The sequence below is a fragment of the Papio anubis genome, chromosome 15 (assembly GCF_008728515.1).
Source record: "Papio anubis isolate 15944 chromosome 15, Panubis1.0, whole genome shotgun sequence".
Lineage (NCBI taxonomy): Eukaryota > Metazoa > Chordata > Mammalia > Primates > Cercopithecidae > Papio > Papio anubis.
This window is the reverse complement of record NC_044990.1, coordinates 29,621,008-29,693,096: the sequence shown is the minus strand read 5'-3', so window position 1 is coordinate 29,693,096 and position 72,089 is coordinate 29,621,008. Positions and strand designations below refer to the sequence as shown.

The following is a 72,089-nucleotide window of genomic DNA, read 5'->3' as shown; positions in this document are numbered from 1 at the left end:
ACTGCAGCCTCAAACCCTTGATCTCAAGCGATCCTTCCACCTCAGCCACCAGAGTAGCTGGGACTACAGGCATGCACCACCATGTCCAGCTAATTAAAAAAAAAATTTTTTTTTAGAGACAAAATCTCTCTGTGTTGCCCAGTCTGGTTGTGAACTCCTGGCCTCAAGAGATCCTCCTGCCTCAGCCTCCCAAAGTGCTGGGATTACAGGTGTGAACCACCATGCCTGGCCTAAATTGCTTGTTTATAATCTTTTGGTTAAAACCTTTATTGAAACTTAACAATGAGAAGGAACTAATGGATTAGGAAGAGTAAGGCCTTTGGGATTAGATAAACTTTTACATTTTGCCTGGATCACTTACTTGCTGTTTGACTTGGGCAAATGTATTTATTCAACAAGTATTTAGCTTCTAGGATGTGCTGAACAAAGTTTCAGGCACTGGGAATAGAGGCAAAGGGAATAGGCAAGGGCTGTGTTCCCTGGGAATGTATTCCAATGGGGAGGACAGTAAACAGGCAAATAAACAAATAAAACTCAGGTTGTGCAAAGAGCTAAATTTAGAATATTTAGTAGTGACTGGGGAGAGAAGATGCCAGTTGCCCTGAGTTGGTCAGAGAAAACCCTTTGGCAAAGGTAATGTTTGAATGAAAGGAAGGAAGGAGCCAGCCTAGAGACAGGGAAGTTATCTGTGTTCCAGAGAACATGGCAAGTGCAAAGGTCCTGAGGTCAGACTGAGCTCAGTGAAGTTGAGACCCAGAAAAAAATCTAACATGGTTGGAATATCATATGTGAGGAGTCTAATAGGAGATGAAGGCGGAGAGGGTTTTAGGGATCAGAACATATAAATGTGTAGAAGATGAGAAGGAGTTGAACTTTTCTTCTAATTGCAAGAAGGGTTACTGAAGTTTCTGAGCCTTGGTGCGCTCACTTGTAAATGGAGATAATCATGGTGCTCACCTCCTCCACTTGTGAGGACTGAGGCAGCTAACATAGGTGAGGCGGTTAACATCCCCTTGGCACTTTGGTTGCAGAACTTAGTCCAGGATTTTGCCTCCAAGGATCAGCAATCCACTGTGTAAGCTAATGTTTAAAGGAGTTACTGTAAAGATTCAGAAGACTCTAACAGAGCTCAGTTGCAGGAAGTACAGAGAAATCTCAGAGGAAACAGAAAGTCAGCAGGCCTCTTTCCAACGCTGCGTCTCCCTTCATGTTTACTCTATTTTCCTGGTTCTCTCTTCTCTCTGCAAGACTTTTAATTTCTGTTCCTTTTTTTTTATTATTTTTTGGAAATGCATCTTTAAGCCTGTCACCCAGGCTGGAGTTCAGTGGCGTGTTCATAGGTCAATGCAGCCTCAAATCCTGGGTTCAAGTGATCCTCCTGCCTCAGCCTCCTGAGTAGCTAGGATAAGAGGCACATGGCACTGTGCCTGGTTATTTTATTTTATTTTTTGGTGAGACAGGCTTTCGCTTTGTTGCCCAGGTTGGTCTCAAATTCCTGACTTTAAGTGATCCTCTCAACTCAGCCTCTCAAAGTGCTGGGATTACAGGTATATACCACCATGACTGGACTCAATTTCTGTTTCTTTCAAGCTTTTCTATATGCCCTTTGGATTCAAGAGATCACCATCATCAGACTGGCTCAGTTTCTCAGTGCTTCAATTGCAGATACCTGAGAAAGAGGGTTTGATGGTCTTTGGTCTGGAGTCCATATGTGTCCCCTTAAATGGACTTTGGAGGGTGGGGTAATGGGTAGAGCCATCAGGACTGATGTATATTCTCCTCTGTATAAATAAATACATGAAAAAGGAATGAATGGTTGGATGATTCATGTGTGTATGAATGGAAGATGAATAAATGAATGAGAGGTGGATGGATGACTGACTACCAAGCCCAAACCAACCCATTTAGGAGAGAGGTGGGTGGGATTACATAGCTTCTCTCTGTGTCATGGGTTCTTAACCAGAGGTTCGTGGATAGGCTTGGGAAGGTCTGAGAACCCTTCAAAATCATCTATTAAAATGTTGTGTACATGTGACTACATGTATTTTCTGGGGAGAGTGTTCATAGTTTTCATCAGAATCTCTAAGAGCTCTACAATCTAAAAAAAATCAAGGATCCCTGATTATGAATCTTTGGGATTTTTGTTCTTCCTAAATAGGAAATGCTGGTCGGGCGCAGTGGCTCATGCCTGTAATCCCAGCACTTTGGGAAGCCAGGGCGGGCAGGTCATGAGGACAGGAGTTCGAGACCGGCCTGGCCAACATAGAGAAACACCATCCCTATTAAAAATACAAAAAAAATTAGCCGAGTATGGTGGCAGGTGCCTGTAATGCTGGCTATTTGGGAGGCTGAGGCCAGAGAATCACTTGAACCTGGGAGGCGGAGGTTGCAGTGAGCCGAGATCGCTCCATTGCACTCTAGCCTGGGTGACAGTGTGAGACTCCATCTCAAAAAAAAAAAAAAGGTGTTAACATGGTAACATCCTGAGAAGCATTCCTTCAAGCCCAGTATATTGCAAAATGAATTGAGCCAGAAAAAGTCAGAATTCATTCATTCCTTTTTCTGCTATCCCTTGTCCATCCAATTGACTCACCAAGTTTCTTACCCCTTCTTCAATACTGAAAGCCCCTGTCCCTCCATGTTATCTACTTTTCCCATAAATAAAGTCTAGTTAAAAAGTAGCTGAAAGCAGAGAGTTTTTATTTTTAACTTTGATCCAAAAATGTTGCCTGTCTCCCCACTTCTGTCCCATTCCTGACCACAAACGTGTTTGCTGGTTCATCTAGCTGCCTGAAACCACAGCCCCTCAGTTTCAGAAGGGCCCTTAGAAATCAATCTGGTCGGAGCATTTCACCTGGAGGACTCGGCCTCCAAAAGATCATATGAGAATATCTGTGGGAAATTCTAAAAATATAGTGAATATTATAATATTAAATATACAAAGCAGAAGTGTTTTTTTCTAACAAAAGCTGTCGAAGGTAAAGCTTGAGAAATATTTTTGTTTAGAAGGACTATACAGAAGATAAACTTTTTTCTTTCTTTTTTTTTTTTTTTTTGAGATGGAGTCTCGCTCTGTCACCCAGGCTGGAATGAAGTGGCGCGATCTCAGCTTACTGTAACCGCTGCCTCCCGGGGTTCAAGCTATTCTCTTGCCTCAGCCTCCCGAGTGGCTGGGATTACAGGCATACGCCACCACACCCAGCTAATTTTCTTATTTTTAGTAGAGACAAGGTTTCACTATGTTGGCCAGGCTGGTCTTGAACCTCTGACCTCAAGTGATCTGCCGACCTTGGCCTCCCAAAGTACAGGGATTACTGGCGTGAGCCACTGCGCAGGGCCTGGAAGATAAACTTAGTAGGAGTAGAAACAGATATCATGAGGCCTGAAGCTTATATACTTTGGGAAGCCTCCTTTAAAAAGAATATAATTACAAATAAAAATTCAGCTACAAAAATAAGTACTTTTTTAGAATTGAGGAAGAAAACTTTAAAGCTGACAGATAACATAAACATCAAAAGCTGGAAACATGTTTTTATTATTACTATCATAAATTAACCTTCTTTTAGAATATGCTTTCCTGCATCTTTGGCTGTATTTTGCTTTTTCTGTTCATCGGACAATGATGTTATAATGTCATTTTCTATAAAGAGGGTAGAATGAATATTCTAGCATGGCTGACTGAAAATTGTTTTTATTGTATTTTGTTTTCATTGTTAGTATAGACAAATTTCTTTATGCACATCCATAACTTTCTCAGCAGTTTCTTACTGAAGTGTGCTTCTTTCCTGGTGGCAAGTCCTGGGAAAACGCCAGCCTTTGATCTCCCTCGACCTGTTCCACCCCCTCCCCTACTTTTAGGCAAGTCCTCTCGGACCAGGCAGTCCGCACTGGGAATGTGCAATCTCTCTTTCACATGCCTTTTTGGGAGTCAGAATAGAGTCTGGATGTGTGTTGAGTCTACCAGAAGCAAGTGGTCCTGAGGACTGGGTGGTCTGCAGCCCCACCCACAGGCACCCAGGACCACCACCAGGACACAGAAAGTGACCTCTCAGGCTGGGGATGGCTTTTAGCTAGAGGGGGCCAGGTGGGGCTGCTTCCTCCCTGTCCTGGAAGCCTCAGCTTCATTAGCTTCCAAAGCAAACCTGAATCACTCTTGATTTAAATCAGAAGTTCTTAAACACTTTGGTCTTCAGAAGCCTTTATACTCTCATAAATTATCGAAGACCCCACAGAACTTTTGTTTAATCTATGGGTATTTATGGTATTAGAAATCAAAACAAACAAATTTTAAAAAACATTTTAAAATTCATCTAAAATAAGTATATGTTATAATATATAATATAATTATGGTACAATACATAATATTACTTGTTAGGGTAATGTATTTTTATGATAAATAACTATATTATTCAAATAAATTAATGACAAGATGGCATTACTTTACAGTTCTGGAAATCTCTTTTAATATCTGATGAAGTAATGGAAGTGGGATTCCATCTTCCACAATGTATATATTCCGTGATATGATTTTGGTTGAAATTTATGAAGAAATTATGGAAGGAAGAAGAACTTTAATACTCTTTTCAGATCATTGTGGCTATTCTTTTAAACCTCACAAAAGCTTGACAAGTGGTAGTTTCTCAAAGGTCAGTTATAATTGAATCTGTAACTGTACGGATGACCTTCTTCATACTCTGTTATATTAAAATCTCTTGATCTGTGTTACATTTGGATATAAATTTTAAGCATCATTTTGTACTAGCTTGCATGAGTTATTTGGAAACTATTAGCTCACTGACTTGTGCTAATCTTACAAATGTTGACACGTTTCACTATACAATATCAAAATTGCATTTGTCAATATCATCCCAATCTTAGCCTCTAAGGATTGGGATGCTAATAAGCTTACAGTATAAGATGCAATTTTTTTCCCCAAAATTCTTATTTTTGTTTCAGAGCATGAGTTTTGTCACTGGCAACACATTCTGCCAGTTATTTTCCTTGAAGTGACAGGCTAACTTTGTTCTTTTCTTAAGAAAATGTCTGCCAAATATCCAAGTCTGAGTAACCATGGTTCGTCTGTCAGTGGTTTTTTAAGTGGAAATGATGTTCCATTAAAAAAAGTGGCTAATTCAGCTCATAACTCAATCGTGCAAGTCCTTTTCCTGGAAGTGGCCATTCACACTCGTGCATATAGGAGAAGTACTTTATTTGAGTGTGTACTTCCCATTCTGTTACACAAAATATTCAAAAGATGTATACTCAGGGTAAAGATTTCATGACATTGGTAATTTTTACTACCTCAAAATGAACAACCTAAAGTGAAACTGGCATTTTTTTTTTTACTGCACATATGTGACAGTGAAGAATATGATGACTATAACTAATATACTGAAGATTTAAAAAAAGAATATAATAAATAATGTAATAGTTTTGTGCCACTGTCTTGATTGATGCTATAAGGCACCAAATTTTACTCACCAATGCTTATGGGCCGTTAGTGCAAATACCAATCAGTACAAAAGGCAAATAATGTCTTAATTTGGTTTTGAAAATAGTTTGGCCTCGTGGATTCCTAAAAACACCTTAGGTATTTGCACCTTAGGGTTCCATGGGTCATACTTTGAGAACTGCTGGCTTAAATGTCTTAAGCGTCCTTCTTTTTTTTTTTTTTTTTTTTTTTTGAGACGGAGTCTCGCTGTGTCGCCCAGGCTGGAGTGCAGTGGCCGGATCTCAGCTGATTGCAAGCTCCGCCTCCCGGGTTTTTACGCCATTCTCCTGCCTCAGCCTCCCGAGTAGCTGGGACTACAGGCGCCCACCACCTCGCCCGGCTAGTTTTTTGTATTTTTTAGTAGAGACGGGGTTTCACCGTGTTAGCCAGGATGGTCTCGAACTCCTGACCTCGTGATCCGCCCGTCTCGGCCTCCCAAAGTGCCGGGATTACAGGCTTGAGCCACCGCGCCCGGCCAAGCGTCCTTCTAAGTGAATCAGAGGTCAAGGAAGGAGACATCATTGGTGGCTGAGGGAGAGAAGGGGAGGACCAGACATGACAGTCTTCATGACAACAATGACCTAATTGAATACTGTCATCGTAAAAATGAAGAAATGGAGGCACAGTGAGATTGGCTCCAAGTCATCCAGCTAGATGGTGGTAGAGCCAGGGTTAACTCCTAGGTCTCCTCCCGACACACAGAGTCTGTGAGCCTCTGCCAAGTTAGGTCTCTCACCTAAATTATCTTACAATTATTTATTGAGTACCTGTTGTGTGCCAGGCACAGGGCTAGGTATTGAAGATGTTAAATCAAATGACATTGTCGCGATCCTTCCACTTGGTAGTCTAGGAAGCATGCAGATGGGCGAATCAATTCCACACAGTTAGCCCAAAGACAGGTGATACAGAGAGCCACGGGGGCTCAGAGCAGGGGTGCCCGGATCTGCAAGTGGCTGAGAATGTCCAGAATTGGGATTCTGACACTGAGTTCGGAAGGAAGAATCAAGTTAGCCAGATCAGGGGAAGTGAGAGCTTTTCCGGTGGAGCAGAGCCTGTGGGAAGTCAGGGAAGAGAGGAGCTTGAGAAGCTGGAGGAATGGATGGATGGGAGAAATGGCTGGAGGTGAGGCGTGGGTGCAGGGGCTGGGTCACGGAGGCTGGGTATGTCCACCTAAGAAGTCTGGATTTTATTAAGAAAGCTGTGGGGAGCCAGACAGGCCAGCTGGAGGACAGGCTAGAAAGACAGTCTGGTGCTTTTTCTAAATACCAGATGGTAGTGACACCAGGACAAATCTTTTGCCTTTCTGGGCCTGTCTTTCCCCAAGCACACCTTGAGTCACACAGTGACAGGCAAGTTTGTTATATGAATTCCCCACCTACCATTAAGAGAGCTGCTGAAAAATGAGTTCCTATGGCTTAAATTGATCCCATTCTCTTGGCCTGAAACTTGCTACAAAGTGCTGTTCATTTTTCCTATGGGCTTTATAGCTCACCCTGGACTCTGAAAAACCATTACATCAGTTTAGTAAGGTTGAACCACGTAAAATGTATCATTTGTAACCTGTTGCCTTGCCAGACTGAATCCTAGAAAGTGTTTCTGTGCAGTGGTTATCAAACCTGGACAGTCATCTGAGGCAAGTGGTTAAAAAAATATGGATTTTCAGACACCGCCTCCTGGGGCTCAGGAATCTGTGTATTTATTTTGCTTTGTGAGTTGCTCTGCTATAGGCAGCCTGGCCCTGATTTTCTGCTCAGATATTTTGGGTATCGCTAGCTGAAACTAACTAAAGAGGAACATGTATTGAATGCCTGCTGGTGCCAATTAAATACTGATTCCTCAGTCTCCTGCACATGGATGCATACAAGCACCTATGTGGCTGACATTTTTCATGTTCCATGACAGGTACTCCTCTTTGTGTGAGCTGAAAACATCTAACTCTTCCTTCATTTCCTACATTTGTTGCATCTTCAACTCTCAATCTCTTCAAAACACTTTCCAATAGTCATTTTTCTCTCTTTCCTCTCTGCACACGAGAGGCTTTGTCATCTCATTGGAAGATATCAATTGGTTTATTTATTTTAAAAAAATTCTTGGTGAACATACTGTTTTATTAAAGCAGCTTGAATGACTACATATGCAAGTGTGCACTGGCTCTGTGGGAAATGTTATATGCAGGATTGTGGAGATCAATAAACAAGGCTGAAAATCCCTGTATAATCATAACAGTCTGGGCACGTCTGGCATCTCAGCAACGTGCAACATATATACAAACCCAAATAAATATTTGACACAAAAATACGATCAGTTCAGCCTACAGGAAAGAACAGGCTGCCAGATCCAGAGATGGGTTAATGGGTGGTCCTATCAGAGGGCCGGGGAGCACCACGGAGTTTGTTACATTTCTGACAGTCCTGGAGGTCACTTAACCCTTTCTAAGGTCTTCAGAACACATTATGACAATGTGTCAAGTTTAAATCGGGGTCTTGTCCACGTGTTTCTGTTTTGCTTATAGGCACAGAAGGAGGGCACATGCTTTCACAGAGACTTGTGGGCCCGTGGGGGCGAGTAAGAGGCAACTCCAACATGGTGGAGAGTACCCCACTTAGGCAGCAGTGGTGGTGTACAGCGCTGCTCGCCCGAGCAGGCCTACAGCCGGTTTCTCTGAACAGCTGCCTCCGAAGATGCTTAGAAAGCACTGTACAGGCATAGGCCAAAACTGGAACTCTTACAGGCAAAGGAGAATTCAAGCAGCTTCTAGTCCAGGATCCTCAACTGCGTGCACAAGTGTTTCTGGGGATGTCTGAGAATCCCTAGTGGATGTGTGTGTTGCAGAGAGGTTAAAAAAGGTTGAGAAACACGAATCGTGTGCGGTATCTCCCTTATTTTACAGATAAAGAAATCAAGGCCCAGAGGGGGAAGTGATTTTCCCTCAGAGTTTATTTGTGTCAGGCATAAGCTTGGAACCAACGTCTCCTAAACCCCAGCCCTGGTCACCTCCCACTCACCACGCAGCCCCTTTGTTCTCATTGTCATCACAGCTCCCCTTGGATTTGCATGGTAGTTCTCATTTTCCCCAAGCTCTTTCACATTTGTTGTCCTGTTTTATCCTTACCAACACTCCTGGCAGATAGGAACGGCAGGTAATAATAATTGCCACATTTTACAGAGCGGAAGATGAAGTCCAGAAAGATGATAAAGAGATAATTAAATTTAGCAGTGAACAAGGATCCTGAAACATTAGAAGGTTAGGTATCCAGAGGAGGGACCAGCCCAGTCTGCATTTTCCTAAAGGGTAGAACTAAGGCCAGTGAGTAAATTCCCAGCAGCACAGGACAGGAGTGATGTGGGCTTTGAAGTCCAGAGCCCAGATCCTTCTCTGGTCAACTGGTGACCATAGCAAGACATTTAATCCCTCTGAGCATCAGCCTTCTCAATAGTACAAGGAATGATAAGTAATAAATTGGTCATCTCTTGGGCCAAAATCTCAACAAATAGGAGTTATTATGAGGGCCCAGAAGGGGGTTTCAGTTGAACATAAGAAAGACGTTTCCATTAAAGAGAGAAGTTGGTAAGTGGAATGTGCTGTCTTGCAAAGGAATGAGCTTGTTGTCACTGGAAGGATTCAAGAAGAAACTGGAAACCCAGCAGTCAGAAATAGCATGCAGTAAGAAATTGGACATTTAGAAAATCGAACATGTAGAATATTCCATAATTCTTGCAATGCCAAGATTCTATGGTGTGTTCTGGATAAGCTTGAATGCTCTGACCCCTCTCTGTTCTCCAAGCATGCTCTCTGCTGCCTAGGAGCCTATTCTCTCTGTCCAGAAGGCTCTTCTTTGCCTTCCCATCCTTCAATCTCCGCAAAATCTCCCTTTCTTAGAGACACATTCCCTGACCAACCTCCTTCCCCCATTTGTTAACTCAATTGCCAGTTACAGTTTGATGACTCACATAAGGGCCACACCAAGGGTGCAAGTCTCAGACTCCCAGGCTAAGCCTCTTTTCAGCAGGCTTGGCTAGCTGTTGAAGACTAAAGTCCATCAATAACTCCTGCAACATAGCCAACTACACTGCAAAACAGTGAGAAACTCAAGCAGCTGCTCTACCATCCAGAGAATAAGACTCTGTGACCACTGGGTTCCAGTTTACTACCATATATTAAGTTCTGAACATGTGCTCAGTACAGTGCCACTTGCTGGGGGTTCAAAGATAAAAATAAGCTACAATGCTTACCGTCAAGGAGCCCAGGCTAGTGGGTAAGGCCAACAATCTTTATATAAGTTGAGGAAGTGCATAGCCTATCCTGGGTACTTGAGAAGGGATCTCCAGGCTCAAACTGAGGTCCAGGGAAGGCTTCTTGGAGAAGCTGACACTCAAACACTCCAATGTCTCACATTCCTTATGATCAAGAAGGTTATTGCTATGTATATCTTGCTGGGTCAGTGGATATATTCCTGGGGCAAAGCTTCAGCTGATGAGCATTCATTGCACCTCGATTTATCTTCCAGAACTTCTGCAGAAGTACAAGATGCCTTCGTGACCTACACAGTGTATGATGACATCATCACCATTAAGCTCATCCAAGAGGCCTGCAACATTCTGGGTAAGTATGAAAGAACTTGTTTTGCTTTCTTAGAGCTGCTGTAACAAAACCCGGTTGATTCTCATTATTGCCGTGGTTATAGTCTATAAAGCTGCTGCAATGCTGAATTAGTGAATACTGAACCATTGTTCCTAGGGGAAATACAGGGTTAGTTTCCTGAAAGTCTCTGGTCACAAGATTTTTGCCAACCAATCAATGCATAACTTTGTTTCATGTGTGCTTCTGTGAAAAAAATATATATTTAATATACATAGCTGATTCATTCACATTGAACTGCTGGCCAACAGTACTGTAACTCGTGCTTGAAGGAGGCTAATCTAACACTGCCTGTTCTCTGAAAGGATGTGACAGTCTTCTTGTGCTTAGGGACACCAGACAGCACTTCAGCCTACATTTTGGGGTCATTCTAAACAGCAAAATCACCAGCAAAAAAGCAGAAAAATGTGAAAAACATGACACTAAATAGACTGCAACAAGGACACTTGGTTATAGTTCGAACTAAAATAAGAACGTAGAGCACAGCCTTGTTCTGCCTTGGCTAGAAGCATTCATGTTGGCCGGTGGAAATTCTATGTCTGTGAATGAACTTGACAGCTCTGTATGAGTATTGATTTCAGGGCCACAGGTAAATAAGTAGCCAAATTTGTGAATATGAAATCCTCAAATAATGAGAATCGATTGTATCATAACCTGGGTGGCTTAAAACTACAGAAATTCATTTTCTTGTGGTTCAGGGGACCAGAAGTCCAAAATCAGGTTGCTGGCAGGGCCATATTCTCTCTGAAGGCTCTCAGGAAAAATTCTTCTTTCCCTCTTCCAACTTCAGGTGGCCCCAGGCTTTCCTGAGCTAGTGGCAGCCTAACTCCAATCTCTGCTTCTGTCTTCACGTGGCTGTCTTCTCCCTGTATTTGTGTCTCTGTGTCTAAATTTCCATCTTCTCGTTAGGACATCAAGCATATTGGATTTAAGGTCCATCCTAAATGACATCATTTTAACTTGATTACCCAATTTCCAAACAATGTCACATTCACAAGTTCCTGGTAGACATGAATTTTGGGGGGCACTATTTAACCCAGTACAGGGCTCAGGCATGACCCTTTCCATTTGAGTGACCTTAGGCTTCTTACAGACAAAAATGATGAGCACCACCGTCTGCACCACTACCATCATGTTTGGCTTTGATGTTGGCTTTACAGGTGTGCTAATGCCTTTAGAATGGTCTGCTATGATTCCCTCTGGGTGTCAGGAGGAACATTGAGAATCCACGTATGCCATCCACACTCATGCTTACCTGGAAATGGACGTGGGATGCTCTGCAGCGTGCTGAGGGCCCTTCCCCTGTCTGCTCTCCATCGCATATTTTCCCATCTGCTTGGACATGAAAATGCCATTGACAGGGTCATAGGAGGGGGACCATGTGTGGATGGTCCCACTGACAACGTACATGTCCTCCCAGGATGGTTTTATCCATGGATATATTAGCACGGAATTTTTTTAATCTTGTTAATCTACTCACTCCCCAGGCCCTGAGGCCCTGAGGGGAAAAGGTACAGAACAACAACAAAAAAAAAAACAAAAGAAAGAAAAAATAAATTAGCTCTGCCTCATTCTAGTTTAATGACCAGAGACAAATTACCTAAACAGTCATAGTTTTCTCATCGGTTGAACAAGATCTACTCTTCAGAGTTATTTGGAGGATTAAATGAGAAAATGTATGTAAAAATATCATATGTGGTACCTGGCATATAATAGGCTCTCAAAAAACATTCCCTCCCTCCCTCCCTCCCTGCCTCCTTCCCTTTCTTCTTTCTTCCCTCCCTCCCCTTTGTGTTTCCTGGGCTGCTGTAACAAAGTACCAACAACCAGGTTGCTTCAAACAACAAACATCAATTCTCTCCCAGTTCTAGAGGCCAGAAGTGTAAAGTCAAGGTGTTGGCTGGGTTCATTCCCCTGGAGGTTCTAGGGAGAACTTGTCTCTTGCTTCTCTCCCAGCTTCTGGCAGTTGCTGGCACCCCTTAGCCTGTAGACACATCTCCCCAATCTCTGTCCCCATCTCCACAGGCCATCCTCCCTGTGTGTTCACGTGGCCTTCTCATATGGACAGCAGCCATTGGATTTAGGGCCCACCCTAATCCCTTATGTCCTTACCTTATTTTAACTAGCTACATCTGTTCTCTTTTCAAATAAGGTCACAGTCTGAGGTTCTGGGTGGATATCAATTTGCGGGCACACTATTTAACTCAGTACACCCTCCCCTTCTTTATCCTTCCTTCTTACCAGCACTGAGTACACAGTGAGCCAGGGCAGGCCTGAGGGGAGGGAGGGGCAGGCAGCCTCCAATATCCCAGGCTCCAGGGATCTACGCAGGAAGCGGAAGCCCCACTCTGTACTTCCAGGATCTTTGATGAAGTCCCTTTTTCCATTCCCATTGAACTTCCTTTACCCGTTCCTCACAGGCGGTGCTGCCTTGGGCCACTGTGAGAGTGTGAGATGGCATTTAAGGATGATCTCACACAGACGCTGCATCAGGCCTCATGCTTGGCACCTGGAACCCGGGTATAGCCTTGATGGAAGTGTCTGACTAGGCCCAGTCCCTGGGAGCATTCAAGCTGGCCCTTATGCAGCCTGCAGAGGGTCCGGCAGCAGGGGCCATGGTTTTGAGTTGGTTTCATGGTGCCTCTGAGGGCCTAGCAAATTGACTTGCCATTCTCAGGAACAATAAACCTAAACAATGATATAGGTTTAAGTCAGTGGCAGGTACCACAGTCATCAGCCCAGCAGGCGTGCCTGAGAACACGCCAGGGCAGCTAGCTAACGCTAAGCCCACAGGGACAGGCAGCTTCTCCAGAGCGCAGCAGTGATGTGTAAAGTGCCTGTGTCATGTGAGGCATTGAGCGTATTTCCCTTTCCTTTGGATTTCAGAAACATTCTCTGATGATTAAAAAGATAGTGCCAGCTTTACTCGCAGGCAACTGGATCTGACAGATGCAAGGGCTTTTCCCATGGCTTTCACAGGGCGATGTGACTGACATCTACATCTCTTCTCATGCTCCTGGTCATCTCCTGAATGCAGAAGACCTTCCAGGGATCTGTATCCAGGAGAGGCCCAAAGACTCTGCCAAGCTGGGAGGGGGAAGTCATTGAGGCTAAGGAAGCTAGATGTGTGTGGTGCTCAGAGTCCTCTCCGGTAACAAGCGATCACCTGCTTCCCCTGCCCACTCTGGGCCACCATCTCATCATGCTGCTCTCTCGGAGCCACAGAGCCAAGAAGGGGCCAGAGCTGCCAATGAGGCCTGGCAGGTGATGGTGATCAGAGCTAGGAGGAATCTGGTGCCCCAGCTGGTTGTTAAAACAACTTCCAACCTAGATGTATGTTAGCCCCTAGTCACTTCCCACCTGCATCTTTCGATAGAACCAAGGTTATGTCTGAGGCTGGAAATGAGGCACAAGGAGTGAAACAGTCGTTTGCTCCTTCAGCTCCTGGAATTCAGGCGCCAAGAGCAGCAACACCTCCCGGATGCTTCCTAAAGCCAATTCCCAGCCTCCCACCACGGCAGCACTTACAGGGGGGACACAGGCAGCTGGCAGACAGGGCCCCTGTGGCCTCCCAAGAATCACAGCTGGGCCTCTGCCCTGAATCCACCAACGAACTCTGCTCTCCAGAGAAGCTTACAGAGAGAGACTCTAGGCCGAAGCCGGCCCAGGAACTGGGAAGTGTCAGTGAAACCTGTAAACCTCACCCCTATCCAGTCCAGCCTGTTTTGCGGGGACTCCCAGGCCCCTTTGTCTCTCCAGCAGCGGACACCAGGGGAGGTTTCTGTGGGGCCGGGTTATCAAAAAGCACACAGCATCGAGCTTTCTGCGCTCGAGTCTGAGCGCAGGGTGTGTGTTCTTTACCGCACTGTGCTGCTCCCAGGGGCTGCAGGCCTGGAGACCTGGGTTCTAGACTCAGCTCTGCTCCCCAGCTATGGCCTTCTTGTTCAACAGGTGGCAGCAGCACAGCCACCCCAGAGGGTCACCTCTCAGCCTTCGTGCTTGACACACCTGCCAAAGAGATTACCTCTTGTATTTTCTTAAGCATCACTTTAATTTTTTAAAAAGTATGCGATTACAATGTTAAATATGCTTTTGCGAACCAGACAGACAGATCCCCTCTTGATCCTAATATGTCCACCCCATATAGGCAAAGCCTAGGCGCTGCCCTTATGGCTGACTGTGATCCCAGTGAGGGCTGGAGGCCCACAAGTAAGTCCAGTGGTTTGCAATTGCCTCCTTTCTTCTAACTAAGTAAGAGGAGCGTCTAGTAACCTTCCCTCCACAGAAAGAATACGCATCATTAGGTGGAAATTCTGTAATGAGGGGCGACTGCTTTTGAGCTGAAAATCTGGAGTTTTGACAGAGCTTAGGAAATAAAAGGGCAAAAAAGCTTAGACTGGGTAGTGAAATTAAGCCCACCTTTAGTCTTTTCTTGATTTTATTCCAAGGGATCCCAGCAGCAGAAGGACATAGTGGCTATATCGCATAGTCTTGATTTGGTCTGAGCCCTCTGCCAAAGAACATCTCGTTGTTATTCCAGAATGAGAATGGAGGGTGGATTCTATTCTGTCACACCAGCTGTGTGACCTTGGGCTAGAATTTCATTGAGAGTTGATCTCCTGCAAAAGGAATAATACCTTACAGGGTTGTGGGAAGGAATGAATTAAACCAAATGACAAATGTAAGGCACTTAGCAACATGCATGGCACATATTGGGTGTTCGGTAAATGTCAGCTGAATGTTGAGTCTGAAGGAAGGACGGGGGTCTTTCTATGTTTTGTACCTCTGGATCCTGTCCCTTATAAGAAGAGACAGGCTTTGCTATTCACTTCAAATGGCCGTGGTAAAAAATTATGTTCTATGTGTACACAGGGAGGGGAACAACATACACTGGGGCCTGTCGTGGGGGTCGGGGATAAGGAGAGCATTAGCCGATTTAGCTAATGCATGCTGGGCTTAATACCTAGGTGATGGGTTGATCCATGTAGCAAAGCACCATGGCACACATTTATGCATGCAACAAACCTGCACATCCTGCACATATACCCCAGAACTTAAAATAAAATAAAATAAAATGAATTATGGGCCAGGTGCGGTGGCTCATGCCTGTAATCCCAGCACTTTGGGAGACTGAGGTGGGTGGATAACCTGAGGTCAGGAGTTCAAGACCAGCCTGGGCAACATGGTAAAACCCTGTCTCTACTAAAAATGCAAAAAAAAAAAAAAAAAAAAAAAAAAAAAAAAAAATTAGCCAGGCATGGTGGCGTGTCCCTGTAATCCCAGCTACTCAGGAGGCTTAGGCAGGAGAATCACTTGAACCTGGGACGTAGAGGCTACAGTGAGCCAAGATCGTGCCACTGCACTCCAGCCTGGGTGACAGAGCAAGACTCTGTCTCAAAAAAAAAAAAAAAAAAAAATGTTCTGAGCTCTCTGATTAGTGGTCAGCAAACTACATACAGACTAAGGGCCAGATCTGGGCCTTTGCCTGTTTGTGTAAATCAAGTTTTATTGGAACACAGCCATGCCCCTTTGTTTACACATCATCCGTGGCTGCTTTTGTGTTACGTGGCAGGGCTGAGTAGCTGCACAAAGACCATATGACCTGCAAAGCCGAAAACATTTACTATTTACTATCTGCCCTTTACAGGAAAAGTTTGTCATTTCATGCTGTCAAGGGTAGATGCAGATCTTTTACAAGATTCTAAAACTATCTTTTAACCTAAGAACTGCTCTGGACTGAATTGTGCCCCCATGCCCCAAATTCATATTTGGAAATGGAGCCTTTGGGAAATAATTAGGTTGAGATGAACTCATGAGGGTGGGGCCCTCTTGATAGGATTGGAGCTCTTATAGGAGAGATACCAGAGCGCTGGCTCTCTCCCTCCCTGTCACATGGGGACACGGTGAGAAGGTGACCCTCTAACAAGCCAAGTAACCATGTTATCACCTTGATCTCAGACTTCTGACCTCCAGAACTCTGCGAAAATAAACATCTGTTGTTTAAGCCCCCCCATCTATGGCATTTTGTCATGGTGGCCCTAGTGGACTAATATAAGAACTTGAGTCAGCTTGTATATCTCCAGAAAGAAATACTCTGTATATATCATATTACCCCAGTCCATTTTTGTGGCTGTCTGTGCTCATGTACATCAAACAGTGTGGCAGTACCTTCAGCAGTGAGATGCCATCACATACCTGCCCCATTGACGTCACATTCCCAACCCAACCAACCTGTGTAGAGGCAGCAGCCAGTCTACAGACCAATGTGTGGGCTGGCCCACATCACCTTTCCGCCGAAAGCCAGCGTACATCACTGTGGTTTCTCTCTGCCTAGCTTTGAGTGTCAGAAGTGTTTTCTTCTTGTCGTTTATTTCCATAACATCTATTGGCCTATATCTATCTGAAAGAGCAAATCAGTATGGCGAACGCAGTTTTCAAATAAGAAGTTGAGATGCAAAATCGAGTGAACACATGTATGAGATGTGGAATCAGGACAGCCCCAGGAAGCCCATGGTGATTCTGTATGTCTACAACGCCCGCGAGTCTGAGAGAGCAACAGCAGGACCTAGCCAAAGGGAAAGCTACAGGAAGGACATTTTACTCTCTAACAAAATACACTGGTCAGTTGAAAATCTTCCGTTTGACAAAGGAAAAGGCATGCTTAGTCACCAATAGCAAGGGCTTTGCTTTCCATGTGGGCTTCAGAATGCAATTTCCCTACCTTGAAGCAATTGCTGGTACTTTTCCAGACCGCTCTGCCACTGCATAGCTCTGTGCTTTCCAATTAGCATAATTCAGGAGGGGACCAGATGGCAGGTTGAGCACTGCATAAGGAATTGTTCTGTGTATGAATAAGTGCCTACTTAGTGTGTAAGTGGGTTATTAGTGATCTGAAGTGACAAAATTCAAAACAACACACAACAGCCATTTGGCACAGCTGTGTCCGTCTAGACTTTGCTTGCGAAGACACCCATAGTAAAATGTGTTTCAACAGTTAGCTATCAGCAAATGCCAGCAAGCCTCTCTGCACTCACATCTTTAAAAAGAAGAACAATATAAAATTGACAAAGTCTTGAAGTCAGGCATTGTCATGTTTGCTCTGCACCATACTCCTCTGAGGGTGGGACAAGTAACTCAGGCTGCGCAGCCAGCCACGAATGGAGACCTGAATTCAAGTCTGCTGATTGCAAGGCTGGTGCTTCATCCCGCAGACTGGAGGGGAAGTTGACAATGTCTGGAGCAAAGGCTTTGGAATCAGACTGACCTGGATGAGCCCCCTGGCTACACCGGCTCCTGATAATGTAACCCATGGCAAATGTTCCACTGGTTGTGCAGCAATGATACCTGTGACACTTTGCTCACCTTATTTGATTTCGCCTGTAGGACAACAACCCAGGGGGTTTCATCTGTCCTACAGACGAAATCAAATAAGGTGAGCAAAATGCCTGACACCCAGTGGGTACACAGCAAGGTACCTCACCCTATCCCTCACCCCTCCTCGCCAACCAGTAGACCCCTGGCCCTCTGCTGTGGCCCTGGTAGGGCTGACTACTCTGTTCCAAGGTTTGATGGGAACCAGGCAGATTCTTTTCTACCAGGCTTCAGTGGAACTGTTTCATCCCTGCATAGCACCACTTTCTGAGCTGCCTTAATCGACTTCCAGTTTATTTTTTCTCTATGCCTGAATAAACTTACTACTACTTCTGAAACCCAACCCTCCCAACTTAGAGTCTTCTTCCTCCTTGCAAACTATGGCATGGACACGGGTAGATGTTTCTTTCCTTCTCTCAAACTCCTCTTTCTCCTACTCCAAAATATTTCCCCATAAATTAACTCATGCCTGACATTAGTGATATAATTGGAGAAAAAGAGTATGTGAGATTTTGGCTCTTTTCAGGTATCTGAAGAGTAATCCTTTGAATACCAACGCTTTGGGGGAAAAATTACCACTTTTCAATGGAAAACTTTGTCAAAGGTAGAGCATGTACTTCCCTTTGCTGTTGAAGAGCATACGTTTTGCTGGGTGACTCAGGAAGGGTGCCATGAGGAATAGCTCTTGTTGCCTGTGACTTGGGTTGTGGGAGGTGGGCAGGGGTCTTGGCAAGTCTGACCCTGAGTGGGTTGTTTGCCTAGGAGGCTCTGCTTTGGTGGCTATGCTGTCCCTGCCAGCCTCACTGCAGCTTCAACAGGTTCCCTCTGTCCCCGTGCCCTAGACAGCCCAACTCTACTCTTTCCAGTACCTTGAGCTGAAACCCAGCAAGAAGCAAATGTTTCCCAGTGACAAAGAAGACCCATGCTTGTTAAGTCAGAAAGTTTGAGTTCATGCAACATTCCAATGTAAAAGCTTGTTAGAAATCTCCACACCTGGGGAACCAAGTATAGAAGCTTTGTGACCATTGTTTCCTTCTGGAAAAAAGTCTTGGCTAGGTGCTGTAATCCCAGCACTTTTGGAGGTCAAGTCGGGTGGATCACTTGAGCCCAGGAGTTTAAGACCAGCCTGGGTAACATGGCAAAACCCCCATCTCTAGAAAAAATACAAAAATTACCCAGGCGTGATGGCACAAATCTGTAGTCCCGGCTACTTAGGAGGCTGAGGCAGGAGGACCACCTGAGCCTGGGGATGTTGAAGCTGTGTGAGCCATGATGGCGCCACTGCACTCCAGCCTGGGCAACAGAGTGAGACCCCGTCTAAAAAATAAAAAATAAAAATTAAAAAAAAAAACAACCAAAAAAACCCCAAGTCTTTTATTTATTTAAAAAACAAAACAAAAACAAAAAACAACGTATTTTAACACACACACAAAAGTAGAGAGAATTGTGTACAGAAGCCCACATACCCTCCACCCAGCTTCACTAGTTAACAATATTTTGCCAATCTTATTTCATCTATTTGATTCCTCCACTCTTTTTCTGGTTTTATTTTTTCTGGAGTATTTTAAAGCAATTACCAGGTTTCTCACAATTTCATTCATAAATATTTCAGTATGAGTCTCTAACAAGTTAAAGACATTAAAAATATACTGATAATGCCCCGATTATAACTAACAAAATTCATAGCATTACAGATGCCTGGGCTGCAGGTGTATTTCAGCTGGCCATGGATAAACGTGGTCTTTATCGTCTTATTATGTAAGATTCTCTATGGTCTTTTCAGAGCAATCAACAGAAACTTTTTTACTTTGACATAATTTCAAACTTGCGAAAGGCTTATAAGAATAGTACAAAGAATTCCCATGTAGTCTTTATCCATATTCCCCAAATGTTGACATTTTACCATATAGTGTCTATCCTTCTCTTCATATCTAGATTTATACTTTTTTCTTGAAATTGTTAGTATATTGCAAATGTGCTGCCTTTTTGTCCTTAAAAATTCTCTTAAATAACTACAGTACAACAATCAAACTCAGGAAATGAACATGGATATAGTGCTATTATCTAATCTATAGAACTTATTGAGATTTTTCCAATTGACCCAATGATGTCCTTCAGAGCAAAAGAAAATCCTGGATCATGTCAGTTATCATGTCTCTTCAGTACTCTTTGGCTTGGAACAGTTTCTGAGTCTCTTTATGTTTTATAAAATTGGTATCTTTGGAAAGTTCTGGTCAGACATTTTGCAAAATGTCCCTCAATTCAGGATTATCTGATATTCCTCATGATATAATTCAGGTTATGCTTTCTTGGCAGGAAGATCACAGACGTGATCTTTTGTCCTTCCCAGTTTATCATATCAGGAGGCATATTGCATTGATCTGTCCTATTATTAGTGAGGCTAACCCTGATCACTTGATTTACTTAGAATTTGCCAGCTTTCTCCACTGTAAAGTTACCTTTTCCCTTTGTAATTAGTATCTTGTGAGAAGATACTTTCAGATTATGCAGATATCTTGTCATTTCTCAAACTCCCTCTTTCATAATTTTAGTATTTATTTGTGATTTTTGTCTGAATTGATACTTACGATGGAAGTCAAATAGTAATTTTCTAAAATATTATTCCTTTTGTATTCATTGAGTTTCTATAAGGAAGAATTTCCCCCTCTCCCCCATGTTTTTATTTACGTATTTCAATGTAGATTTGTGATTCTTATTTTTTAAAAACAGGCTGTAATCCTTTCCTTTTATTATTTATTTTGATGCTCAAATTTTGCAAGAGTTAGCCAGTGACAGCCTCCCTAAACTGGCCCCTGTGTCCTTTTGACATGTCCCCATTATTCTTTGATCACTTCTTTACCTTCTTCATAACAAGATGTTATGGGCTGATCTCATCCTTTCCCTGCCCCAGCCCTTGAAGCTGCCATTTCTCCAAGGCCCTGATTCCTTTTACAGGAGAAGGGCATTTAAAAACTAAGATCTAGACATTAGGCAACCCCACTGCTACTGGGGTGTCACTGCTTTTAGGCCCTCTTAGTGGACAGTGCTGGAAAATAGATGTCATATACACACACCCACCCACACACACACACATACACACATACACACATCCATCTCTCTCTATATATACATATAATATATGTTTTATATAATATTATATGTCTAAAATTTATAAAATATATAAACATATTAGATACATAATATATTAGATATATATATATCTAAAACCATGATAGATTTCATTGTCTTATTATGTTAGATTTTCTAATCCAGAGGCACAGGGTTCATTCTAGTCTTCTCCTTTCCATAATTGTAACTTCGTTCTCAGATAGTGAGAAACCTGGCTCCCACTATCCACAATGTATTACTTGTTCAGAACATAGTTTCAGAATTGCTAACCCACACTGCTGTGAAAAGGAAGCCTACTAACTGCAGTGAAATATTTGTTTAAAGTTCTTTTTGCTTTTGGCCTGAGGACACAGTAGTGTAAATACTATATTCAAATATTACTGGGTTAATTTTTTTCCTGGGTAATTATGTTATTCAAAACTGTTCTGTTGAAATGCTGTTCTGTGAATTTGTTTCTGTTTGTATTCCATCTTAGGGGTTTTCTCTATCCTTGTTGATCTTATATTTTATTTGTTTTAAGCATATGAAACATTAACATGACCCCCCAAACCAGAACTGTTCAAAAAGTTATGCTCAGAAAAATGTCATTTTCCCCAACTCCACAATTTTTCTAATCTTTCCACCCCATTCCCTACCAATGTCCTGTAGGTAACCAATCTCAATAGATCCAGGTTTATCCTTCAGGTGTTTAATTTTGCACAAGTGCAGATAGATGATTATTTCCTTGTTTTCCCTTCTTTCTTATATGAAAGAATACTAAGCATAGCATAAATTGTCCCCTGCACTATCAAAAAACATTTTAAGGCACTTTAGTTTAGTTCTTTCTTGCAGTTTCTATTTCTTATATATCTTGGATCCTCTGTGACTTAGCAGGCTCTTAGAATCTTAAATACACTGAGGTGAAACTGTATAAAAGACTAAGACAGGTGTTGATTTTTTTTAAAAAGTGGGCTTTATTCTCTGCTGGACAAGCATTCTCAACTAATAATTCTAGAAAAAGCTCCAAACCCATTACAGGTGGAAAACACCACGCTCAAACCCCAGATCCTTGTTTCAGAAACAGTTCCTCTCTCAGCCAGATGTCCTCTCCTGTTAACAGAGCTGGTCATCCACAAACAAAATAACCAGAGCCTGGAACAAACAGCTTCATGGATTTTTGTAAGTTTAAAGATTTAAAAGTCAAACAGGCAGTCTTTTACCCAAAGCTGCCACTCTCACTTGAATATAACTTTGCTTGGCTTACAGGCAGCCCAGTCCTCCCGGCAGAGGTTCTTGGGAGAAGGGGGGGCCACTGGGACCCCTGCTTTTCCTGGCAGGTAACAGGATGCACCTGCTCAGAGCTCCAGCCGCCAGGATGCACAGCACAGCTGTTTTTTCTTAGTCTGAATAAGCTAGATTTAGAGGTAACAGAGGGATGGAAGCAGGAGAGCAGAAGGACAATTCCCCATCTGTCTGTTTACCTTTTAGCAGTTCTCCTCCCAGAGACTCAAGCATTGGAAAGGAATGTGGTAGAATTTGTCTCAGATCCCCTAGGGGTTAGCAGGTGGCCCCTGAATACTGGTATAGATAAGCCTGCCTGCCTGCAGCCAGCCAGGATGCACCCACAAGCAAAGAATCCAACGGAGGCAATTAACACAGGCCATTACTACTGGCTCCTTTACCATCCCAAGCTTTGTCTAGATTCAGATCGGTCTAATCAATTTTTGGAAAATATGTGTAACTCATCTTGGAAAATATGTACAACTCATCTCTGACAAAACTAGACCAATTCAGTGGAGACTCTATCCTGCTCAGATTAGAGAACAATGATCTGCCCCATGGTCTGGCTGTGGATTATGAGCTGTAGGGAAACTGCTCTTCAGACCATCCTAGGAAGCAAGCAGGGGCTGGAGAGTGCTCAGACCTCCTTGGTCTGTCCTCTGTAGGATTTAGCCATGGATAGCTCATGAGACCTGGAATGTCCCTTGCTGTGAATTTCAAATCCAGCCAGAGCATCATAGAGTTTTTCAAGGATGTAACCACAGATACTGGTGATGGTGAGCTCTTCAGGCCTTCCATAAACCTGGGCAGTACAGACATTCGCCCCAGCCCCCAGGACTTACATGTGTCACAGCCCCATTGTAAATAAGAGGGCGTTTCTCACAGGAGCTCCAGACCAGCAGCATGGATGGATGCCCTCTCTCCCGTGTCAATGATGCCAATGCATAAGCAGCCCTTGCCTTGGGGAGACTCCCTGCTTCTCTCATTGCTGCTTCAGAGGCTGGGGGATGTGGTACAAAAAGCGCTGAACTTAGAGTTGGAGCCTCTTCAACAAATCTGGCCTCTGCAACTCTATGTGACTGGAGTCAATTCACAGAGATGACTCAGCCCCCATAGGCTCAGCTGTAAAAAGGACATGATAATAAGGTTAGCTACCTTATAAGAGCTGGGCAAACATTGAGTAACAGAACCATAATTAATGTGTGTTGTCAGAACTATAAAATATTCTTTTAAAATGTTTGCTGTCTCTCCCATAAAGTGGACACTTGCCCACTGTCTATTCCAACAGTGCAGCCTGGGGAGCGGGGAGGTGAGCAGCAGTCCCAGCTAACGCCGCGAATCTACCTCCAGGTGTTCATCAGTCACCTACGCTGTGTTTAGCACAAAAAACATGTAGGATCAGGTTGCTTCTCTCCAGAATTACCATGAATTAGGAAGAAAAAAATGCAACATTTAGGAAGAGAGAATTCCGTGCGACCTGGACCTTTCAGAGAAATCTTTATGGAGAACAGAATGTGAACACTGGGCCTCACAGGGAGGCCAGGATCTGATGAGGTCAAGAGAGAAAGGAAATGTCACTGCAAGTATTTGGTATCATCTTTGTGGTAAATCAGGATCCTATAGCCTTGAAGGCATAGGTTTTTCACTGTGTATTAGTTATTTCTCAGAGATATCCTTGTAGTCTTGTTAGAGACTGTTACATTTAAAGATGTGGGAGGTGTTGGGAGTGATCGTGGAGAGCTGCGCCCTCCCCACCCAGAGTGAAGCTTGTTCTGGGTACTGGCTTCAGCAGCTAAGCAGGTATGGCATCTCTGCATCCCCTTCTTGACTTTGAGGAAATGTTTGTCATGGAAACTCATGTTTCACAAGCACCTACCCAGTGCCAGGCTGCACTGGGCTCCTCACAAAGGCCCCATGACATCAATGTGGTTATTGGCATTTTACTGATGAGGCAAGGGACGGCTTAGAGAGTAGCTCAATAGTGTCACACAGCCAGGATGTGAACCCTCTGGAAATAAATCAAGACCACGCAAAGGACAACACACACCTCCCAGGGGATTTATTTAGGGGCTATACTTTGGTTTCTACAGGTGTCTCCATGGAAGCCATCCTGAAACTCTTTGGAGAATACTTCTTTCAGTTCTGTAAGATGTCTGGCTGTGACAGGATGCTACGGACACCGGGAGGAAATCTCATGGAGTTTATTGAAAACCTGGATGCCCGCCACAGTTACCTGGCAATCTCTTATCAGGTAAGGCCACTTGAGTCTGGTCTTGGCTGCCCAAGAGGAAGCAAATACTGTGGCAGTCCTGGGCCAGCTCCTGCCTCCCCCTACGGAGGTGCAGTTGTAGGAGAACCCTCCCACCTGCAGAATCCTTGGTACCTGGTATTGGTGGGCCCGGGAGTTCTTTTTGGAAGAGAATGAAAGAGAAACACCTGCTGGCCACTTTTATAAACTGGCTCACAAAAACCGAAGGGATGGCCTTTTCAGATAGGGTGTGGTGTTGATTTGGAAGTAAATCCTGGAGACTGATTACAATTGGAACAAAGGCTGGAAAACAGTCAGGTTTCAGTGCATTTGCAAAAGCTCTCCTAAGGTTTCCTGGCCAGGATGGAGCTGATAAATTGCATATGCAGCCAGATTCATGTTATTCATGTATCAGAAGGGAAGATTTGACAGGGCTAAGAGCCAGAATCAGAAACCATCCAACTCTGATTAACCCATGGGTGACCGACTGAGGTGTTAGGAAACTAATTTCCCTACCGGGATATGCCCTCCTGGAGTTCTTTCCTTGGGTTTCTTGTTTGTAGAGATCGCTAGAAATTCAAACATCTATTTTCTCTTTTATTTTTTAGACAAGAAAAGGTGAAAGAGCATTTATATATATCATAATAATAGTTTATTACTTTAGAGAAAATAGTTTAATTTTAGGGCCTTTATACTTCACCGAGATCTTCCTTCACCATTTCTATACTTGTGTTCATATCCACCCTTTCAGGGTTGTCATGGGGACAAAATGGGATTGTGGATGTTAAAAAGCCTCAGCAACCCTTACACTCCCCATAGATGATACATGGGAGAAGTATTATTTTCTCCATTTTTCGTATAAGGAATCAGAGGCTTGGAAGCCTTAACTGACTTCAATTACGAGTCATGCATAGTTGGGCATGAATAGCCAGGCCTGTCCTATTGTTATCATGTGAACTACTCAAGGGTAGAGGGCGTGGAAAGAGCCCTGCTTATGGGGTCAGATGGGCCCACGAGGCTGTCCCACTGGCTCTACAACTTAACAGCTGTGCGATTCTGGCAAGTTAGTTGCCGTCTCTGAATCTCAATGTATTTTATTTAATAATATTTATTGGGTGACCAATATTTATTGAGTGAGAGTATGTATCAAGCACTTTTTAAGGTATTGGACACAAACAGAAACAAAAAGAAATAAGTAGGGAAAAAAATAACCTGCCTCATAGCAATATGTGGATTATGAGAGATAAGATGTAAAAGTCTCTAGCATTGTAATCAGTCCAGAAAAATCAGCTTTCCATAAATAAATAATGACTCCATTCCTTCCCCTTTCTTTTCTCTCTGTTCAACATGGCCAGTTTAGTAACTACGATAATTTGCATGACAACTTCCTTTCAATTTCTTAGCTAAAGCACAACAATCAGGATATAAAGAAATATAGTTAGGCCCTTTTAATATTTTTTATAATACATATATTTTTTATTCTATGATCTTTTTTTCTTTGCTTTTTTATAATTTCAATTTTTTGAAAGAGACTCAGAGGGTACATACGCAGGCTTTTTACATGGGTATATGGCATGATGCTGAGGTTTGGGTATGATTCATCCTGACACCCAGGTAGTGAGCATAGTACCCAATCGACCCCCATCCCCTCCTCCCTCCTCTAGTAGTCCCCGGTGTCTGTTGTTGCCATCTTTATGTTCATGTGTATTCAATGTTTAGCTCTCACTTATAAGTGATGCTACAGAAGCAATAGAATAGAACTTCTCTGGTGGTATTTGAGGACATTTTGCATATAATGAGATAAATAAAATATTTAAATATTATAATATACAAGTTGGAAGAAGATACATGCAATGATACCTAACAGCTATATAGTGCTTTATTCTGGGCAAAGTATTATAGATTGTCTCTTCAGGCAAAAATAACAAATTAAGATAATGTTCACTTTTTTTGTGTCTGTCTAATAATTTGGCAGTGCCTTTGAGGCATACATTTCTGGTTATAACTGAGCCTTTAATCTTCTTATGCTTTAGCTAACCTTTATTGAGTGCTAATTATGAAGCAGGTGTTGGGCTAAGTAATGTGTCAACATTGACTTATCTTCCTGATGCCATTAGAGTTGGCAGTCTTATTTTTCCTGTTATGCAGATGAGAAAACTGAGGTCCAGAAAGGTCAAGTAACTGTCCCCAAATCACCCAGGCATGGTGGCTGAGCTGGATCCAAACCCACACATGTCAAATATCACACGGCTTTAGGTGTACAGCCTTATTTCTGGGCTTTCTATTCTGTTCTGCAATGTTACCTAACAGCTATACAGTGCTTTATTCTGGGCAAAGTATTATAGATTGTCTCTTTAGGAAATTTTTTTTTAATTCTGTTATTCTTTGCCCTGATTCTCCACTTTTAAAAAGCCCTATTTGAAGCAAGAAATAAAAGTATAAGAAATGAAAGTATAAAAGTACAAGAAATAACTATATTATTTAGAGACTTAGTGACATTGACCAGAAGAACTAAAAGCACAAACTTTTGGAAGTGTCTCTGGGCAGGGGCTAAGGAGTGAGGGGCATGAAACAGGATCACGTGGACTTTCTTTCAGGCTTCTGTATTCTGTTACTTTATTTTCACTATGTAGGATTTGGATATAATTTTTAAATTAACTGTTAATTTCCTATTTTATTGATGCTTTTTATATGTGCTGCCTCAACTACTCTTTACATTTTGTCAAGATGTAAACACACATACATACAAATAAATATACTTTCTCTAGGTACACACTTTTGGAATTATAAAAAAAAAAATAGTATTTGAGGGCTGGGCATGGTGTCTAATGCCTGTAATCTTAGCACTTTTGGAAGCCGAGGTGGACAAGATCATTTGAGCCTAGGAGTTTGAGACCAGCCTGGGCAATGCAGCAAAGCCCCCATCTCCACAAAAAAAAAAAAAAAAAAAAAGTAGCTGGGCATGGTGGTGGCGTGCCTATAATCCCAGCTACTCAGAAGCCTGAGGTGGAAAGATCACTTGAGCCTAGGCAGCAGAGGCTGCAGTGAGCCGTGATCGTGCCACTGCATTCCAGCCTGGGCAACAGAGTGTGATCCTATCTCAAAAAAAAAAAAAAAAAAAAAAAAAAAAGATAAAAAAGTATTTGGGGAAAAAAAAGAAACCCATTTTAACTAACAACCTTTCACCATGGAAGACGACAAAGATCTTGGAAGGAACCCATCTCCTTTACCTATTCCCTCATGGCCAAAAGCTGTGTGTCCAGGGTACTGAACTGTCTACTAACTAGCTAGAGACTCCCCCAGGCAAAGTCTCTATTCTTCTTTCCTGGTATACATCTCATTTACTGTGAAATGATACGTACTTGAATGTCAACATTTCTGGAGAAAGGGGATCTCTTCTGATGTATCCTTGAAGGTTCTACTTTTTTTTTTTTTTTGAGATCGCTCTGTCTGTCACCCAGGCTGGAGTGCAGTGGCGCCATCTCGGCTCACGGCAACCTCCGCCTCCTGGGTTCAAGCGATTCTCCTGCCTCAGCCTCCCGAGTAGCTGGGACTACAGGCATGTGCCACCATGCCCGGCTAATTTTTTCATATTTTTAGTAGACGGGGTTTCACCGTGTTAGCCAGGATGGTCTCGATCTCTTGACCTCGTGATCTGCCTGCCTCGGCCTCTCCGAGACTGGGATTACAGGCACGAGCCCACCGCGCCCGGCGGAAGGTTCTACTTTCTAAATGTTCAAATTGACATCACAGATGACATTATCCTTTCAGAACAAGAAATGGTTTAATTCTACTTGCAAATTCTCTGATTCCCTGATGTGTTGGAAAGTGAAGATGCCCATGGTCACTTGGTCACAGGCCAAGTGTGGTGGAAACTCACTAAGGCTTCCTGTTACCAGCAGACAGCTGCTTTTGGAATATGGGTAGAAACAGCATGGCACGGTGCAAAGGCTCATTTGGGAATCAAATGTTCTACCATTAACCTAGGTTTACCTTCCCTGAGCCTCAGTTTCTTCCTCTTAACATGGAACTACTACTTGCCATATAGGGTTGTTTAAAGTATAGTAGGTATAGTATAAAATTCCTGACATACAGGAGCAGAAACAGTGGGAATTTTTATGTGATTGGAGAGAGGGTTGGGATATAGTGCCGTAGGATGTAATGGATAAATACTATTGTTTCACAAAGCCTCAAAAGCGTAATTTATACAATTTGTGTCCACTGGGGAAAATGTGTGTCTTTTAATTAGGAGATGCATGCACCATCGTTTCGTGTGGAGAGAGGAGCAGATGGGAACATGTTTCTCCATTACTACTCAGATAGAAGTGGTCTGTGCCAATTGTACCAGGTATGGAAATGGCTTAGCTGACTGCAGAGCTATGGAGCTTCTGAAGTAAGGAAAGTTTCCCCACAGATTCTCCAGGATGGCTAATAGCTGGCTACGGGTAAGAAGTTAAAACTCTCTTAGAATGTGTGACTTCATATCATCTTGACCACTGCTCCCAAAGTCCTTGAGCTTTTAAAATGTTTCCAAAATTCCACAAAAATGAATAATTTGTATTTTTCTTTCAACATTTTAAATTATACAGGTTTTTACATAGCTGTGATAATTCTGCATATATTATTTTGTATCAACTCTTTATTTGCATTTAGCATTGTAGAAAAAGCATGTTTCCACATAATCTTTAAAACCACATATTAAATGGCTGAATGATATTCCATATTGTAATTATCTGAACTAATCTCCTATTATTAAATTTTCCATTGATACTAATCTTTTGCTTTTGTAAACAATGCTATCATGAACATCTTCATGCATGCTTTCCATATATATATATATATATATATATATATATATTTTTTTTTTTTTTTTTTGAGATGGAGTCTCGCTCTGTCCCCCCAGGCTGGAGTGCAGTGGTGCGATCTCGGTTCACTGCAAGCTCCACCTCCCGGGTTCACGCCATTCTCCTGCCTCAGCCTCCCGAGTAGCTGGGACTACAGGCGCCTGCCACCGTGCCTGGCTGATTTTTTGTATTTTTAGTAGAGATGGGGTTTCGCTGTATTAGCCAGGATGGTCTCGATCTCCTGACCTCATGATCCACCTGCCTCGGCCTCCCAAAGTGCTGGGATTACAAGCATGAGCCACTGTGCCTGGCGCTTTCCCTGTATTTTGTATATAACCCTGGGATAGTGCCCAGAGGAACACTTTTAAAAACTTGATCCTTAAATCTTTTACAACTGAATTTTGCTTACATTATCTCTAGGTTTATTTGTTTGTTTAATGAGTTAAATGCCTACCTGAAATAACAAACAAATGAATAGATGCCAAACTAGAAATTAAAGTGGCATGGATATATTTGGTATCCAAACATGTATAACTTCAGTCTCTGCATATTTTTATTTAATTGGTTGTTGCTGATGTCTGATTTAAAGCAGGGCCTGGGCTTGGTGAACTTCAGAATATTCATCAGAAGTTTTACAATTTGATTATTTTATGATTTTTGCGATAAAATTGCCTTCGGCCATCCCTCAACAATAGGTGTCCTTCTGCTGCAGGTATCATTGAGGCTGTGGCCAAAGACTTCTTTGACATTGAGGTAACCATGGACATTCTTGACATGAATGAAGAAGTGGAGAGGACAGGGAAGAAGGAGAGTGTTGTGTTTCTGAAGGCTTACAGGAAGATGAGAAAGGCAAAGTCAAAAAGGCTACAAGACAGTCAGGGCATCGAGAGAGACCAAGAGGTACTGGGTTTGCTATGCCTTTAGAAAGAACAGTTGCACTTAAGTAGAGCTATCAGTCTTGGAAAAATCTATGCAAACAACAGAATCAACTGGACCTTTGAATTTTTTGTTTTTGTTTTTTACATTTTCCTTTAAGTTCTGGGTTACAGGTTTTGAACGTGCAGGTTTATTACATAGGTATGTATGTGTCATGATGGTTTGCTGCACCTATCAACCCGTCATCTAGGTTTTAAGCCCCACATGCATTAGGTATTTGTCCTAATGCTCTCCCTCTCCTTGTCCCCCATCCTCTGATAGGCCTCAATGTGTGATTCTCCTCTCCCTGTGTCCATGTGTTCTCATTGTTCAACTCCCACTTATGAGTGTCTATAGCTATACCACCCTGGACATGACTGATCTTGGAAGCTAAGCAAGGTTGGTCCTGGTTAGTGCTTGGATGGGAGACTGACTGGACCTTCTAATAGTGGAAATAAGGCAGAGCTTCTCAATTTTGACACAACTGACATTTTGAACCAGATAATTCTTTGGTGTTGATGGTGTGTCTTTTACATTATAGTGTCCTTAGGAGCATCCCTGGTCTTTTCCTACTAGTAGAACCTCATCCCTTCATTTGTGGCACAAAAAAAAAAAAAAAAAAAAAAAAGAAAGAAAGAAAGAAAAAGAAACGTCTGCTGGCATTGCCAAGTGTCCGCATAGTGGGGGTAATGGATAAAATCATTCCCAGTTGAGGATTGCTGGGTTAAGGTTAAGTGGATATATACTGGGAAGCATTCTGGAATGTACCTGAGCCTGGAAAATTGTTCACCTATAAGAATAACCATATGAAGGATTTGAAATTTGAACTTGATGGCTTTTTTTTCAATCCTCCTCAAATAAATTGATCTTTCCAGTCTTCAGAGCCCACTTCTGCAGCTGGAACCATTCATAGGTCCTGAGTCAACTCAAGACCCTGTACTTGGCCACCTCAGTTGCACCTGGTAGGGTGACCATTACCTGCTTAGGTTACCACATGCATTAGGTGAACAGCTCTCCATGACCATAGCTTGTGAAAATACTCAGATTAGGATTAGTCTGTGATTCCTTAGAGTATTTTCAAAGTCCACCTCAGAGTCTGTTCACTGCAGAATCTTCAACCACAGGAAGAAATGTTCGTGCATGATTTTCTTGCCAGATAGCATCTTAGTTCTGTCTTGAGATTTTCTAAAAAGTTATGGCTTTCTTTGATAGAGAAACAGTATGAGGACTAATTTGATTAAAAAATATCGGAAATGCTAAAATCTTGGTAGAATTGATCTTGTAAGCCCTCATGCTGTTCCTCTGGCCATGGCACAGTTCCTTAGTTAAAGGTGGACCCCATCACAGCAAATGGGGTTTGTGCTTCTCCAGTCATGTGACCAGGTGCCTATCTCCCTGCCATCTGCAGGCCCTCCAGGCAGCTTTCCTCAGGATGAAGGAGAAATATTTGAATGTTTCTGCTTGTCCTGTGAAAAAATCCCACTGGGATGTTGTGAGAAGCATAGTCATGTTTGGAAAAGGTAAGTGAGTGGTTCTCCCAAGCTCAGCTCTGAGATCAGAAAGACTGCCTGATTCTCAGGAGTAGCTGCCAGTGTACACTGACGGGGCCAAGCCCTCTGTGATTATCATGGCACTAGTTTCCGCAACACTTGGATTTGGCGGCCATGGTTTTTAACTTTAAAATGCCAGACTCTAATTGTCCTTCCATTGCCTCTCATTATTTGTGCTGGGTCACATGGAGACATCGTCTCTCCTGTCCTAAGAAAAAGTTTTTGGAGACACAATTGGAATCACTCCCAACAGGTGATGGGTGGAGAGAAGGAAGATGAGCACTGATGTGCCATCAGGAACAATGAATTTTCCAGAGCTCCTCCTCTGCAGTCAGGCCTTCTCCATTTGGACACATTTCTGGACTGGAGATCTATGGATAACAACCTTAGTCACCCAGCAAGGCCACTAGATCAAGAGCCAAGAAAGCAAGTTTCTGGCTCTGTGCCTAAGGAGCTGTGTGACCCCGGACAAGAGTCTCCATCTTCTCATTTGCAAAATGCAGGCATTAGGCTTGCTAAGGTAGCCCCGTGGGCACTGAGCCGGTCTAACGATTAGCACCTAATGCCTGAGTCTGAATAAGGGCTCTGATCCACTGGGAGAAGGGAGTTAGGGTGCTCTGTGTCACGGCTCAATGGGCCAGGTGACACGCATCTGGGAGAAGGTCTGCAGGGCTCAAAGGGCTGCATTTTGCGTCCTTCAAGCCATGGCAAGTGAGTCAAACATGCAATTGACATCCTTTGTCTAGGAGATTTTCATATCAAAAAGGCTCCATTTCGAATCTCTACCCCCTGCCAAATAGGACTGTTGGTTAAATTTTCACGTGCCACCCAAAACTGTCAGTCTAAAAAGCTCCATGGCAAATGTCCCTGATGCTGGGCCCGGAGCACACGCTCTGCTCTGCTGGCTCATTGTCTGGCTGTCACCATTTCAATGCCGACTCTGTGTTCATGGCGAGACATACTCAATTGGCCCAGAAACTCTTCAGCGGCAGGCAGAAACTTGGCAGGGGGCAGAAGGGCTTCTCAACCTGGTAGCAAGTTTTCTGTTTGTTTTAATTTGGAAGAAGAATTGCCGTGGCCATCTGGAGATGCTGAGGGAGCCCATGCAAAAGAAGTAGGATTGCACTTTGCTTGTGAAACACTTAAGATACTATCCCTATCCTGAGCTCTGCTCTGTGCAAGGGTGGCGGCAGGAGCTGCTTCTCATCAGCACTTTCTCTACGTCCAGGGCATCTCATGAATGCCTTTGAGCCCATTTATCCTGAGAGACTCTGGATTGAAGAGAAGACATTCTGCAACGCTTTTCCTTTCCACATTGTATTTGATGAATCAGTAAGAGACTCTTCCCTAAATAGTTTGGGACTGGGGCTAAGCCAGGGAGGTGAGCATGATTTATAGTCCTTCATGAACAGTGGAGATTTTCAAGTCCCTGAGAAATCCCCAGGACTTGGGAGACTAGGCTCTACCCTGGCAGGACTATTGATTTCCTTTTCGTATTGTGCTATCCTCCAGAATCCAGAATGCAGGAGCTTCTTGATAGGGTAGAAAGGGAGGTTTGAACTAGTAAAAGCATGGGAAAGTTTACCATTAGAAAAAAGGGGAAAAGGAAGTGACACTAAAATTCACTACATAAACAGACAGCAGAACACAATCAGTAGCAATGATAGGGTGGAATTCTACCCGTGAATTCTTCCCATCCTTGTGGCCACCAGGTATGCCTCCATCCCACCCAGCTTCACATTCTGCATCTTGAACATGGGGAAAGGGTCATGCCAACTCAAGCCACTGCTCTGTGAGAGTTGTGAGCATAACTATTTAAGTTTGATTGTTAATCCATTTCCACGGATAAAATATATGTCAACTGAATTGATTAGGAACTCATTAAAAGGACACCTATTTTACTTCCTCCTTCTGTGTGTTCACTGGTGATAGCAGTGAAAGGCATCTCCCCACCTCTCTGATGAATTTCTTCATCCAGACCTGGGTAATAGATCCAATGCTATAGAATTTGCTAGTTTCTTCATTAGCAAATGATAGAGAGAGAGAGAGAGAGAGAGTTGTCTCAGAGCTAGGGAGGAACTATTAGCCCCATAGAGAGCTGTAACCTCATTTCTCTTTAGTCAGAAATAAGCCTCTGAGCACTGTCATACTATTCTTTTCTCTTTCAGACATTAGCACAGATTTGATTGTTTCAAAAAAAATTATTACTTCCATGATGTTGATTCCATTACTGACCCCCTTTCCCGACAGTGAGCCACAGAACATGGCTAGAACGTTATTTCCAAGGGGAAGTTTATGGGGAGGGGGGTCGCCTTCTATTCCTGTCTTATATCTGTCTTCTGTGGATAGCTACAGGTAAAGCAAGCTGGAGTGATCATTCAGAAGTTACGTGCCAGGACTCCAAACCCAGAAGATTCAACTGGATGAGTATTTCTCCATCATTCATCCTCAAGTTACCTTCAACATTTTCAGCATCTGCAAATTTATCAACAGTCAATTTGTCCTGAAGACACGAAGAGAAATGATGCCTGTAGCATGGTAAAGTCAGACCACACTCAAATTTCGAGGTAATCACTCACTCCTTTCCTGTTGCTCCCTGCCTGTTTGAGAGATTGATCAGAAAGGGAAGACGCAAAGTTTTCCAATTTCCTAAAAAGTGGGATAGGGGCTACGTTGAGAACACATTTTCTTTTTTCTGACCTTTCCACTTGACTTGATCTGTAAAGAATGTATTTTATTTCCTCAACCATCTCTGGTTTAGACGTAAACTATATATGTAATATAGTTACATACATAATTATAAAATTATATACATTATGTAATTACAAAATTCTGATGTTACCAAAATTTTCAGAATGCATGAGGTATTACTGGTATTAAATTAATGTCTGTATTTTATGTAGTAACATGACCATCTAATTCACTGTTGGTAGGGCACACATTTTGTTTTTAATTGAGCAAAATTTACATAACAAAATTTACCATTTTAATAATTTTTAAATGTACAATTCATTGATATTAAGCACATTCACATGTTGTACTACCTTCACTACCATCTATCTCCAGAACTTTTTTCATATTGTGCAAAACTGAAACTCTACCTATTAAGCAATAACTCATTTGTCCTTCCTCAATTCCCTGGCAACCAGCATTCTACCTTCTGTTCCTATGAATTTGACAAGTCTACATACCTCATATAAGTGGAATAATACAGTACCTGTCCTTTTGTGACTGGCCTATTTCAATTAGCATAATGTCTTTAAAGTTCATCCATAATGTAGCATGTGTCCGAACTTCCTGCCTTTTTAAGGCTGAATAATATTCCATTGTATGAATATACAACATTTTCTGTATCCATTCACCCATCAATGGACACTTGGGTTTCTTCCACAACTTTGCTATTGTGAATAATACTACTACTATAAGGGTGGGTGTGTGAATGTCTCTTTGAGTCCCTGCCATCATTTATTTGGAATGTATATCCAAAAGTGGCATTGCTGGATTTTGTGGTAATTCTATTTTTAATTTATTAAAATTAGGAACTTCCATACTGATTTTCATAGTGGCTGCTCTATGTTACATTCCCATCAAAATGGATGAGTGTTCCAGTTTCTCCACATCCTCATGAACACTTATTGTCTGCTTTTAAAAAAATAGTAGCCATCTTAATGGGTGTGAAGTTGTGCTTTTGATTGTGTTCTCATTGTGCTTTTGATTTGTGTTTCTCTAATAATTATTGATATTGAGAATCTTTAATGGCCATTTCTACCTATTCTTCAGAAAAATGTCTATTCAAGTCTTCTGTCCATTTTTAATTGGGTTGTTTGCTTTTGTGGTTGAGTTGTAGGAATTTCTTATACATTCTGAATATTAACCTCTTATCAGATATATAATCTGCAAATGTATTCTGTGTGTTACCTTTTCACTGTTGGTTGTGTCCTTTGATGCACAAAAGATTTTAATTTTGATGAAATCCAATTTATCTATTTTCTCTTTTGTTGCCAGTGATTTTGGTGTCATATCCAGGAAATTGTTGCCAAATCTGATGTTATGAAACTTTTCTTCTATGTTTTCTTTTAAGAGTTTTATAGTTTTAGCTCTTACATTTAGGTCTTTGATTCATTTTGAGCAAATTTTTGTATATGCCATGAAAGGGCACACATTTTGAGCTATCTTTCTATTAGAGGGATGATTAGGTATTCCAGGGATAAGCACAGGCAGAGCTGGGGGGATGTCTGACAGGAGAATGACATGTTCTGGGAGCCTGAGTGAGATGTAGAGTGGAGTGATGGGAGAGGAGGCTGGCAAGATGAGGATTTGAACTCTATCCTGCAGCTGGAAACATGTTGAAGTGTCTGCCATTATCAGATTTGATTTTAGAATGATCACTCTGGAGGTGTGTGAAGGATGGGTCAGAGTGTAGAGAAAATGGATCCTGGGAGGCCAGACAGAGGCTGCTTCTGGAGTGCAGGAAAGAAGCTCTAAGGTGCTGAACTGTGGCAGTGGCACTGGGGTGGCATTTGGAGGATAAACTCACAAGATAATTAAGGCAGGACTTGGTGACCTGATGTAGGGGGTGGAAGAGAATCATTGGGATAATTATTAGCTTCCTTGCTTGGGTAACTGGGTGATGAAGGTGCAATTAACTGAAAAAAAGACATGATATAATGTCTTGAGGCTGGGATTTTTGTCAGTTTGAGTTACTGCTGTATCCTCAATGCTTAAAACGGTATGCCTAGCTCATCGTAGGGACTAACTACATATGTAATGAAAGAACTAATAGAAAGAGAAGATTTGTGGAGGGGATTGAAGATGAGTTCAGTTCAGATATCCATGAACAAGACACCTGATAGGGAGAACAGAAGAAAAATAAAAACACTGTTCATGGAGTTATTAATTGTCACAATCATCCTAGAGGGTATTTTGGCAATATGTATCAAAAGCCTTAAAAATGAGCATATTCTTTCTCTAAGTAACCCGCGTCTAAGAATACATCTTTTAACAAACTAACTAGCCATGATTATACACAAAGACTGCCTCAAGCTTATTCATCACAATGTTGTTTATACAATGATAAGCTAGATATAACATAATCAATACTAACTTATTATTTAATAGTATGAGCAAGGTAACCAGCAAAAATTAAGATGCATATCTATATTTAATACTATGAAAGAATATGTTATATATTTTAAGTGAAAAATTCAGATTATGAAAAGAAGATGCCATGTACATCTTTTTTGTAAAACAAAGATGTACTACAAAATATTAACAGTAATTATCCATGTGGTGTGATTGTGGGTGATTTTTACTATTTTCTTTCACTTTTTTTTGTTTTCTGCAATGAATGTGTACTGCTTTTACAATAACAACAAACATATCTATTTTTAAAGAAATACACATATTGAGTTCAGGAAGCAAGATTTCTCTGGAAATTCAGATTCAGTCAGCATGGTGTAGGATGCAGCTGTGTGATGCTAAATGAGAATACCAAGACAGAACCCTCAGGAACACTAGCGTTTAAGGAATGAGATTAAAATAATGTAAATAAAATTCAAAGAATTAGGGGACATCTCAGAGAGAAAGCAGTGCAGAGAAGTCCTAGGAAGTGAGATTTCAGGAAGGAGGGTCTGGTTAACATCATCAAACAGCAGAAGGGCTGAGTAAAGAAAAATCCAAGAAACTTGTGTTGGTATCAGTAGCATGGAGGCCCTTGACAGATGGGAGCCACTTCAATGGAGGCAATGGACAGAGCTGCTGGGGAAAGAGGGGAGATGAATAAGGTCTCATGGACTTTGGGTAAAAGAGAAGGAGCGTGACTGTGCAGTGACTAGAAGCACACAGTGTGGGAGATGATTGGTTGTCCAGCGAGCTCGTCTCAGCCCCTACTGGTGACATACAATATTGTTGCATTTCTCTCTATGATGGCAAGGCCAGATGATCTGGATGGAGTCCATGCAGTGCATGGTGTACCTGTGCTCTCTGAAGCTCCGCAGCCTGTACGAGCTGGAAGACTCAATATGCATCTTTCTGACATCGACCCGATGACACCACCAGGGATCTCATCCTCCTGAACCAGCAGTGGCTGGCTAAGATAGAGTTGTCCAACCAGCTGGAAATGAAGAAGAAGGAAGAGCTACAGGTCCTCTCCAAGCACGTGGCCACTGAAAAGAACAAAACAGAGACCTTGCTTTATGCCATGCTGCCCAAACATGTGGCCAACCAGTTGAGGGAGGGCAAAAAGGTGTCTGCAGGTAAGGCACCCTCTCCTGCACGGGGACCTCTGAGCAGAAGGTGGTATGTCTTAGTGGTCAGGGCCACAGGTTTTGAAGCCAGACAGAAGTGGTTTTGAATTCTGGTTCTGTTACTTGTAAGTGACATGATCTTGGGATAATTACTCCACCTGTATATTCTCAGCTTTGTTCTCTCTACATTGATAATAATAAAAATAATACAGGAGTAAAACATGAATTATATAAAAATGGTTGTCAACTACACACACATTAGGTTCTCTAAGAATGCAAGGATGTACCCTGAGACTGGCCTCATTACTCAGTGACAATGAGTAGGGTTCTTAACTGTAACTAAAAATAATACACTTGCACACCGGTTAAATCACAGCGTTCCTCTGAGGATCATTCTGGGACAGTATGCTATTTATGGAGGCAGGGATGCCGTGTTTACCCTGAACTCACTTTCCATTTGTCACGGGACTGTGTTCATTCACCAGACACGCCTGGTGAACTTACTCTGTGCTAGGGTGCTGTTCCAGATCTGGGGACACAGAGAAGTTTACAGACTTGTGAGTTTGATAGATATATGCAGAATAAATTAATGGATGTAGAAATGACCAATGGAAAAGAAATTAATCTGCATTAAGGAGAAATTATTGTGCCAGGATCCGTGTTAGACATTTTACATGTGCTGTTTCATTAAATTTTCTCAACATTTCTATGAGGGAGGTATTGCCCATGCCATAATGCTGAGCAAATTGACATTCAGCACAGCTGATAAGTGAAAGAGCTGGAAAGTAACTGTGTTAAGGCCATCTAACTTCAAAATCCATACTCTTTCCATCACATAAGGTGCTATGGCAACACGGAGACAAGGAAATTAATAATAAAGAGATGTCAGGAGAGAAAGAGATAGGGTGGCCAGTTGGGGTTGTGGAGGTACCTCTCAAAAGTGTGTGACACTTGAGTTGGGCCTTGAGGCTGAATTTCAGCAAGCAAAGAGGAAAAAGGCATTTCTGGAGAATGGGCTACTAAGAGCAAAGGTGCAAATAAATACCATGGGGCATGTTCCCAGAGCATGAGGTATGTGGAAAAGTGGGGTCTGGTGAGGCTGAGTGGGTAGGGTGAGGTTCAGGTGATGCAGTGATTAATCTGGACTGTTAAGGAAAAGGAAATTGTCTTTTATTTTGTAGGCAGTGAGAATTCATTGAAGTTTCTTCTCTTATTATGGAAGTGACATGATGAGTTTTATAAATCCAATTTGGGCTGCAGTGTAGTGAATGCGTGAGGTGGGGCTGAAAGCCCGTAAGGGCGCAGCTGATTGATGGTAGAGGCCTGAACTAGGGCAGCCTGAGGAAGAATCAGCAGGATTTCCCCACTGACCAGATGGGGACGGTAAGACAGAGGGGGCAGGCATGGGTCTGAGGCTTCTTGCATGGAAAAATGGGATGATTTGTCGTAAGGCAGGGCCAGAAAGAAGAGCAGGGTTGGGGGAGAATGATAAGGTCTATTTTAAAACCACTGAGCTGGAGATGTCTGTGGGATACTCCACATAGGATGATCAGAGGTAGGAATCTTAGTGAGAGCTCAAGGGAACATTGTGGCATGGAGCTATACATCTGGGAGTTATTGCAATGTGGGCGGGGTTAATCATAGACTCTGTGAATGGTGGATAAGATCACCTAGAGGACAGGAAGTGAGAAGACAGTGGAGTATTACTGTTCAGGGAACATCTAGTACTTAAGAAGGTTGAGAAGCCAAGGAAAGATATAAAACAAGGAGATCAGAAAGCTAGGAGGAATATGAAGAGAGGATGATAGGCCAGAAGCCAAGGAGAAGAGAAAGTTCCACGAAGAGGGAATTACAACTAGAGGCTTAACTAACAAAGTAGGCACCCGGCTGTGTTCAAGGAGTCATTGATTCACTCACTTAATATTTATTGAGCATCTACTATGTGCCAGGCCCTGCTTTAGGTGCTTGGGATACAGCAGAGATCTAAACTGACAGTCTTCCATCTCATGGAGCTTTGTATTCTAATGCAGAGGTAGACAAAGACCAAATAAACCATTCCATACAAAATATCGGGCCAGGCGCAGTGGTTCACGCCTGTAATCCCAGCACTTTGGGAGGCTGGGCTGGCGGATTGCCTCAGCTGAGGAGTTTGAGACCAAGCTGGGCAACATGGTGAAATCCTGTCTCTACTAAAAATACAAAAAATTAGCCGGGCATGGCAGTGTGTGCCTGTAGGACAGCCCAGCTACTTGGGAGGCTGAGGCAGGAGATTTGCTTGAACCCAAGAGGCAGAGGTTGCAGTGAGCCGAGATCGTGCCACTGCACTCTAGCCTGGATGACAGAGCGAGACTCTGTCTCAAATATATATATATATACACACACACACACACACACATACACACACACATATATATACATAACGTCACATGTGTATGGAGTGGGTGGAAGGCAATCAAGCTAAGAGGATAGCCAGTCTAGGGGCTATTTTATACAGGGTGGTCAAGAGAATTCTCACTGAGTTGGTTACATTTGAAATGTGAGTAACAGGCCCTGTAGATATTTGAGAAAACTGTCAGGCAGAGGAAACACCTCTTTTTTTAGGTGTAGAAGCCCGAAGGCAGGAGGCACTTGGCATGTTGGAGAAACCCCATGAGGCCAGTGTGGCCAGAGTGGAGGGAGCCGGAAGGACATAGGGTCAGAGAGGTGGCAGGGACAGAGGTGGGGTGTCTCCTCTGTAGGCCATGGTCAGGCCTGGGTTGCATTGGGTTGCACTCTCAGTATGATGGAATCACGAAAGATTGGAGATTGAAGAATGGGAGATCTGACTTAAACAGGGCATCTGGTTGCTATGTGGAAGTTAGCATGAATGGGGGCCAAGGTGGAATCAGGGGCATGACTTACAAACAAGTGTTAAGGACAAGGTAGCTTCCCTGCCATACAAAGACGGGGAGCTACCACTTCACAGTGACCAGTCTCTGTCGGCCCTGTCCCCATGTCTCCTGTAGCTCAGGCTCTGCTTGGTCCACTTACTAGGGACCCTTTCTGTCCTCCCACAGCACTGGTTGCATCTTACTAGAAGCATTTGTTCACTTTTCTGTCTCCTTCATTCGACTGCGGGCTCCTTGGGGGCGAGGGCCTGGTCTGCTTGCCCCCTGTGATATGATTCTCCTAGTGTGACTAGCTTGCAGCGAGCACTCAGTAAACGTTTGCTGAGTGATGCTGAATGGGGAATGGTGTCTGGCTCCTTTTCCCACAAGCCACAGGCAGGTTTGATTCTCAAAGGGCCTCTGAATCCAGAATTCATGAACTTCTTAGTCTATCTCCTTGGTTCTCACTGATACCTGGTTTCTGTTGTAGGAGAATTTAAAAGCTGCACGATTCTTTTCAGCGATGTGGTGACATTTACTGACATCTGTGCTGCCTGTGAACCTATACACATAGTGAACATGCTGAACTCCATGTACTCCAAGTTTGACAGATTAACCAGTGTGCACGCAGTCTATAAAGCAAGCGTCTGTGCAGTGTGGGGTGTTACACAGTGTGCTCACGCAGGGCAAGTGCTTGATTCTAAGTCTTCCTTTGCCTCTGTCTTCACTGGTCTGGGGTTTGGTGTGGATGAGTGTGGGCTCAGAATAAGAGCTGAAAGGGAATGGGAAGTATTTTAGGAATTCTAGTTTTTAGGAATTCTTTTTACAATACTCAGTGCTAAGATGGCACTCTGGTGCCCTTGAAGGGCAAACACTGTTGCCCTAGAGCATCGTTCTCCTACTCCTAAATTCAGCAGAAAGTCGAATCCAAACAATGTGTTATCTCATATATAGCATCACATGACTACCCCAGGACCTTCCTCTTCTCTGGAATTTGTTTCCACCCAAAGCAGAAAGGCCTTTTGGCTCTTTTATGGTTGTTTCCTGAGTCCTTTTCCTTCTCACTTCCTCCCTCATGCTCCTCATACCCTTAGCAAAGAATCAATCACCAGCTTTAATATAGTCCCTTTGTCAATATATGCAAAATGAAAAAAAGCATAGTGACATGTTTAGTGCATGAAGGAAACCCTCTGAATACCTATTTTTTTTTTTCCTGACAGGTAGAAACAATAGGAGATGCATATATGGTGGTAGAAGGATTACCAGTGCCTACTGGAAGCCATGCTCAAAGAGTGGCTAATTTTGCCTTGGGGATGAGAATTTCTGCAAAGGAAGTGATGAATCCTGTTACTGGAGAACCCATCCAGGTAGAGGGCGACTGAGTACTTGGCTTAATGCCAAACATCTCACACACAAAAGTAAACTTCTGCTTATGTGCTTAGGTGATTACTGGGTAAGTTGCTGTCATTAAAATGGGTAATGTATCCTAGTCCTTTTCTTCGCTTGCATATGTTCCTAATAGAGATATTCCTAAGGCTACTATAGTCTCAACTTTTCTCGAATTTCAGAGGAGGCTGTAGTGCTCAAGGTTTTCCTACAATTGACTGTAAGCTTCCTTTGTCAGTAATTTAGGACAGTGCTGAGCAGTTCTTCCTATTTATCTAGCAGGGCTCAATCCATCTTAAAACCCAGCTCATTTATAATTCCTGCTTTTTTGTTCAAGCATTTCAACAAGTGGTTCAGGTTTACTGAGCAGCCAACTTTTCCTGCTTATGAAATTGTGTCTCCAACATGCCATCTGACAGGTTCAGAACTCAGACTGAGGTGTGAAGCTGCCTGCAGTCAGCAGGCCAGGCACCGTGATGCCATAAGATATTCACAATGGCTTTCCTTCCACCACGTGGCCACTAGCGAGACATCTGCTCGCCTTTCTCACAGAAAAGTATGTTTCCAAGTCTGGAAGTTTGTTCACACTCTAAAAGTTGAACAGTTTTGGAGATGAAAAATGAATGTCCTCCTCCGCTGGCTCAGCAGATCCTAATGCTCCTGGGATGGCTGAGAGTGGCGTCCGTCTGCCTTTGATTTCTAGATCCTTCTCTTGCTAATATCAGAAATTCAAAATAAATGAGTCAATTCAAAATAAAGCCAATTATAAGATGGACTATGATTTTTCCACATTATAACCTTTTTACAGGAGAGTCTGAAAATGTGCTGCACTTACTCTGACCAGTGCAGTGCAGCTCATGGCTACAGCATTGAGCAGTGCAGCTCATGGCTACAGCATTCACTGTAGTCTTCTAAGTAGAAGCTGGCCTTAGATAGTCACAAGAACAAGACAGCTGCCATAATGACTCATTGCAAACACCGTGTGCATCAGTGGAATAAAAATCCAATGTAATAAATAAAAAATCAGGATGGGAGGTAATGAGGGAAGAGATATAAGAACATTAGATAAGAGATAAATGTTTCAGTTAAGGGACCCTTGTATAAGTCACTGGTGAAAAAATAAAAATAAAAATGGAAAGTGTAGTGTGTGTGTGCGTGTGTGCGTACGTGCGCATGTGTGCGTGTGCGTGTGTGCGTGCGCATGTGTGCATGCACGTGTGTGCGTGTGTGAGTGTGTGTGTGCACATGTGTGTGTGTGCGCATGTGTGTATGAAAGGGGCATAGCACTAGAGATGAAAATAATGCTATACCAATAAGAATGAAATAGACAGTGAATTCTGGGAAACACTCAAGGTGGATTTACCAAGAAAAAAACAGGAAAAGATGTTAGCAATTCCAAGGTAAGAATATGGACATAATTAGGAGCATCATTAAATATCCACCAGAAAGAGCATATCATATGGGTTTATCCGAGGATGTAGGTGAAAGAACTGGAAACACTTTCTCTCTTAACAGAATTGTGCTGCCATTTCTACATTTTAAAAATTATTTTGCACTGAGATATCCTATTATTTTATTCATATAGCTTTAATATACATTTACTGAGATCTGTCCATGTATGAGACAGTATTACTAGGTGCCTTGAAGGGTTCAGAGAATCCTCTTTTTCTAGAGGAAGTTATAATTTTATTTCAAGGAGAAGAAAATCTAGCAAGTAAAAACAACAAGCAATCTGATTAGGATGTAGAAAGCTGCAAGAGACTGTTGCTCCCATGCTAGTAGTTTTTAATTTTTAATTTTTATTTTTATTCCCCACCAGAAAGCAAAGGAATCAAAGTAAACTAAATTCCAGGTAGTAACAAACTCTTTCAAAGAGAAGACCCTCATAATTGCATTCAATCCTGGCAGGGCAGCAGAAGAAGTAATCTTGCAGAGGTGAGGGTAGGGATAAGCCCGTCTAAATTTTAGTGGGTTTTTAATGGTCACAGGGCTGAAACAACAGGTTACAATGCCAGAGAGCAGCAGACACAGAGTCTGGACCCATCTACCAACTCTTCCTCATAGGCCAAGTGTGGCGGGTTAGTCAGCCAAAGACTAGGACAGGAGAGGAGAGCTGAGAGAACTCCCGAGTCCCTGAGGTGTTTGGGGCCTTTCCCAAATGCAAAACGGTGGCCCATTAAAGGCTAATGTTAGAGTAAGATAACCGAGAGAAATCCAACTGAAGTACTCTTCATCTTCACCAAGTACACTACAATGACCTTTTGAAGTCTGAGGGCAAGGAGGAATGGCAGAGAAAATTTTCCCAAAGTGCAGAGAGCCAGGGTGGGACTGAAGAGCAAAGAGACTTCTGAAAATCTCACTGTTGGACTGTACTGCAGAAGGAGATCTCCTACAACTCCAAAAGCTGGTGGATGGGCTGTACAGCACTCAAGGTCCTCAGAGCCTTGCTGGTACTCAGATTCTAAGTTCTGCTGTACTGAAAGTTCTGATTCAGCCTTCATAATATTTGAAACCTGTGGTGCATGGAATCTACCATTATTTCCAGAAAAGCCCTGACCCAACTCAAATATGGATTAGATTACTCCCCATTCCAGCAGCCTAATTCTGAAGGGATGTAACATTTTCTGGGGGATAAATGTTATCTACTTCAGTCTCTACTGTATTTTCACCCACAATATGGATCATTCAATTAAATAATAAAAAATATGAGATGCAAGAAGAATCAAGAAAATGGTAATATAATGGATAGCCAATAGAGAAAATAGTCAATAGAAGCAGGTCCAAAAATAGCCTAGATGTTGGAATTATCAGATAGAATTTTTAAAATAAGTCTGATAAATATTTTAAAGAGTCTAGAAGAGGCAAAACAAGTGTGAAGATATGGGAAATACATACATACTATCTATATTTACATCTATATCTATATCTAATAGAAAACTATGATCTCAGAAATCAGAAATAAGGAATTAATTTTATGGGCTTAACAAAGACTAGACACAATAGAGAAAAATATGAGGGAATTTGAAGACAGAGAAATAGAAGTCATCCAAACTGAAACTCAAAGAAGAAAACAGAGTGAAAAAGGGGAGCAAGACACTCTATATCTGTAGGACAATGTCAAATGGACTCCTATATACGTAACTGAAATGCTAGAATGAGAACAGAGTGAGAATGGGTAAGAAGAAATATTTCAAGAGATAATAGTTAAGAATTTTTCAACATGAAGGATATCAATGCACATATCCAAAGCTCAGCAAACCCAAGCAGAATAAATACAAAGACAACCACTTCTAGTTAAGTATACCAAAAACCCTACCCAGTGCACTAAGGCAAGAAGAATAAATATAAGACATTAAGTTTGGAAATGAATGAAGAAATAAAATTATCATTATTCACAGAACAAATAATGGTTCACCTAGAAAATCTTATACAAACTACAGGAAACTACAAGGTCTAATAAATGAGTTTAGCAAGGTCATAGCATAAATACAGGAAAATTATTTAAATTTTTATATGCTAAGGACAAAAAAATTGAAAAATGAAATAAAAAGAAAATAAAATTATTTAAATTTCTAGGAATAAATCTAACAACAGATATACATGACCTCTATGCTTAAAACTACAAGATATTGCTTAGGGAAATTAAAGACGACCTAATTAAATGGAGACATACACCATATTCATTGGAAAACTCAATATAGTTAAGCTGTCTGTTTTCCCCAAATTGATGTATCGATTCAGCAGAATACCAAACAAAATCCCTGCAAGCTTCTTAGAAAATAGTCATAGGTTAATTTAAAAATTTATATGGAAGTGTAAAGAACCTAGACTAACCCGAACAATCTTAGAAAATAACAAAATTGGAGGATGTACACAACTAATTTTAAGACTTATTCTAAAGCAACAGTAAAAAAATACAGAGTTAGATTGGGAGAAGAGCAGAAAAAGAGACCACTGGAGCAGCACAGAGTGTCCAGACATAGACTCATGTTTAGTCCATTGATTTTTGACCAAGTCATCAAACAATTGAGTGGGGAAGGCAACCTGTTTTTAAAAAAAGGATTCTGGTACCACTGAATATCATATGGAAAGAAAAAATGTACCTCACTTCTACCTCACCCCATATACAAAAAGATCTTTTGATATGTGTCACAAATCTAAACATAAAATCTAGAATCATAAAGCCTCTTGATGGAAATAAAGAATAGCATCATGACTTTGGCGCAAATGATTTTTTTTTTTTTTTTTTTTTTTTTTAGATAGGACACAGAAAGCACTCACCATGAAGGGGGAAAAAATGATAAATTTCGTTGTTACAGGCTGAATTGTGTCCTACCCAAAATTCTTATTTTGAAACTCTAGTACTCAGTACCTCAGAACATGATTGTCTTTGGAGCTAGGGCCCACTGAGTAAAATGAGGCCTTAAGAGTGAGCCCTCATGCAATGTGCCTGATGTCTGTATAAGAAGATGAAATTTGGATATAAAGAGACGCCAAGAATGCATGTGCACAGAGGAAGGACCATGTGAGGACACAGCAAAAAGGTAGACAATCTACAAGCCAAGCAGAGAGGCCTCAGGAGAAACCAACCCTGCTCACAGCTTGATCTTGGCCTTCCATGCTCCAGAATTGTGAGAAATAATTTCCATGGTTTAAGCTACACAATCTATGGTATTTTGCTATGGCAGCCTAAGCAGATGAATACATTCATCAAAATTAAAAAATTCTGCTTATTAAAGAAAATAAATACACAAACCCACAGACTGATAAAAATATTCGTAATACATACATATATGTATACAACTCATACACATTAACAATAAAAGACACACAGCTCAATTTTTATAACAGGCAAAAAATTGGACAGACTTTACCAAAGAAAATATGTGAACGGCCAATGTGTATGTGACAATGTGCTTAACATCATTAGTCACCAATTTAAAGCAAATTAAAACCACAGCGAGATATCATTTCACACCCTGGAGAAGACCAAATGATGGTGAAAATGGGAGCATCTGAAAGTGTTGCGTTGCTGATAGAAATGTAAAACAGGGCCGGGCGCGGTGGCTCAAGCCTGTAATCCCAGCACTTTGGGAGGCCGAGACGGGCGGATCACGAGGTCAGGAGATCGAGACCATCCTGACTAACACGGTGAAACCCCGTCTCTACTAAAAAATACAAAAAACTAGCTGGGCGAGGTGGCGGGCGCCTGTAGTCCCAGCTACTTGGGAGGCTGAGGCAGGAGAATGGCGTGAACCCGGGAGGCGGAGCTTCCAGTGAGCTGAGATCCGGCCACTGCACTCCAGCCTGGGCGACAGAGCGAGACTCCGTCTCAAAAAAAAAAAAAAAAAAAAAAAGAAATGTAAAACAGTAAAACAACTTTGGAGAATTGCTGGGTAGTTTTTTTGTTTGTTTTGTTAAAAAATAAAATTATGTATCTACCTTGTGACTCAGAAATTCCACTTCTAGGTATTTACTTAAGAGAAAGGAAAACGTGTCTACAAAAATATCTGTACAGAAATGCTTATAGCAGCCTTAATTTTAATAGATTCAAACTGAAAAATAATCTAAATGTTCATGAAAAGGAGACTGGATAATGAATGTGGTGTATTCTTACAATAGAATACTATTCAGTGATAAAAATAATGAACTACTGATATGTAAGACAATATAGATGAATCTCAAAACATTATGTTGAGTAAATGAAACCAGATAAAAAGCAGTTTATACTATATGATTGTACGTATGTGATGTTCTAGAACAGGCAAATCATTCTTTGGTAAAATAAACACAAAAGGCCGGTGCAGTGGCTCATGCCTATTTTCCCAGCACTTTGGGAAGATTAGGCAGGTGGATCACCTGAGTTCAGGAGTTCAAGACCAACCCGGCCAGCTGGCCAACATGGTGAAACCCCATCTGTAATAAAAATACAAAAATTAGTCGAACGTGGTGGCGGGCGCCTGTAATCTCAGCTACTCTGGAGGCTGAGGCAGGAGAATTGCTTGAACCCGGGAGGCGGAGTTTGCAGTGAGCTGAGATCGCGCCACTGCACTCCAGCCTGGGCAACAAGAGTGAAACTCCATCTCAAAAAAAAAAGAGAAAAAAGAAATGAGAATGTAGTCATCTCTGCTGAAGAAGATGGGGAGAGAGCTTAACTAGAAAGTGCACAAGATAATTTTGTGAGGTAATGGAACTAGTTTACATTTTATTTTGGCTGGTGGTTACAGGGATATAAGCACTTGTCAAAACTCAGGGAGCTAAACACTTTACTATCTGTTTTTTAAAAATTTTATGTAAATTATATATCAACTTACAAATAAAAGCAAGAGTATTAGATGGTCTCTTTTCAGTGATGCTCTCTCTGTACAGATCAGAGTGGGGATCCACACTGGACCAGTCTTAGCAGGTGTTGTAGGAGACAAGATGCCACAGTACTGCTTGTTTGGTGACACTGTGAACACAGCTTCTAGGATGGAAAGTCATGGGCTTCCCAACAAAGTGCACCTCAGCCCCACAGCCTACAGGTAGCCTTCCATTTATTCATGTCTTCCTTTGTCCCTCCCTCTTTCCAGAACTTATAGAGTGCCTAGCAGCCATGGGACGGGGTAGTGGAGGAAACTCGTGCTTTTTCTTCCATGTCTCAATGGCTTTCAGAAGATATTGTGGCAGACAATAAATTTTGTTGCGCTTCTAACTGTAACACAGTTTTTACTCTCAAGGAGCATGTAGTTTAGTTCAGAGAACAGCAAATTATTACCCCACAGACCAAATCTAGTCTGCTGCTCATTTTTGTAAATAAAGTTTTCTTGGAACACAGCCATGCGCTTTCATTTACATATTGTCTATGGCTGATGTCATGCTACAAAGGCAGAGTTGAATCACTGCAACAGAGACCATATGATGTACAAAGTCTAAAATATTTACTCTCTGGTCTTTTATATAAAAAGGGTGCGACCTTTGGTCTAGCAGAAGAAAAAAGAAAAGTTGCAGTTAATTATTTTTAAAGTGAGAGGAGTACAATGATAAATATGTGCATAAAACTACACAGTTTCTTGAGCACTTACAATAGGCCACATTCTATTCTAAATTCTTTCATATGTTAATTCATTTACAGTTGCAACAGCTCTGTGAAGATACATTATTATTATGTACATGAAAGAAAAGGCACAAAAAGGTTAATCATTTGCCTCAGGACCAGGTAGGCTAGGAAGGAGAATAGCCTACATGCAGCCCACGAAGTCAGGGTTCACAGTCCTCCCTTTAACTGCTGCACTCTTATCCCCAAGGGAGTCACAGAGGGTGCCATGAGAGCCCAGACAAGGGTGCTTGACCCAGTAATAAAAAAGGACTTCGGGAAGGAGATTCCTGAGCTGAATCTTGAAAAAGGAGTTCCAGAGTAAAATTTAGCCAAAATTGGGGTATTGGAAGTAAAAAGCAGGTACAGGCTCACATGTAGAAGAGGTGCAGAGAACTATAAACACCTGAGCTTTTCTGTATTGGAAAATATGAGACAGGAGTGATGAGAGCTGCACATGCCTTGCTGAAGGGCCCTATGCCATAGGTGAGGAAAAGCCCCCAAGGAGTGTGAGGTTGAAGACAGTGACAGGGTCAGGGTCCTATTTGACACTGACCATTCTAGAGACCCTGAAAGGACATATTTGAGGACCAAAAAATGAGATAGATGAGACCTGTGAGGAGTTTGATCTGAATCAGAACATTAGTGGTAGGAATATGGGGGAAAATAAAACCAGCTAAACTAGTTAGAAATGGGGGAGGAGAAGAAGGGAGGAGCCCAGGTCTCCATTCTGGGTGACTAGGGCTTGAATGGTGGCCCCGCCATCTGCAATGGGACAAATGAGAAGTATCCCAGATCACAGGGGCAGACAATGAGTTCAGGTTGGACACATTGGGTTCAAAGGAACTGTGGAACACTCAGCTAGAGGTACCACAAAATGAATGGATGAAGTTTGGAGTTGAGTTGTTCAAGATCCAGACTTGGAGTAAGCAACATATAGGTGGTAATTAAAGTCATGAGAGTTGATGGGATCAACCCAGGGAAGGATGCAGTATGCAAAGAACAGTGGGAAAAGAAAGGAATCCTGTGCAGAACCAACATTTAAGTGGCATAGAAGGAAGACGAGCCCAGGGAAGAGACCGGAGAACAAATAGTCAGAAAGGACCAGGAGAGTTCAGGGTGAGAAGCACTCTTGTGGATGACTGTAGGAAGGAGGAATTGAACAAAAGTGTCAATTGTAGTAATAAGGACGGAAAAATACTCACTAGAGGTTTTGGGGACATTCTCAAAAGTCTTTGTAGTAGAATGGTGGGATAGACATTGGGCTGAAGAATAAAAAGAAGAGAAAATTTTATGGGATTAAAGCAGGTGAGAGGCTGTTTGTTTGCTTCTGTTTAGGATGGAAGAGACATAAGCACACTGAAAAGCAGAAGGAGAAAGGCAAATGGAGTGGGAGCTGAAGATAAGGGTGGGGTGGCCAATGGAGCAAGGCCCAGAGGTGGTGGGAAGGGGGCATGTGCGAGGAGCCCCTGGACAAGAAAGATACCTCATCCTCAGAGATTGGGGGACAGGATGGTGTGGTCATGGGGTGAGAAGTCACAGGCTCTCACTTGTAATTAATGTAATTTTCTAGATGAATCAGGGCATAAAGTAGGAGGCACAGCCACCAGCATAAAAGTGAGGGGAGCAGATGCCAAATGGAGGCACATGAGGAGTGTGGTGAAGGTCTGAACTCTCTACCAACCTGGCCAAGGACAAGGGAAGGCTCGATGGACTGCCGAGGCAGGTGGTCATGAATTTGAATCCTCGTTGGTTTGAGTGGTTCTTTGGCTTTTCTCCAACATCACTTGGTGGCCAGTAAATAAATAAACAGGAAAACATTTTGTAATTACTCTGTAGCTCTGTCTCTTTTCATGGTCCCTACCCTATAGTCCTCCTCTTCAGTTCCTCTGCAGACAGAAATTATGGTGGAGAAAGCTTGGGTAGTTAGGATGAGCATAGTAGCAAGCGTGGGGTATATGGTGCACTTGGGGAAGATGGAAAGAAGAGTACTGATACCCAAGAGCCTTACGTGGCAGAACCATGAAAGGTGGTGTCCACACGGGCACTGACAGCATGGTGTGTAGCAACGTGAGAGATGCCCAGATGAGGGGTGAGCTGGAGGGAGGAAAATTGGTGGCAGGGTTTGGGAGGGTTCTGGTGGGTCCCTGTGCTCTCTTTTGGCCTGTGGCATCCTGTTCAGAATATCTCATCCTCACTTTCCCCACGGCCTCTGTCCCATTTTAGCAGGCTGATGTCTGGGATCCTCCCTCCTCTGCTGTTGTGTGTCCTGTGTCCTGGACTTTTCCTCTTGAGTAGCCCTTTGCATTGTAGCCAACTCTTGAGTTACAGACCCACAATCTTTGATGTCTGATGCATTTTTTTTTTTCTCTGTGCAGTGCCTTAAAAAATCAAGGGTTTGAAATCATTGAGAGGGGTGAAATCGAAGTGAAAGGTAAAGGGAAAATGACCACATACTTTTTGATCCAGAACTTGAATGCCACAGAGGACGAGATCATGGGGAGATCTAAAACCCCACTTGATCACAAGGGTAAGCAAAAAAGAGAAGCTTTGCCATTAGTGTTGAGTAGTTTTTCCACCAACCACCTCAGATATGTTTAGTATCTGCAGGGTCAACACAGATGGTGTCCCTGCCCACCACCAAGCTCCGAGACTCAGTTCAACCATCTTGCCCTGAACACTCTTCTCTTGTATCCTGGTTATGATGATGTTCTTTGAGCTGGGCTGATAAATCCAGCTGAAGAGTTCTACATACATTTGTCTTAAGGTTCTTCTCTGGGCGTTTCCCATGCAGCTCTCTGGTAGCTGGGGAATGATTTGTGAGTGCGTCCTCTGCTCCCCAGCCTCAGAGGCTCCAGCACAGGCTGGAACATTTTGCCTTTCACATTTTGTTCTAGCTTCCAAAACTGGGATGAGGGACAACATTTGTGACTCACCCAGCTCCAGGAATGACAAGAGGGTGGCAGTTTAGGGTAAAACAACCCAGTGCTAAGCTGGACCAGGAATTACTGTGTGGCTCATGGTACCCCCAAAAAGAAGCTGGAATCCAATGGCGAGGTCTCCATCAGCTGCAAGGCTGATCAATCCCACACACTCAGGGTCCCTTAGCTACAGCCTGGCTAAGACGGAAGTGCTGACCTGAAGGGGAAACCCGGTAGCAGGAGGCAAGCCTTTCTGAACCTCCAAGAAGGGAATGAATTCCTTCTGACATGAACTAATCTGTAGCCACTCCAGAGGCCCACAAGGGGAATCTCAAAGTCCAGAGATTCCTTATTTACACAGCTATTATATGCAGTATGTCTCTCTGGGACATGTGGATTATGATGACTATTTTTTAAAGTGGGACTATCCCAAAGAAAAGATGGATTATTTGAAGAATGTTTAAAATTGTTGTCATAATGCTTTCATTCTAGTATCAGCTCACCTTAGTATCCCTGTGAGTTATAGTTGGTTTAGGTCACATTTTACTGCTGTAGACACTGAGATACAAAAATCTAAACAAAAAACAAGAAATAACTTTGACAATAAGGACCAGGAGCAGTCCTCGCTAGAGCTTTTAGCCCCAGAATTTCCAGGCTCTGGGCACCTCATCCACTGATATCTCCTGCTCCCTCTCACCCACCATCATGCCAGCCCCACAGTACAGAGGGTTTCTAGAGAGAAGTCAAACGAACTTTCCCCCCTTTTCTCTTCTTCGTTGTCAAGAAACGGACAAAGTAAAGTGGGGAGAGGGCATCATGCCACGTGATCATTGGAGAGGGGAAGGCAGGGCTGGAGGCTTTGCCACAGGACAGGGCAGATGGGTCTCAGCTGTGCCTGGCTCTAACCCCACACTGCTCTCTCCCACTCGTCTGCTGAGGGTTCCCACACTTCTTAGAGAAACAGTATTCTGGAGCAAGGTCTGAGTCAGTAGAATCAAACCCGCTTTCAGTTCTGAGCTAGGGAAAAGCAACCCCGAGTAGAAAGTGAGGAAGGGTGCCTTAACCGGGAGCCCTCAGAATGGAGCCTGAGAAAGAGGAGGGAGGGTGGGTGTGAAAGGACGGCAGGAGATAGCAGCCCCCATCCCCCGAGGCCCCAGTCAGTGTCTCTGCAAATTAAGAACAAGGACCCCTTTGTGGGCTATGGGGTCGACAGCCCCCAGACATGGCTTATCGTAGAGGAAAACCCTCTGTGTGGGCTGAGGTCAGTCCTCACCCTGAAACCCTTGGCCGGGTGCCTCTATGTAGAGAAAACTGCACAAACATATATGTGGTCCCAGGAAGGAAGGATCCCAACCCTTTTCTTTTCATGCTTCTGTGCATTTCCCAGTCCCCGCTCCCTTTCCCCAGCAGCCTTGGATTTCCTGCTGTGAGCCTCAGCCCCCAGGCTCTGGGGGAGGGTGAGTCTGTCTCTCCTTGCCTGCCTTCATCTGCCCTGAGTGCAGCACAGGGGGGGCTCCAGCAGGAAGGCCAGGCACTCTCAGGGGAGACCTCATGCAGATACTGCTTCCTAAGGAACCCCATTAACTTCCGGGGGCCAGGGTGTTTTCTCCCAGTGACCACTGACAGCTCCATGAGGCAAGATAGAGCCTCTCAAAGACAGTGAGGGGGAGGGGCATGGAAGCACTATTATGTTCACTGATACTCTTTTCACATGGATCTATTCCCTCAGATTATCTCCCACGGGACACACACTATGGTTTGGGGGGTGGTTACTTAGGGAGGAGCAGGAGTGAGGGCTCTTCAGTGATTCTAAGGTGCAGTCAGCATTAAGAACTATGTCTTAGACCAAAGCAATGCAGAAGAAAGGGCCCTACAGGGTCTTTCTTGTGCCCCACTCCACCCTAGCACAGAGAGACCCAGAAGGTGAAAGGAACAAGAAAGGGTAATGTCCAGGAGAGCTCTTCCTCAAATGAGCGTCCTCTCGTCCACTTTGTTCTCAGACAGTGCATTTCCTCGTTCTAGGCAATGAGTACGTGAAACATGTTAAATGTCCTTCAGCCTCCCCAGCACGACATCCAACAGCTGGAACTTCCATCCAGTCCTTCACATGATGGGCACCTGTGGGAAACCTGCCAGGGGCAACCGATGTTCAGAGGCATCCAAAAAAAGTCTCCCACTTCGGCCGCCATGAAGCCCACTCATGCAAGCATCCTCACTTTTCCTTCCTCTCACGGTTTCTTTGCAGAAGCAAGTGCTCAGGGAAATCAAGACAGGAGAACTGTCATGAGCTATGCCGACAGTCAGCAGCTGATCCCCGACAGAGACACAGCAGACGCAGACGGTGAGTACAGCAGGCCTGGTCTAAAATACTTCCAGCCCTGCGTTGCTCCTAAAGACAATCGGACACTTCAGAGGTCACTTCGTGGGCAGTGAGAAAGAGCTGGGAAGGGATAGCACAGCTGGTGTTTGGGGTTCTGGGGCAGGATGCTACTGACTTGCTTGCTGTATTTTGAATAAACCGTTGTTTTGAGCACCCCCATCCCAGGTGTCCCAAGGGATCTCATTCTGGCCGGGCCTTCTATACTCGCTTCCAAAAGAATCTCTAACAGCAGAAAAACGTATTACTTTCTGTGCATCCACCAAATGTGTATCCACCAAAGTTTCTCTGGACAGCGTGGCCCTCAGTAGCTTGCCTTGTCTTACTAAGGAGAGCTGAGACTTCCTCTTCCTGCACTATCTGGTGCTTTACAGAGACCTCAGGGCATTGACACTTCCACAGAGTAGCCCAGTTACCCTCTTCTCCACTTTGTCCTGAGGGTCGTAGGGACAGGAGGGTTTGCTTAATTCATGCTTATCTGGATGGCCTTGGCAGTCATTCAGCTCCCTCAGAGCCAGAGCCATTCTCAGGACTGACAAGGCTTGGTTTTGAGTATGGAGCCACAAAGAAGTAATGAAGAACCAGGGATGGGTGGACAACATGAACCCCTGTAGCAGCAGCTCCCCCATCCCTTTCTAGAACCCCCGTGCTAGGTGATCCATGTGGAGTTAAGTGAGGCTCGGCCACAGTATATGTTTGTTAGAGGGGATCACATCTCATGCATTTTCTAAAAACTATCTCTAGTCACTGAGGCAATTTCTTAAGACAAATAAACTAATCCATGTGATGAGTTAGAATAGCTTAATAATCCATATAAAAAGTCCAGCTCTCATTATCTTTACTAGACAATATCTCTAAAGTTGAGTGTTGCTTGAGTCCTTGGTGTTGGCACTGCCCTGATGGCTGAAGGCTTCCCTCTAGCTTCATCCTAGAACCTGAGGTTGAGGGAATGAATAGCAGCCTTCTGTTCATTTCAGGTGAGAGGAGACAGAGCAAAGCTTCTGTCACTCTGATCCTGGGGTCAGATGGACGTTTGAATTCTGGGACATGAGAAGCTCAAAGCAAAGTTTTTGCCTTTGCCTGGAGGCATTTCCCTCCCGTCCCCACTCCTCTCCTTCCTGGAGTTGCATGTTTCTGGCAGTGCCCAAAACCCTGAATAGTTGTCCAACCTATTACAGGATAGAATTATAACACTCATAGATCCATTTGATAGCGTTCCTTGGAAAACTGTTGCTGCTGCAGGAATGGACTAAGCATCTAGTCACTGTCTAGGGATCCGCAATGCTCACTGAACTAAACACGTGAGGTCCCTGCCTTTGGGCAGCTTGTGGTTTAGTAGAGGGAGACAATTAACATGTAACTAAACAAATAAGATCATTCGGGTAGTGATGAATGTTAAGAAAAAAAATATAAAACTGATAGAGGGCCAGTGAAGCCTTCTGAGAGGGAGCAGCATTTCAGCTGAGACTTGGATGAAGGAAGAACCCCCATGTGGCTACCTGGATAGGGGCTTCCAGGCAGCACTGTGCCCAGGGCAGAAACAGCCTTGGCAAGTTCACAGAAGACAAGACGACCAGTGTGCCTGGGAAGGGCTGCAAGAGGAAGGGAGCCATGGGGATGAAATCAGACAGGTGCATGGGCGCCTGGGACAGTCTTGGCCTTGAGACCGCTTATTGACGTGCAAAAAAGCATGAGCACGAAATAAGGGGTAGGTGAGGAGGTGCTGGAGCTCCCTGGGGACCTTCAGAGGGGGAATGGCTCTGCCATTTGAATTCCTAAATGGCAGTTCCATAAACAGCTCAGAAGGGAAGGTCTTAAAACTCTTTATGCTCCAGGAAGATGAGTACATTCATTTTTCAAACTTCTGCTGGGTGGGAGATGGGGAGGTCCCGCCACAGGGACCAACAGAGCTGGATGTCTTGCTTAGAGGTGAGAGACAAAAATTTCACAGCACCTCTTCTAACTGTGGCTTTCCTGGACGGAAAGCAACACTGACAACTAGAGAAGGAAAAAATTGAGGCCACCTCAGATTTGAGGGGAAACTTGAGGGGTGAACTGGCATTTTTTGGGCAACTACTTTGTGCCAGGCATTTTACCCACATTATCTTATTTACACAACAGTTATATAAGGTCCCACAACTAGTAAGTGGAAGAAATAGCATTTGATCTTCATTTCAGACTTGTTTGTCTTGGGCAGATCACGTCCCTGTGAGTTAGTTTTGAGCATCAGACCAAGACAATTCCATAGTTTCCCTAAGTGGCAGCCATTGCACTTGAACTGCTTGGGTTGACAATGGCCCAGCCATTTGTCTCGCAGATCCTCCGGGCCCCATCTGAACAGATCTCTGATTGTTCGCTGTGATTAGCAGGTGTTTTAATGAGGAAGCACTCCCACACTGTGGGTGCATGACAGACTGGTGTGCACCAGAATGCCATTGGACCCAAAGCTACCTACACCCAGATGTATTGAACCAGAAACTGCTCTTTCACAATGTGCCCCAGTAATTTGAGTTTGAGTTTACCACCGACATGGGTTTCTTCCTTATCTCTGACAGTTGGCAGCAGACATAGAATTTAGCAATGGAGGACTCATGCCACCTGCTCATGGGCCCCTGCCTCTTCACTGTGGTTCGGGTCCTGGTTCTCATGGGTTTTCAGGTCCAGGTAGGTCTCCTATATCATGCTTAGCTCTGAAGTCAGTGAAGGCTGCCAGAGGGTCACTGTGGGAGCCCCCACCCTCGCCACTACCCCTGGGCCATCCTGCTCAGTCCCTGTGTGGGCATCATGATGGGGAAGCATCTCCATCAGTAGCCATGACCTGTCAGGACTCCTCAGAGACCAGCCTGCTTCCCAGGCTCCAGGCAGCTGGGCAGACATTCAAGACTTGCTTCATTCCTCGTCTCTGCCACCAACCTCATCAGGTGGTCACCTGGCTGCCAAACAGGATAGCTCTCCAGTTGCACATCCTTCCATCTGACTTGGCTCTCTCGGGTGGGAAACAGGCACTCCTGGCCTCCTCTCCCCGGAGAGGACCGTGGATCCTGACAAAATATCTTAGAGTCTTGGTAGCTTGTGCAGCTGCAGTGCACCTAGACTTCTCTCTGCTGGCCAGCTGAGGCCTGGGCCTCACCGTCTCTCGACCCTCTTTAAAAAGGGGGCCACATGGAATCCCTGCAAGGCCCAGCCACCTTCTGCCAGGGCAGTAGGGAGCGCTCAGCGGGACCCAGGCCTGCAGGCTGCACGAAGGACCTCATTTGCACTTCAATAACGTGCCTTTCTTTCACTTAACTATGTATCTTGGTGTTAGATGTGTCAGTGGAGAGACTCCCCAGTGCAATTAAACGGGAGTATTGAGCCGGAGAGAAATCAGTGTGTGTTGACTCAGATATTTAAGCAACCACCTTTCAGTATTGACTCAGAAATTGGCCTTCCAGCTGTCCCTGCTGGCAGACTCTTCTGGCATCTCGTCAGGCCTCTGTTAATGTGTTTTTCAAATTTCAACTTGCTTCGACTTGTCTCCTAACTGATCCTCCTGATGATGATAATAATGGTTTCCAGGCTGACCTGCAACATAGCACTTAGGCAAGTAGCCCAGGCCGCTCTCTGGAGGCGGCCCCTTCCTTATACATCACAGTCCGAGGGCGGCTGCTTACTGGGTTCGTGGCAGGTTAAGTCAGCTTGGGGGACTTCTCAAGCACCTCCTAATTGTTCCTCTGGAGAACTTGAGTGGTGAGGGTCTCTCTCGTGATGGGGTTAGGCTTTAGTGGTCTGCTGCTGGAGGGGGGCGGGTTGCTGATTCCCTCCAAATTTTACTCACTCTTCCAAACAGGAAGAACTTTCCCACCATTTGCAGTCCCCCTGATGAGTAATTATTGGATGGGTTTGTGGTCACTTAATTGCCAGGGCCCTTGCCCCTTGCTTTACAGAGACGTGACTATACGAGCACCTTTCCCAGACGTGGCCAATTAGCGGGGGCCCAGCTGGTTTGGAGCCAGGCTTCCAAGGAAGGCTGAGTCCCTGTTCTCAGCTCCGAGGCCTTTCTGCAGCCTCTCTCAGGCCTTCCTAAGTGCGGCTGTCAAACTTTGCTGACCTTTCCCCCTTGGGGCTAATGAGTATCACAGCTATTTTTAACCTTGGGTTTTCTAGAAGCTGAGCCGTTAACCTAGCTCCTACAGAAGGAGGATCCTGGGAGGTATAAGTGAACTCTTCACACACAAGGAGGTGACTAATGGAGGAACATAGGATTTTCAGTGTCAGGGCTAGCCTTGAAGTTTTGCATTGACACCCTTGATAACATCGACCAGATGTCAAATCAGAGCTGGTCAGCACAGGCAGCATGGGTGGGAGGGCAACCAGATCATCTGTGGAACAACCCATTGACAGGATAGATGGCTGAGCCTCACCTGAGAGGGATTTGGCAGGTCTGCAGTAGGGCTGTGACTGGTTTGTTAACCAACTTTATGGGAGATTCTAATGAGCCAACTGGCTTGGGGATCACCATTGTGATGGAAAGAGCATTAGACTGAAATCAGAATTCCAGGTCCTGGCACTGAGTGACCTGTGTGTTACTATGGGCAAGTCCTCTTCAAGCCATTTTTCTTATCCTGAATGCAAGGGTAATGGAGGGCCTTCTTCACAGGGTTGCTTTGAGAAATAGATGAGATACTATGTAGCATCTGAAAACAGCAGAGCATCAGGTGTGCGGACTGCTGAGTCACTTGCGCATTTGTTCGCTTAACAAATATATGGGTCTTAACACACAACTGTAAGAGGTACTGCAGAGGTGTTTTTTGTTTGTTTGTTTGTTTGCTTTTTGTTTTTTAAAGTACGATCTGTTGCCTGCAAAGAGCTTCAGATAAATGGGACAGAGGAATCCACATGGGAAGTCAGGATCTCAGCCTTGTGCAGGGCGCTTGTGCACAAGTGATGCTGAAACACACACTGGGATTTGGAAAACCTCTTAGACAAGGTGCATGCAACAGCAGAAATGAGAATAGGCAAGGATCTGCTCTGGTCTCTGGAAAATGTGGGGACTTCTGGAAGCTGGGAATTTATTTCCTGCACAGCATGGCCTCTTTTGCCCATGGATAGAAAGAGGCAAGCAGGTAGGGTGATCCCAGAACAGCCACCCCTCCCCTCATCCTGGAAATGCCATTGCACTCTTTGTATCACTAGGGAAGAAGTCTACACTCACTGGTAGAGTTTCCCCTAAAATTTCATTTTTGAAATTTGTGTCTCTTTTCTCTGTTCACATTTCCCCTGTCCTTCCTCTGGGATGACGGTGAATGCTGGGAAAACTGAGATGGAAGCAAGCGGGAGGGGTACAGAGCTCTGTACAAGTGGAGACCACACTGAGCAAAGGCCAGTCCAGGGTGAGGAGAGAGGTGGGACGGTGGCACAGGCCCTGTGCTGTCAAGGACCAGGATTGGGTGAAGCCATGGGTGGGGTGAAGCCATGGTGGTGCAGGGCCCTGGAGACAACTGAGCGTCTGATTTCAGGCTCAGGCCAAACCTTCCACCACAGTCATGGAGAATCAGTGTTGAAACCAAGATGTGGTCTTCCATATCTTATTCTGTTTAGAAGGTTAGAAACAGATGCAGAAATGCTATGAAGGGATTATCTTAATGGAAAATGCAAGAATCCTTCTTGTAACCCCATGTCATATCGTGTATGACTCATAGAGCCTGCCTGTGATAACAGGTGATGATCCACATCCCACCTCTATTCCCCAAGGCAACAGCATTGCCTCACATTCCATGTTGCTATCGCTGCAGCCACTACCACCCCCAACTCCCCAGCCTCCAAGTTTGTGTTTGACAATCTCACGTGATAGGTGTTTTCCAAATGGGAAGATTTCTTCTGCAACCATTCTTTTCATTTAATCTGTTATGGATCTATATTGAGATAGATTTCTGTGCTGATTTTAATACTGAGCTATGTGATTTGTCCAATTAAAGACTATTTGTTTATTTGTGTTATAGAAGAAATATTTAATTTTTAATAAGTATGGATAAACCAAAAGAAGAAAACAAAAGCACTTATAATTACATCACCCAGAGAGACTACTATTAAAATATGGGTCATATCTTCCCTGACTTGTGTATGGGAGGTTGTGTGTATGTGTATACATACATGTTTTTTCTTACAAAAATGGAATTGTCATGCATATACTGTTTTATAATCTGGAAGGTCATGAATTTCTTTCCTTTGAACATTTAAATACACATCAATACTGAGGAGAAAAATTTTAAAAAGATATAATGTGCTTCACATGGTACCCTTATTTCCCATGTGACTTGTGCTATTGCATACCCCCAAACCACTTTTACATTGTACCAAATGAAAATCCCAATTATCTTATACTACCCACATCTACAACACATCTTTGGTACCCTTGATGTTCCATGAGTCCTGAAGTTTCCTCTAAAATTTCCAAGAATGACTAAACTTGTTCAAGTTAGCTTTGGTGTTTAGAGTATCCCAGGTGTCTAGATGTCAGCAACCCATGGAAGATGTACCTTGTAAGTTCTATTAATGGGAAAATGTAATTAACCAGAAGGCTACATTTCCCAGCTGTGCACAACAGTGAGCATTAACTATAACAAAATGATGGTGCTCATAGGCAGTCCTTGGGGGTTGTGAGCAATGGTCTTGTGGGAGCGAAAGATGATGGATGAGAATTTGTCTCAAGTAAACAAAATTCTTCCACCATCTGGGCTGTGGAACTGAATTGGAGTAGAATGTCAAACATATATGTGTGAAAATTCCAAGACAGCCTTGCGGTTCTGTGCTGACCAAGTCTTGTTTGAATTGTCAGAGGTGTCAACTCAAATTGATGGAGTCAGGTTTGGCTTGTCCAGCTTTCACTGTACTGTGTCAGTTCATTTTCTTAGCACAATCCTAGCTGATTGTCCTATCTGTTGTCTGTTCACTCTTTAGGGAGAGAAAAGGGGAAGAGGAAAATGAATTTAAAGGAAATAGGAGTAGAAATGGAGGAGATGGAAGATCCAGTTAAGATACAAGTGAGAAAAATGAAAAATGGACAGGCTAGAAGAGAGAAAAATGTGCTATGAGGCAGGAGAGATGAATCAACGCTAAAAAGCGACATTTCTGAGAAGAGAAATTGCAAGGGGGAAAAATTAAAGAGTGTTGAATAAAGAGGAGACCAAGAGATCTGTAAAATATTATTTCCTAGTGTTCAGCTTACTTCCAAAATACCTTATGAGAGGTTAGGCCAGAAAATAGATTATTCCTCTTGGTTACAAAGAAATCATGGTGCTCTCAGGAAGCAAGAGCAGATCATGAACATAGCCTGACAGCTGCTGGGTACAGGGAATGGTTTCCTTTATCGTATTTCCACTCATTTTAGCAATTCCAGCCCTTTCCAGCTCAGTTTTCAGTTTTTACTAGAGTAACCTCCACTTTTCATACAATTACAAAGATACAAAACAAATAAGTTCTGGGATCACAACACTTTTGTGGAGATTCTTTTCTCTCAAAGATTCTTATAACATTTCTTTGAGTTGAGGGGGAGACAGATCTGTTGAGTGGTGTTGTTTTACATCTGGAGAAACTGGGGCACAGAGGAGTATTGAGGGGGAGTTCAGCTGCCCTTTGTAGTACTGATGGGTGGTGATGGATGTGGAGGCAGATGACCAAGTCTTCTCAATAGAAAAAAATTACACTTCCATCTGTAATCAACTCATTTTTTCTCTGTTTGCTACGATGACAAAACAAAATGGAACCCAAATTTCACAAATACACTATCCTTATCATTTAACCTGCATGTTCCCATTTTTGAAAATCTTAGTTCTAATTATAATAGTTTTTACATCTCAAAAATACAATACTGCAGTAAACTCCATAATTCAAAATGAGATAAGGGTATTGGGAATAACAAAATTAGTAGAGAATCAGCAAAAAGCAAAAACAAAACACTCTGTATCTGAGTAAGTAACAATTTCCAAAGAGCATAAAATACTGCTGAATATAATTCAGTTGTGTGTGTGTGTGTGTGTGTGTGTGTGTGTGTGTGTGTCAGAGAGAGACAGAGAATACGTAATAGCAATCAAATGAATCTATAGCTAATGACATCTGTACTTAGCTAACTCTGGTTGGGCCACACCCTATAAGATGTCACAATTGAGAGTTTCATGAACCTTGATTCCTTTTCGGATTGGCCCCAATCTATGCATAAGCTAAACGCTTCCTGTAAATCATTGCTGGAAATTGCCTCAGTGACATGGCCCTACATGTTCCAGGAACCCCCCTTTCTCTGCTCCAGGGCCCTCTCTCCAATTTTCACCTCATTCTGGGCCTGAGACTGAGATGAGACTGGGGAGAGGTCTGGTGCCCCAAATTTTCCACATGTACGTCATCACTGACATTCCTCAACGAGCAGTGCATTAGCGAATGGGGCCTGTTTCAGTCTCATCGTTTGTGCTCTTAGGATCTTAAAACAAAACTGATCACTAATCCAGGTTCAGGAAGAAGTCTGAGGTGCTAACAGCCTCTAATAGTGAAAAAAAGTCATCCATTATTTTGGGAAGATAAGGCCGAAGACAGGAGCCCCTCTTGATTTCCCACTTTCTATAACACTAGATATACATGAGCCTCAGACCTAACACATGCGACTTTCTGAACTTGAATGTCTCTGTGACAATGATTTATATTTTTAAAAAGGAAATGAGAATGATATATGACTTTAAAATCTTAGACGCTGCCCTTCCAAATGAAACTGCAGGGAACATGGGAGGAGATAGATTCAGTGTCCTCCACCCAGCCTCCATCCCATTCCTTCTCTGATCCCACTCTCTCTCTCTTGCCTTGGTTCACAGTCCCGGAGGCAGTTTTTCTCCAGGGCCTTCTCCCAGGGTTCCCTCCCATGCTTAGAAATACTAATTGGCATCTTTGAGTTTGTGCTTTGTGGGGCATTGTGTGAATCACTTGGTGTAAATCATCTAGTTTAATGATCATAACAGCCCTGGGAGGTAGGTGTTATTTCCCCATTTTTCAGATGAGGAAAACTGAGGCCCAGAGAGCTTCAGTAACTCATCCAGGGTTACAGGGCAAGTAGTGGCAACCCTGGCTCTGACCTTCAGCCTCCGTGTCTGCTGCTCAGAACTCACAGACAGTCACAGGCCAGAAGACAAGGAGGCTTGGTGCTATTGTGTGACTTATGTAGAAGCAAAGATTTGGGCATGACCAAAAAGATGGCACAGGGCCGTTCAAAGAAATCATAGAGCCACAAGGCAGTGGTCTGTCTGGGCTGTTTGGCCTTGGCTGTGAAGACTTCTTCCTGTCCAGGGTCACGCTGAGTAGAAAAGGAGGCACATAGTGTCCACACATGTTCCCCGGGGTCTGGCCCAGACAGACAGTCTGAGGCTCGATCACTTGCTCACCCCTCTGTGTTCTTTCAGCTCCTGATGAAACCATCCCTATGGGGAGTGCAGGGGCAGATGGGGACTCCATGGAGGCAGCCGACCTGCGACAGCCTTCAGTTCCGACAAAGACACATCACCTTGCAAATGACACTCTGCCGTCTGGTTTCTGTGTTTTGTTGTAACAGGTTAAATGAACCCCTGGGCTTAATTTTCCCCCTACTTAGTTCTGTGGCAGCAAAGAAAAGTGACTTCTTTTCATTTCTCAGCTCAAAACTTCTTAAGCTGTGTCTCTTCCTCATCACCCCTTTGAGAATAAAAGTCTAGAAATGAAACACAATCCCGACAAGTTTGGAAAATGTGCTTTTATAGTCTTAGTTCAAAGCCAACTCTAAACTTTGAGATTTTGGGTCAAATTTGTTCTCAGAGATATAAGTTCAGCCTTGAGGCCTATTTCTGTCTTCTTCTAACAGGAATGAATGGCTTCAAGTTCTCATCACTATGGTTCCAGTGAGCCTTTGCCTGAACAAGACACCCTGACTCTGGAGGCTCACCTTGTTTTAAAGGGTGGTGGGAAGGAGAAAGGGAGGAGGAGAGGAAGGGGTAGGGGTAGGGGGAGGGGGAGGAGGAGGAGGAGGAGGAAAGACACCCAGGCTCTGCAGTTTATAAATCACCCCAGAACACAGCCGGGCTGTGAAAGGCACTCAGCCAGAAGTTGTGAAAGGAAATAATTTTCATTCCCAGCCCTGGGAATTTCGTGAAGCAACAGAACAAAAGCTGCATTCCCCAGAGATTTTCTGAAAGTAAAATGAAAGGGAAAACATGAAAATCACCGGAAAGGCAGAGTTAGGAAAGCTAAGGAAAGAAGGCAGAGTACAGCCAAGACACCCAGGTCCTTTGGCCGGTTCCTCTCCTGCTTCCAGCTGTAGGTACAGAATGCCTTCTGCAAAGAGGAGTGTTGGAAATGTTCTCAGAGGCCACCCGAACAAGGGGAGGAGAGGCTGAGATGGGGCTATGCATCTGCATTTCTTGATGATAAGAAAATAAGTATTTTTTTGACCTAGACATTAAAGAAAATCTTAAGGGCACACAGGAGCTTATGATCCATTTAAGCTAGTACCTTACTTGTCCTAAGAGGCATTGACTGTCTCAGCAGTTCCCAGGAGGGCACAGGCAGGACCTAGCTCCATCTTCAGCCAATCCCAGGGCCTGGAGACAAAGGGAAAGTGGCAAGAGTTGAATTCCTTCCTCCAGTCTTTCTAGAGAGCAACTGTGTCTTGTGTCTAGAAATGGACAGGTGTGACCTGCAGTCCAGCAGGAAACGGCAAGCTCAGATTAGACAAAGTGCAGAGTCAAGAGATGGGGGTTCTTGCTCAAGCTTTACCACCTGATACACCAGCTATACAATGGGGTTAGCGACAGCTGCCCCACCTACCTCACAGTTTTATGTGTGCATGTGTGTGTGTGAGAATTCAGTGAAATACAAGAGCACAAAGATAATGACAATGCTCACAGTAGTAGTAACCACAGATGCTTCTCAACTTATGATGAGGATTCTGTCCAGATAAACCCATTGTAAGCTGAAAATACAAAAATGCATCAGGTTTATATCCTGATAAAATGTTTATATCCTGATAAACCCATGGTAAAGTTGAAACTGTAAATCAAACTATCTTAACTCAGATGCTCCTTGACACACAACAGGATTACTTCCCAACAAACCCACTGTAGAGTTGAAAAACTGTTAAACCATCAGTGTACCACCTGTACTAACATTTATGGAGCCTCAACCACATGCCGGGCACTGGCCTTGCATGCATGTATGTTACACATTACTTCTGCTCCTGACAGCAACCCTATAAGACCACTATCCCAGTCCTTCCTTGACAGATAAAGAAATGGGAACTCAGGGAGACTTAGTAGCCCAAGATGGCACCACTGGTGAGCAGCCAAAACAGGGAGCCTAAAGCTCAGTTATTATACCATCAAAAGAGGCGGGAAAGCCTGGTGGTATGGACCCGGGACTAGCTGTGCAACTTTGGCAAAGTTGCTTAACATCTCTAGGACTTCGCATTCCATTTGTAAAACAAGGATAATCAGAGAACCTGCCGCATAGGGTTGTCATGAAGATTACATGAAATGTACACAAAACACTTAGAAGCAGGGCCGACACTTTGGTAAGCGCTCCTTAAACGCTAGCATTTTACAATTTTCTTAAATGCTCCTACTGAGTGACTGATCTCCCTGTTTAAGTGGAGGCAAGGAACGATGATGGAGCTCACACTCTTGTTACTTTAGTGATATGGTTTCCTTCGAAATCCTTAGCTCTGCTGTAAGTGAGAATCCTGTACAGAACGAAGAACCTGTTATGTGGTAGCATTGCCTGGGAGATAAAGAGCTGAACAGTTTTTTGGTGGGGTGCTGGCTTTCCGTTTCATTTTTAGAAAGAAGAAAAGCCAGAGCCTGTGGTTTTAGCCCCCAGCTGGCAGCTTGCTTTGCTTCCTTGGCCCTGACAGAATACACCAGCTTAACGTTCAGTTTTACCGACAACTGCCAGGAATTGTGAAGCAGGTGCCCCCATCCTGGGCTGAAAATGAAGAGAATTGTGCTCAATATTTATTAGGAGTTAAATAATAGTTTCCAGCTGTAAATGAATGACTACATCTCCCCGCATTTGGTGTCACCCTGGAAACTACTATTTATTCTTTTGGGTAAACACTGCTGGAGACAAGCTTCAGGTGCCCAGGCAACCTAGCCAGGCTGACAAAGTACTCCGTGAGCCCCCTGCACTCACTCCCACAGGCACCTTCATTCTCTCTTGGTCTGCTTCTCTGGGTGGGAGGCCTCAGGAGCCCCGGTACCGAGCTGGGTATGTAAACACTCACTAAGCGGGCAGATTCGCTCGAAGGAGGCCTGCACCTCTGCACACACCTGCAAGTGCTAGGCCCTAACACCAGCATCTGGTGGTCTGTCTGATGTCCACCAGCCCCCACATGTGGCTGTCACTCCAGACAACAGACTTGTTTATGAGCAGTGAATGCTTTGCTCAGCAGGGCAGGCAGAATGACCCCATACCAGGGCCCTCTCAGTCTCAGAATCTTCAAGCATAGGAGCCCTCCCACACCTACAACCTGTTGGTTCCATTTGACTGCCCCCCCCACTCCAGCTGCCTCCACCTCAGGCACCTGTTCAGGAGCATGGCAGACCAGGATCCCAGCAGATGGCTGGTCCTGCAGGCTGAGGACTGACAGACTCTTTGGCCTGTGGCCCACAGAGACAGGCAGACATTGTCATTAGGAAGAAATGAAAACATTGCTCACTGCCCCTTTCCAGTGGGGCACAGAACTTAACTCCATGGCCTCTACAGCAGCCTGCACCCCTCCTCCCAGTCTCTACACACCAAGCCTTCCAGGCAACACTGGATCGTGGAGGTGAAGTTCATGGATGTGTGTGGAGGAGATAACAATGTGTCGGGTGTCCCCTGTCTCCCTGTCTTCTCCTTCGTGGACATCTGGAGACAGTTCTTCAACGTTCAGGGCTGGCCTGGTGTCTCTCTTCCTCTGGGCTACGAGGACCTGCTTGTTCTTTACAATCACCCGTTTTCCCCCACCCCTTCCTTTTCACCCTTTCTCTCTTTTCCAACTTCCCTTCAGCTCAAGTTGCGTGTGAGAGAAAGAAGGCGGCTCACGTGCCCGGCTGAGGAATGAGATCATTTCTCTCCCGTGTAGCGGGCTTGCTGTCTGCTGGTCGGGGTTACTGGGAGAAAGCAGGACAGCTCGCTCTCCACAGAGAGCCATCTGGCTCCAACAGACTCATGCGGATGCTAATCTATTGGTTTCTTTTTCTTTTATTCTTTCATTCTTTCTTTTTGTTTGCTCCCGAGGAACACTTCATCTGCAGCTGTAAATTCAGACCTGGCCCCGTGAAGGCAAGCGTTCATTTGTGCATTTATTTATTCCTGCATTATGCCCCCTCGCCCCCTCTCCTCTGGTAGGTGTCAGGAAGCCATTGTTATCATTGGTGTGTCTATGTCGTTTTAATGTCAGGGCTGTACTTTCAAATGGAAATCAGGCAATTATGCTCCACATGGAGAAATCTGACAGATGCAGAGGTTTTACACCACTGGCCGTGTGGCAGGGACAAAAGCGACCAGGGCTCCCAGGGGACGGTTAAATAAATAGAATATGTTTCAAGAGTGCAGAAAAATTCAAGAATAATTAACTGCCTGATGAGAGTTCATAGATCCTGTGGCTGTTTATCTTCAGAATGTGATAATGATATGTCAACGAACCGCTTAACTCATCCTTGTAAAGGCAGAGTTAGAAAACTGATTACAATGTGCATTTACACAGAGGCAGACTGCTCTGTGCATCTGTTTTCCGGTTTCTAAATGCAAAGCTTTGCAGTATTTTCACTTGCTGTTTCCCCCTCCTAGGCGTTCTGGTTGGAGAAAGGAGATGGAGGCATGCCTGAAGCCTGATGTCTACCTGATGAAGCACTGTCATGTCTACATTTATTGTTAGCTAATCACAGTGGTATCTACAGATACCAATGGTGTGTAATATCAGTGTTATCTAATATCAGAGGTATCCACCTGGGAACTCAAGCTGAAAAACATGGCGACAATATCATTGTGGCTACTGTTGGTTGATGCTTGTTTTGCGTCAAGCACCCAGCTAAATATTCTCCATATGTGGCCTCCTATAGTCCTGTGAGTGTGATGTACATAGTATTATTATCCATGTTTCACAGAGGGGAAACTGAGGCATGGGCTAAGTGGAAGAAGTGGCCTTCAGACCTAGCTCTGCCCAACTCTGACCTTAGCTCTCAGCCACTGGGCCCCAGTCCTCCCTAATGTTTCAACAGGAAGAAAGGTAACTACTCATTCACACCCTGTATAAACACTCTCATAATGTCAGACACATAGAGTTGGAGTGAACTAAACAGGAGAGATCTAATAAAAGTTAAAGCTTGCTTTTTCCCTGACATATCCTGCTGTTTAAACAGATAGTTCATTTGGAGCCTGAAAAAGAGTCATCATTCAATGTCTCCAAAGCTGGGTTTACATTAGTCTATTTTATGAAAAAGTAAAGTACCTCCAACTACTGGTCATTGCTCTCTTCTGTTGTGGAAGAAAGAGTCAGGGAGCAGGAGAGGGTGTGTTTGGATTCCAGCGCCCCCTGCATCTCCCCACTAAGCAGCTGCCTTGAAATACACGGAAGCTGATGCCAATTAGAACTCAGAAAAAAGGGAGACGTTTTATCTCTCAGGAAAAGTATGTTTTAAACAAATGATAAAATAAACACAACAGGTTTACGTAAGAATCTCCAATGCTTTCTCCAATGAATGAGCGCCATCTTGAAAGTCCATGAGGCCCCACTGCAGCGAGCAAACATTAATCAAAGCCAGAGTTATCAGGAGACAAAACGTCTACTAATTTGCTAGGGACTAATAAGCATCAGTCACACCCACCATTATAACTTGTTTTACCATGTCCAAGGGTAAAGACACATGTAAGGAGACTCACAACCTTTTAGAACATTAGCTTTGTCTTAAGTGAGGGAAAAAAAAATAAACTTATGCTTACGGAGGAATTAGTTTTCTTTTTTCATCTCTATTGAACACATTGGTTTGAAAACATTAGCATAATAAGCTTGCATTACAAAAACAAAAAGTACTATTAAAGTAGCCTTTCAATAAACACCTTAATTAAAAGGATTCAAATACTAGGGGAAAACACGAAAGAGACAAAGTCATAGCTCACTCAAGAATGGATCACTCAAGAGCTCAAGAAAACAACAGGCACATCGTGTCATGGGAGGGCTGATGCAAGGTCTGGGACAGTCAGAATGAACAACTCTTGTTCCACTGAGACCAAACACTAAAGATGAAGGGACTCAAAACAGAGAGAAGAAAATGGGAAAACCAATTCGAAGCCAGCCTTAAAACATCTGAAGAGGCTGGGAGCGGTGGCTCACGCCTGTAATCCCAACACTTTGGGAAGATGAGGTGGGCAGATCACCTGAACTTGAGAGTTCGAGACCAGCCTGACCAACATGGAGAAACTCCGTCTCTACTAAAAATACAAAAAATTAGCTGGGTGTGGTGGCGCATGCCTGTAATCCCAGCTACTCGAGATTCTGAGGCAGGAGAATCGCTTGAACTCAGGAGATGGAGGATGCGATGAGCCGAGATCGCACCATTACACTCCAGCCTGGGTGACAAGAGCAAAACTCCGTCTCAAAAAAAAAAAAAAATTCTGAAGAACAAAAATAGAGGTCAACAGTCCTCAAAATACATGTCATAGCTGATGTCATTCAATTGGTTAATGTCCATAATCAATTATTTTCACATAATAGCTTTCCACAAATAAATTTGGTTAACATCTTCATGATAAGATTTTTACATAGCAAAAACTATTTTAAATTAAGCATTAAACAAAAATTAAGATTCATTTACAGAGGAATCTCGAACACTTCCCTAGATTCAACAAGTGCTATTGTGAAGTTCAAGATGTGCAATTGCAAATTAACAGAACCTGAGGTGTCTGCTAATTTACCTGTGATTAATGAACACCAGAAACAGACACACAATCATTAGTCAGTTTACCTTCCCAAGTAGAGAAAATCATTTAGAAAGCCATTCAAAAGCTTTTGGCCGTCAACTTATTTTAGGAAATAAAATTTTAATAATTTTCATTGATTAAAATAATCTTGTGATTATGACTTTTTAAAAAATGCTTGTGATTGGCAAAATCAAAATTGATTTTGACCCAGCTCTTCCAAAAAGAAAAAATGTATATGTATGTGCATGTGTGTGTGTTTATGTGTGTGTGTATTTTAATATTAGCCCACCTCTCAGGTGACATATGCACTGTGACAATACAGGTGACTGTGTATGCCTATCACCATAATACCTAAGCATCTTAAGAAAAGTAAAGCAAGCGACTGGCCAGAGAGGGTACAGGTAAATCAGTAGGGTTGCAACAGTATGGGAAGGCTTTCCATTAGTAATACATAAAAATCAAACTTCTTCACACCTGATCACGGACAACGTGAACTTTGAAAAACCATGTCATTTATTAGAAGGAGACTAAAACAGCACAATGGACAGACCACATGAAAAACACGTGGAACTTTTCAGATGACACCTTCATACCTCTAAGAAAACTCATTTCAGAGCGAGCCCCATGGGGTTCCTCAGGATAAAAGAGTCACAGAACTCAGATGGACCGGGTTGGAGAAATGGTAGAAAGCTGCTGATTTAGATTAAAATATTAAGAGTGGTCATATTTAGGAATGAGAATTATGGGTGACTTTATTTTTCTTCTTCATTCTTTTCTGAGTTTTCCAAAGTATAGTGTGATGGCTTTTCAGCCTGATTCTGCAGCTGCTTGGCTCGTGCAAACCATTTGTCGCCTTTGGACCCTGAAGGTCCTTTCTGTGGGAGGGAAACTATCATAGTGCCTACTGCAAAAAGTTGTTACAGTGATGAGTGACATGGTGCTGGCAAAACATATAGTGCCTTGCACATGTAACTCTGCAATAAATGTTAACTAAGAGAAAAATTCCGTCTACAGATGAAGTCTGTAAGGGTTTTTATAGAATAAGTGGAAATCCTAAATCTTAGTGGTGAAGTCAATATGCCTTCCTATTGCCACATCGCCTGGTCACCTGGTCTGAGCGAGAAGCCCCTCTAATTCCTTCTCTGTGCTTTGTTGTCTTTCAGGATTAAAGTTTCCTGATATATGTATGGAATATTTCTTAGATTTATTTCTGGTTATTTAAGCTTTTTTGTTCTTGAAAGTGTAAAAGGGTCTTTTTTTCCATGACATCTTCTATCCAGCAGTTGCTTAAATGTATAAAACCTTTTGATATTTATATATTGATTTTATATTAAGCTACCTTACTGAATTATAATTTTTATAATCTTTTTCAGATGATCCTCTTGGGTATTCAAATATAAAATCTGCAAATAATGATAATTTTACTTCTTTTCAATTTGTATATGCCTATTTTCTCTCTCTTATCTAACTGTTTAGAACATTCTTATCGTACTCCTGACTTTAATGGTAATGCTACTGATATTTCTCCACTAAACATAATGTTAACTTTTATTTTGTATATATTAGGGAAGTACACATCTATTCCTATTTCACTGAATTATTTTGAGATCAATAAAGGAAGTTGAATTTTACCAGGTATCTTTTTTTTTTAAATACAGGAAGGGGTTTAATTGACTCACAGTTCCACAGGGCTAGCGAGGCCTCCGGAAACTTACAATCGTGGTGGAAGGGGAAGCAAACACGTCCTTCTTCACATGGTGACAAGAAAAAGTGCTAACAAGTATCTTTTAAGTATTTAAGGAGATTAATACCTTATTTCTTTCTCA

At 43.2% G+C, this 72,089-nt stretch overlaps 1 protein-coding gene across 1 annotated transcript; it reads left to right on the top strand.

Annotated features, from left to right (window-relative positions):
- The first annotated feature begins 20,716 nt into the window (after positions 1-20,716).
- Positions 20,717-56,779, top strand: LOC101006944 (guanylate cyclase soluble subunit beta-2-like). The gene is given in 15 exon segments (XM_031655856.1): positions 20,717-24,141; positions 28,388-28,479; positions 29,678-29,882; positions 31,306-31,417; positions 32,676-32,779; positions 33,797-33,832; positions 33,834-34,014; positions 37,380-37,457; positions 37,460-37,483; positions 37,486-37,701; positions 41,050-41,198; positions 41,780-41,926; positions 48,315-48,469; positions 51,399-51,550; positions 51,631-56,779. Coding segments are annotated over 15 exon segments (1,899 nt in total). The 5' UTR covers positions 20,717-23,988; the 3' UTR covers positions 51,726-56,779.
- Positions 56,780-72,089: the final 15,310 nt, after the last annotated feature.